The sequence below is a fragment of the Lissotriton vulgaris genome, chromosome 5, assembly GCF_964263255.1.
Source record: "Lissotriton vulgaris chromosome 5, aLisVul1.2, whole genome shotgun sequence".
Lineage (NCBI taxonomy): Eukaryota > Metazoa > Chordata > Amphibia > Caudata > Salamandridae > Lissotriton > Lissotriton vulgaris.
Window position 1 is genome coordinate 387,473,267 of NC_141693.1, and position 72,089 is coordinate 387,545,355.

The window sequence follows — 72,089 nt, forward strand, 5'->3', positions numbered from 1 at the left end:
TATGTTTACGTATTGACGCAATTTACATACAGACTGAATGTCAATATGCATTGTGACTATTTGTGAGGGGATGCCTATTTGATGTGAGACAATGGAAATTTGTTCTACATTACGGATGTGAGGTTGTACTCATACATTATCATCTCACTCTCTGCTTTTATGGTGCACTATCCTGCATGACGCGTGGGAATTTCAGGCCTGTCACTGGTTCTCGCTGATTTTTGTCATGCGGTTTGGGATATCGCCGCTTTTTCCGCATTCGTGCTTTACATTTTTGCTGTATTGCGTTGATTTTAATGCAACTTTTGACACGTTATTGTGAGAATATCACATGGTACCGCCATGTTGGGAATACAACGTTAACACAGCGTGATTGTCCAGCAATAGACCGCGATGTGAAGAGTTCCGTTAAGCTAATTTTGCGATAATTATCACACGTTCTTGAGAATATCCCCCCTTGACCGTTGGTGTGTTATATAGGGTTACATTTTAGCGTGAACAGTTGTGCGTGACACAACAGTACACCCTTGACCCTTGGTATGTTATATAGGGTTATTTCCACAAATAAAGAATAATTTGTCGTTACACTATTTCTAAAGTGGCATCCTTTCCTATCTGAGGAGATTCTCCCCAAAAGGTGTCAGCACCTGCTGACTTCCTAAGAAGTACTCATGTCAAATGGGTCAAGTAGCGAGAAGCTATGGAGCTCGTTCAAAGATGCTCCTTTTTCTCAGTCAAAAGCAGAAGTCCTGCAAATCTCTCCCTGTGCCTCATACAAAAAGGCAAACTTACACCCGCAACAGGTCACATGGTATACTACGTCATGAACACCTCCTCTGAGAAACTTTCCACCATCTTCCAAATAACTTGGGCCTTCGCGGTAAACTTTGGTTCCCAAGTTACACCAGGCATGAAAGGTGTCCTCCCTTATCTCTGTTTAAGTTCTTTAAAGACATTCCTCTCCTGCCATGTATATTCTTAAATCTAAAATAATTACTTTGAGTTCCTGCACCTGCCATAGGGGAGAAAGGAAAACTTTCTCACACATACATTTTAATTAACTCCCAACTCGAGAGCAAACAAGGAGAAACGAAACTTAAGAAAAACAAAAGTTAGGCCTACAATTGGCAAACCTAAGAATGTTCTTTAATGTTCACCCGTTACACAAGCCTCTATATGAATCCATTATAACAGTGAATACATTTGTTTTACCTAATAATCATAATGCACATGCATGTTTACATGATTTCTCTAAATACATGTGAAATACTGATCAGTTCTGTAAATTGCGTCACAATTTAGTTCTACTGATTTTAATATGGTGATATAAACTTCATTAAGATAAACACGAATTTCAGCAAAACAATAAACTATCTATAAAGGTGCAGTCCGTGAATAAATATAATGCCCTCTTACAAATTTAAGAGCGCCGAGCCCTCTATCACCCCCATAAATAATAGTCTGTGGTTCATTTACTATTTAAAATAATAGTGTCAATAATAAATGAATGGGAGTAAACTGACAATAGACAGATGGGTGATGGGGACCAGTGGTTATTTGCCCATTATCTGTGTGTCAGCACCAAATAAAAACCTACCTATTCAAACGAAGATAGTTGCTAGAATGAGGGAGGCAGAAACAAAGATAATGGGAAAGGACAAACTCCTTGTTGCACTGATCTCGCAAGGCACTGACCCTATTAGGCCTAAAGAAAGACCTGAGGAACCTAGTGAAACCAGAGAGCTTTGGACAGAGGATGGAGGAGGAATTTCAACCCTGGGAGATTTGTGACACAATCAAAAGATTAAGATATTTTAAAGTCTACAAGAGAAGTGTGAGCTTTCTGAGATAGAATGATATCAATACATCTAACTTAGGCATGGCCACTAAATTTACATCACTAATGGAGCTCATATTCAAGAGGGTAACCAGTTGGACAGTAGAACAGTGTCAAGATGGGACAAAGCCTTGATCAACATCATCTAGATACATCCTTTAGGCCAAAAATTCCTTGAGAGGCACATATAGGAGAGATAAATGGTACAGAATGGGGAGAGGTTATACGACATGCAGAAGGAGTGGCTGATATGGGTGGTCTTCAGTTGGTGCAGCATAAATAGTTCCACAGAATGCATTATACCAGACCATGAAATGTGCACATTTTGCAACCTACAAAACAAGTGAAATTCTTTGAATTTTCAGGGTGTGAAATATTACACTCTTTGTACTGATAAATTTCGGCTCAAGCAGCAAATATGCTGCAGGAGATTCTTTGGAGCAGAAAATGTCCTACAAGAGACATTGTTTCCTATAGACAGTCCTCTTGTATGTATTTGGGTGTGACCTATGAACACAAGGGGCCTCATTTGTGAGGCTGTGCGTCACTTTTACGCCGCCGGTGCGTCACTTTTGTGACGCATCAGTGGCGTAAAAAATGCACCTTGTTGCACCATATTTACAAAGTGACGTATCTAGGTAGATGTGTCACTTTGTAAACCCCTGCGCCACATTATACCTGCGCCAGGTATAATGTATGCAAGGGGGGCGTATTGACGCAAGGAAGGGTCGTAGAAGTGACGCAGTGATATATATGAGATTTCACTGCGTCACTTTTAGGACGCCGTTGCGTCAAAATCTTGTGCCTGCTTCACAGCAGGCGTAAGACTGACGCAGGCCCTTTCACATGGGGCTTGCCCCATGTAAAAGGACGCATTGCTGGGGTTGCGTCACTTTTGTGACATACTCCAGCAATGCGTCACTTTTGCGCTTACAGATACGTCAGAAATACTGACGTATCTGTAACTCCTTGCGACATGATGCATCATACATTAAATATGACGCATCAGGAATGTCGCAAGGAGTGCGCACTGAGAAGTGACGCATCGCTGCTTTCACGCAGCAATGCGTAATTTTTCATAAATGAGGCCCAAGGTATTCCCCGCACTCAATTATTTTGTGAAATACTACAAAATAAATAAAATAAAGTTAATAATATTTAGCATATCCTTTTCTAACTGTGCAGAAATGCACGCTCAAATTAACTAATCCTTTGAATTGTCCTTGCTTTGTGCAAGGCGACACAAGGCAACACAAAACTTAATCAAAATTTACAAAGCTACACAAGGGGAGATTTGCACCGCCTTGCATGACTTTGTCAGGAAAATTAACACAAATCAGCAGCTTGCACTGTGTTGTGTAAAGTGTAGCATTTGTAGCCGATTTACAGGTGGAGTGGATAGGCATTCCTATGCATCCACCCACTGAACCTGACACAATCCCAGATTTACTGGAATCAATAAACCGGGGGTTGCAGCAAAATGGTGCGCCAGGAGACATATGCGTGTTTCTACTCATTACTTCCCCTCTGTCTAAACATCGCACATAAAAAGAGGAAATAAGCTTCTTAGGATTGTTTTGTGCAGGAAGGTATCACTTCCTGCACAAAACAAGACTGCACTATAACCCAGACATCCAAGCACCATAATGCAAAGGTGCCTGCTCTGGCACTAGGCAACCTCAAACGCGCCAGCGGAGGTGTAGAGCTTCACTTAGTAGATATTTGCCGTCTCTCCTGTTCACGCAGCGCAGCGCAGAAACTTTGCTTGCAGCCCTGCATTGCGTAAACTTTTAGTAAATATGAGCTGACATTAAAACTGCTAAATGAGGTAAGCATGTATTGGCTCCTTAGACTACTACAAATGCCTAAAGCCCTTGTTTACAAAGTGAAAGTTACCCCATGGGTACAGCCTCCATTTGGAGGATGGGGCAATTATCTCCTTAGGGAATCGTGAGGTGAGGGGGAAACCAGCTTTCATTCTCCCACAACCAGACCACCAACCAATTCATAAGGGGGTCACCAAATGTACTCTTGAGTCGCAAAGACATATCCGACTCACAAAGTACCCTTCGCACTTTCAGCCTGATTCATGAAGTAAAATTGCACCCGCAATCGCTGCGAAAATGCAAATGCGGGCGCAATTTCCGTAATCGGCATTCAACATCAAAATAGCGAATTCGCAAACACAGATTTGCGAATTCGCTAATATATTCGCAGAATCCCGGCAGGTGAGCATTAGCGATTCGGAAATAGCGACACACCACGGATTCTGCGAAAATAATAGCGAATTCGCTATATAATCGCAATCGGTATTCAAGAATAATCGCAATTAGCGAAAAACCCAAAAATCGCTATTTGCACCACGCAAAATAAGGACAACTCAAAGCAGGTGGTAACCATGAAAGCCATGCAAAAAAAACATTCAAAAAATCGTTGTCCTATCACCAACAGGTACTGGCCTGACCAATCACACATAAGGACCATCATCATCAGCAGCATTAGGAGTCCCACAATGCCAGGAATGTACATGGTGGTGAGGCATCGAAGGCTAGAGCGATTAGCACGGAGGAGACGCAGGATCCAGGACAGGATATTCCGCCAGCGGGTCACCTTGCTGGGCCAAACCGGAGAGCAGATATATGCTAAATACAGGCTGAATGGGGAAATGATAATGCAGCTAATACAGGACCTTGACCCCCTGATGCAGCACCCAACAAGCCGTACCAATGCTGTGCCTACACATGTGCAGGTATTGTGTAGCCTGCACCTCCTGGCCTCCGGGAGTTTCCAGGGGATAGTAGCGGCTGCTGGGGGGATATCCCAGCCCACCATGTCACGCTGCCTCCACACTTTTGTTGACGCCATGCTCACCCAGCTACACCGTCACATCAAATTCCCCGCCAGCCAACAGGAATTGGACATGACCAAGCTACAATTCTACAATGTAGCCCATTTTCCACATGTGCTCGGATGCATAGACTGTACCCACGTCGCCATCTGCCCACCTGCTGGCATGGAGTATATGTTCCGCAATTGAAAGTCCTACCACTCCCTCAACATCCAGATGGTCTGCAATGCTAAGACATACATCACTGACATTGTCGCACAGTACCCAGGGAGTACCCATGACTCCTTCATTTTCCGGCACAGCGGCCTCCACACACGACTGGTCAGGGGAGAGTTTGGGGAAGGACACCTACTTGGTAAGTACACTTTGTTGGAAATGTCACATTGCTAAGATGTAACAGCGCAGCACAGGCAATCACCATCTGCTCCTCTCATTCAGGTGACAGTGGCTACGCCCTCCGTGAATACCTCCTGACCCCACACCTCAACCCTGCTACACCCCAGCAACGGCACTACAATATTGCACACATACGGACAAGGAATTGCATAGAAAGGACATTTGGCCTGCTCAAGAGCAGGTTCTGCATACTGCACAAGACAGGTGGGGCCATGTATTACAGTCCTGAAAAGTGCTGCCGCATTGTGGCTGTCTGCGCAATACTACATAACATTGCAACCAAGCGCCGGATACCTGTTGACATCTCTGGCAGTGAATCTGAGGGGGACAACTGGCCACCTGCACATGCGCGCCATGCACATGGGGAGAACCCAGCAGAAGGGCACAGACGTCGCAACCACATCACAGTGAACAGTTTCTAGTACAACCACTTCCATCACCTCACAAATCAACAATGCATGCAAAATGTAATGATGACACAACGCTAATGTGTGTAGCAAAATAAATGTATTTGTTCAATTCACAAAAATAAAAATAAGGTTCCAGTCCAAATAACTACAACAAACAGTATTACGCCATACTGCTGTGTATCACTACATGGCAGGCTTAACGTCAGCCTGTGCCATTGATAGTCTGAAGTTCTCAGGAGCGCCTATTGCGCGTTGCGCCATAGCGCCTCTGAGGGGCATCCTCCTCCGGGGCTTCAGGCAATGGCGTGGGCCTGGTGCTGCGGCTGTGTGGTGCGACCTGTGAGGCAGAGTGAGAGCTGACGCTGGACGCCCCCTCACTAGCATCATCACCCCCCACAGTGGATGGAATTGCGGGAGGGTGAAGTGCAATGACGGCCGTGGTGAGGTGCTCCAGCACCCTAGTCATGTCCTCGCTGCACTGTATTAGTTGGTGCAGCTGGGTCAGGGAGCGCCGCGCCAACAGAGAAGTAGCATTTGCTGCTACATAACTTGCCCTGCTGTAAGAGGCCAGCCGGGTCATAAGTTGGCGGTGGCGCCGGCGTGCTCCACTGCGCTGTCTCGACATGGCAGCGGTGTTGGCCTCCATGGCTGCAGCCATGCGGGCCATTCCCTCACCCACACCTGCCATGGCTGCCCTCATGCCGTCCATGTGGCCTGCAACAGTGGCCACATTGCGCCCTATCATGTGGAGCTGCAGCTGTATAGCTCCTTGCTGCTGTGCCTGGCGCTGGTGAATCCGAAGCATGCGTCTCTCAACGCTGAGCCGCGCCAGTCCCTGATCATTGGCCCGCCTGCTTGCAGGAGTGGAGTGCTGCCGTGACCTGCCACGCCTGCCCTGCTGGCCTGAGTGTGTGGCTGGCCGCTGTGTGGAAACTGGCGCAGCCCCGGATGTAGAGGCGACAGCTGCTGGGGGTATGACCGCAGGTGCGCCAGATGCAGGGGGTGTGACTGCTGGTGTGGCTGGTGTAGAAGATGCAGGGGGCACAGTGGTGACTGCCCTGGCTGCGGCTCTAGGTGGAGCAGCGGTAGCTGGCGGCGCAATGGTGGCTGGCCTGGCAGCGGCTGTGGGTGCTGCACCAGTCGCAGGGGGGACACTGCAGGTGGTTCTTGCTGCTGGTGTTGATGCAGTATATGAAAGAAGGGTCCCAGTAGAAATGGATACATTTGCTTGAATTTATTTGCAAAAATTAATTAAAACAGGCAATGTCAATTAATCACAGTGCATGAGCTATCATATTTAGTAAGTAAAAGTGCCCCAGAAAGGGAAGGGAAGTGGGATAGCGTGATGCTGTGAAAGAGGGATAGTGAGGGAATAGAGTTGGTGACAAATCATCTATTGCAGAATTATTTCAAAATGCAATAAAGTTTCGTGGCTTCAGGTTTCTGAGCCCAAACATATGGGGATTATCATATATCCCAAAGCAATTAAATTGTTTCTGTTGACAATGAGGTATTCAAAATCATAGGGGAAAGCCAACAAAACAAATGATGAAAGTAGCCGTCGACGTTTCGACCCCACGCTACACTTGTAGGCGTAATTGTAACCTTACATCGGGGTCTTCATCAGGACAGGGTAGTCAGCAAAAGGGCACTACAATATCTGGAAATGAAAACCGTAGATATAACTTACTGACAATCAATGTCAAGTTACCGTAGTGAGCGGTGAACACATGACTGAGACTATTACCATGGTTATCTACATGTAAACCTATTATAAAACATGTCAGGACTGTGCAGTTGCGAACCTTAGTACAGAGAAATCAATCAACATTTAAATATGCATTTCAAATCATTCCATATGAACCACAACTGGTATCTAATTTGTGAAACATCAGTGTATACAGGCTGACTCACACCAACACAAGGACCTGACTCAACCAGGGGGAACCGAAATCGTAAGTGGGAATTATTAAATCAATGAGGGGTCCTAAGATTCCCAGAAAGTTGGACCTTTTGGATATGGATGGTGATATGTAGGTGAATGAGATCTACTCGAGAGTTAAACATAGGCAAATTAGAGAAAAACATATTAGAGAAAAACATACCTGCTCATGTAGAGCAGACTTCATGGCAAGGGGCGACCAATCGGTCCCCCCGAATGTATGGCAGAGTACCACGATCCCCCCGGGAAGCCATCTTGGGCGGGAGGCGAGTCTCGGCTGGTATGCCCGAAGCGGCGTAGCCGGGGCGCGCCTTTTCCCGCCCTAGAGTGGGTTGGCCTAGACACTGACGCGGCTGGCCACGCCCTTGGGGCAGGCAGGGGCGGGTTTACGCCCGCCCTGAAGACGGATAAAAGGAGGAACAAGACCGGAAAGCATCCCCTTGTTCCTGTGCTCTGAAGCTGCACCTCCTCGCTGCACGTGAGCTCGAGACGGAACGAAGAGCCATTTTTGAGCGTTGTAATCTTTCTCGTTTGTTTTACAGATACTCGGTCGGAGAATGCCGAAGAAGGCGGGAAAGCGAATGACTACCGAACAGATGCTGCGTGTTCTCATGAAGGAGATGACCGACCTAAAGAGGCGGATGGATAAAAATGAGGAAGGGGGCCCGAAACGTCCTTTGGAGGGAACGGCCCCGGGAGGAAAAGGCAAGAGGCCCAGGAGAGGAGCAGCTGGGGGAGATACCCCGGGTCCCAGTGCCCCGCTCGAAGCACCCACTCCTGTGCCGGAGGAAGGGAATCCGATTCCCGGGGTGGTCACCCCCGTGTCCGGGGAAGACATGCCGCCCGAGCTGGCAGCACAAGTAGCAGCGTGGTTGGGTAAAAGTAGCAAGGGCGCCACGGCTGTCGACGCGCAGGTGTTAATGAAGCAACTGCGGGAAACTCGTGAAGCAGCGGAGGTATCCACGCCGGCTGCGGCCGTAGAGAAGCCACAGGGGACGGTTTTAGTCGCAGAGACAGCGTCCAGTTCAGGTAAGCGGCCATTGCCGATTGCGAGGGAAGAGTCGGCTCCCTCTCGAAGGGAGAGGTTGGGTCAGCATGTTCCTTTAGCTATTAAAGAAAAGATATGGGCAGGGGAATATGTAAACATCTTCTCGTTGCTTACTGATCATTATGAGATGGAGCATGTTAAAGGTCAGAAGGATCTCATGCATCCGAGTGTTTGGCGCGCAAAGATGGCCGCCTTTAAGGTTAATGAAAACGTTGGCAATTGGGGCAAGGCATGGGGAATTTTCACATCGATCTTGGGAGAACGGAGGCCCGAATTGCTACCCGAGTTGCCGAGTTATCAGTCAAGGATCATGGGGTACTCGGTATCACACGAGGGTAATCATTGGTTTTGCTATGATAATCTTTTCAGAAAAGCAAAAGAACATGATAAAAACTTAACTTGGGATTGTTATGATTCTGTGTCCTGGTCCAAAATGAAGGAGACTGGTATGTTGAAAGTGCCATTAGTAGGGAGTAATGTGGGCGAATCCTCCCGTCAGTATGCGGGGACGCCTTTTCGATCAGGTACGGGTACCGACAATCACTCGAGGCCTACCGGTAATACAGGTAAAAAGGGGGTTTGTTGGAATTTTAACAGGAGTAAATGTACTAGGCCCCAGGGATCGTGCAAATTTAAAACACGAATGTAGTGGGTGTGGGCAATCATCCCATCCTGAGTCCACGTGCAGAGCCAAAACGGGTGATAACGGGGGTAGAGGAGGTGCCAAACAGGTCTAACATAGTCCGAGGGGCGCCTTTACCTACCCCGATTGATACCTTGGCAATGATTCCCTGGCTCAGTGAATACCCGGATCGTGCTTCCGCTGGGGTGTTGCGGAACGGGTTTTCATATGGTTTCCGCATCCCAGTGGGGGACTTTCAGGGTGTGGAAAAATGCAAAAATCAGATATCGGTCTTGCAGCATACGACCGTGGTACAGGAAAAGATCCGGAAGGAGGTTACTCGAGGTCGAGTCGCCGGTCCGTTTAGTGTACCCCCGGTGGCTAACTTTGTCTGTTCGCCTTTAGGAGTGGTCCCCAAGAAGGACCCGGGTGAGTTTCGGCTGATACATAATTTGTCAGCCCCACGTGGTCTTTCCGTAAACGAAGCGATAGACCCGGAAATGTGTTCGGTACGGTACGCATCTTTCGATGAGGCCGTGGCCATTTTGAATCGCCTGGGGCCCGGGGCGCTGATGGCAAAATCTGATATCGAGTCAGCGTTCCGGTTGCTCCCGGTACATCCAGACGATCAGCGTCTACTGGGTTTCAGGTTTCAGGGTCAGTATTATATGGATAGATGTATGCCGATGGGATGCTCAATTTCTTGTGCCTATTTCGAGAAATTCAGTAGTTTTCTACAATGGGTCTTCACAAAGAAGACGGGTTTTCAACATGTGATGCATTATCTCGATGATTTTTTGTTCCTGGGGGCAGCCGGGGATCCGGAATGTGGGCAAGCTTTGGCTGCATTTTGTGTTTTAATGAATCAGTTTGCCGTGCCATTGGCACAGGTAAGACGGTGGGTCCTTCGACTTGCCTCGAGTTTCTGGGGATCGAGTTAGACTCCGGAGAAGGTTGTTTCCGTTTACCAAGTGATAAAGTGTTAAAGTTCAGGGCATCCCTGCAAATGTGTTTGAGTGAAGCTAAGGTTAAGCTGCATCAGTTACAGCAGTTAGTGGGCCAGTTGAATTTTGCCCTAGAGTTATACCTATGGCCATGGTCGGATTAAAGGAGGACCATCATCGCACGAGGCTCTCGGCCGAGGTCCGCCAGGACATGCGCATTTGGTTGGCATTTCTGGCAGATTTCAATGGTCGAGTCGTCTGGAATAAACCAGCTGTGTCCTCTGAGGAGCTGGGGCTGTGGACAGATTCGGCAGGGAGTGTAGGTTTTGGTGCCATTTTCAGGGCTCGATGGTCTGCACAAAAATGGCCGGTATGGTGGCATAACAGTGGACTGACAAGTAACATTGCTTTCCTGGAACTTTTCCCCATTTTCGTGGCCCTGAGAACGTGGCCCGAAGGGTTCAGAGATCACTCTGTGGTATTTTGGTCTGACAATATGACTGTGGTTGAGTGTATCAATAGTCAGGCAGCACGATGCAAATGGGTTTTGAGGCTGCTCAAGGAAATCGTATTACTGTGTATGCAACTGAATGTGTTGTTCAAAGCAAGACATGTCCCTGGGGTAATGAACCAGGCGGCTGATGCCCTTTCTCGTTTCCGTATGCAGGCCTTCTGGGGTTTTCTGCCCACAGCGGACCCGGAGCCGGCACCCTTTCCCGAAGCTCTTTGGTCTCTCGGTGCCCCGAACTTCGTAACCTCGTGGGAGAGAGTTTAGCACCCAGGACGAGGAAGGCATATGAAGGGGCGTTCCGGTCCTATTTAGCCTTTTTGGGGACTGCTAGAGAGGAGCTTTGGGGCCAGGAGGAAGGGGTTGTGAACTTTCTGATGTCATTACATCTGGCAGGGAAAACGGTGGCCACGGCCCAGAGGCATCGGGCGGCCATTTCCTTTGTTGCTAGGGCTCATGGGATCCAGGACCCGACAGCGTCTTTCGTTGTGCAAAAAGCGCTACGTGGGTGGCAACGCCTTGAGGGTCGCAGAGTAGATGAGAGGCGCCCGATAGGTTTGGATAGGTTGGCCCAGTTATGATCCAGACTCCCTACAACATGTTCGTCTCAGTTTGAGACAGTGTTATTCCGAGCCGCTTTTACGCTGGCATTTCATGGGGCTATGCGGGTAAGCGAATTAGTGGCAAGGAACAAGCAGGATGTGACGGGAGGACTGTGCGCAGAGCACGTTCAGATCAGAGGGGAGACGATGACTGTCTCGTTTGTGAGGTCCAAAACCGACCAGAGTGGGATGGGTGAATGCATAATTATACGCAGGATTCCCGGGTCGTCCATGTGCCCAGTGAAGTGTTTAGAGGATTATTTAACACAAAGGGTGGCATCATGGGGGGGGACCTTGTTGAGACACGCGGACGCCACCCCACTGACAAGGTTTCAGTTTCAGCGGGTGCTTGCGATGTCGATTACAGCTGCGGGCTTGAACCCGGGTGAATTTGGGACCCATTCCTTTCGGATAGGGGCTGCTACAGAGGCTACGGCCAGGGGTCTGAATGTGGAACAAGTTAAACGTGTGGGGCGTTGGTCCTCCAATTGTTATAAAAGGTATGTGCGTTTGCACATGTTGTGAAGCCGTAATGATGTACTCACGCTTCTTGTTTTTGTTTTGGTTTTCAGTTACGCAAGCCTACGAGGCGGGGCAGACTATGCAGTCGACCCAACACCGGGCCAGCGGTCAGACATCACCGACTGTTAAAAAGGAGGTGTGGGTCGTGGGCCACTCATACGTGAGGCGTGCCGCGGACGTATTCAAGGCAGGTGACATGGTGCACGTGGCTGGGGAATACGGGTACAGGGTGTCCTTCTACGGAAAGGGCGGTCTCTGTATTGACCAGTTCCAATCATTTTTCGAGGGTTTGCTAGGGCGGACGAGGTCACCGCCGTCTGTAGTCATAGTACATCTTGGGGGCAATGATTTGGTCACCACTGGTAGACGACTTCTCCTGGAAGCGATGCTTTCCACTGTAAGTTGGTTAGCGAGGAGAGTTCCAGGGTGCACGATTGCATGGTCCCATATGATCCCACGGAGAGTGTGGCGGGGGGCTTTTTCGGTTTCTGCTTTAAATCACTCTGTGAGAAAAATTAATAACAAAGTAAGTAGGTTGTTCCGTTCCAATGCACTGCATTCTATCGCGCATGGATGTATTAATGATGACAGTATGTACTTGGGGGATGGTGTTCATCTGTCTCGGATGGGGAATGAGTTACTCATAGGAGACTTCATAGCTTGGCTGAAGACGTTAAGCATGACCTTTAGGTAGGAGTGTGGTGGGGGGTCCGGATAGCCGGTCAACTATCCGGTCCTGTGGCGGTAAGGTCATGATCGGTGAGCACTAATTGGAAGATCCCTATGAGTGGGCGTCACCCATTACGGATGGGGGCGCTCGGGGGAGGTGGCCATTGGCCCCTCAACGGGGAGGCGGTCCCTTCTAAGGATGGGTCGCCGAAAGGAAAGGGAAGGCGGTCAAGGCCCCTTCATGGGTAGGAGGGGTTACAGCCCCCTCCTGGGGAATTTCCCGGGGCCAGTACGTCTGCGACGGCAGATGTGGTAAGTTGTGTGGGGTTTGGGGGGGGGTCTACGCTACCTTCTAGATACCTCACACGAGTCCTCGTACGACCTTTAAGTGGCGTCGAGTTTTATTGGGGCCCCCGTCAAGTCAAGGGAAATTGGTAGTTGCACTTGAGGTAAGCCTCCGTGCCGCCCCTCACAAGTGAGGGGGATATGTCTGGGTTAGGGATCTTGACACCGGTTACGACCTTGCCGTTGGCCCTTAAACGTTAGGATGTACAATTACAAAAGTTAAGTAAATGTTTGGTAGGATGTTAGTTCGGCTAGGAGAACCTTTGTACTAGAGGATATGTTAAGGTTAGCCAAACATCGCAATGTGGTAATGAAATTGTACATAATATGAAACTGTTTATTTTAATGTTTTAATTTTATTTCATATTTTAATAAATACGGCCCGGGAGGGTCACTCCCTCCCGTCTCCAAAAACTTCAGAACTGTTTCCGGTTTCCCATCCTTGGGGATTGTGTTGAGAGGGGGTGGCGGGTATCTCAGCCATATGGCAAGGGGCGACCAATCGGTCCCCCCGAACGTATGGCAGAGTACCACGATCCCCCCGGGAAGCCATCTTGGGCGGGAGGCGAGTCTCGGCTGGTATGCCCGAAGCGGCGTAGCCGGGGCGCGCCTTTTCCCGCCCTAGAGTGGGTTGGCCTAGACACTGACGCGGCTGGCCACGCCCTTGGGGCAGGCAGGGGCGGGTTTACGCCCGCCCTGAAGACGGATAAAAGGAGGAACAAGACCGGAAAGCATCCTCTTGTTCCTGTGCTCTGAAGCTGCACCTCCTCGCTGCACGTGAGCTCAAGACGTAACAAAGAGCCATTTTTGACCCACCCACCAGCCCCTGAAGACAGCGAGTGGTTTTAAATAAAGTTTGATTGATAATTCTGATTTTCGTTTACAGGTTGCGGTATTATCGTGAAGATTTTGAGTATGCAATAAAGAATGATCGTTTTGTGTTATGTTTTGCAAATAAAGTAATTCTGCTTTAGTGTTCATCAGTAGGCATGCTTTGAATAAAGTTGTTTTTGCTACTGTCTGGTATATTTAGTCTTTAGTTATTTAGTTATCATTGTCGTATTTATTTTGGTCGGGCGGTAAGGTCATGATCGGTGAGCACTAATTGGAAGATCCCTATGAGTGGGCGTCACCCATTACGGATGGGGGCGCTCGGGGGAGGTGGCCATTGGCCCCTCAACGGGGAGGCGGTCCCTTCTAAGGATGGGTCGCCGAAAGGAAAGGGAAGGCGGTCAAGGCCCCTTCATGGGTAGGAGGGGTTACAGCCCCCTCCTGGGGAATTTCCCGGGGCCAGTACGTCTGCGACGGCAGATGTGGTAAGTTGTGTGGGGTTTGGGGGGGGGTCTACGCTACCTTCTAGATACCTCGCACGAGTCCTCGTACGACCTTTAAGTGGCGTCGAGTTTTATTGGGGCCCCCGTCAAGTCAAGGGAAATTGGTAGTTGCACTTGAGGTAAGCCTCCGTGCCGCCCCTCACAAGTGAGGGGGATATGTCTGGGTTAGGGATCTTGACACCGGTTACGACCTTGCCGTTGGCCCTTAAACGTTAGGATGTACAATTTCAAAAGTTAAGTAAATGTTTGGTAGGATGTTAGTTCGGCTAGGAGAACCTTTGTACTAGAGGATATGTTAAGGTTAGCCAAACATCGCAATGTGGTAATGAAATTGTACATAATATGAAACTGTTTATTTTAATGTTTTAATTTTGTTTCATATTTTAATAAATACGGCCCGGGAGGGTCACTCCCTCCCGTCTCCAAAAACTTCAGAACTGTTTCCGGTTTCCCATCCTTGGGGATTGTGTTGAGAGGGGGTGGCGGGTATCTCAGCCATATGGCCTTGGCCAAAGTATTCTTGCTGGGCGAGCAGGCTGCATCTGCAGGCAGGGTAATGTACATTAATAGGACAGCCCATATTTGAACTGTACAGGGTGACCTGATTGTTGGAAAACGGCGCTTACCTATTAGAATAACTTGAATGGATAAAATCCTGCTCTTGAATATCGCTATATTAGGTGAGGATTAAACCTCAAGTGTCCCGCATCTGTGGATATTAATTCAAAGTTGTGTATTAGAATGCTGCACAACTGGTGGGTGGCTTTTATCTAAACTCCAAAAGAAAAGGGGGGCTCACCTGATTTGCGTTGTTATCAGCGGGAGCCTGATTGTAACGAATAGGAGGGGTAGGCGTGTAGTTTGGTCCACCCGAACCTGTGGGCGGTGGGGTAAATATTAGTCGGATCGTGAAAGGATTTAAATACACACAAGGCTTATGTCACATAAAGAATAATGCATAATTTACCTCGAAAGGTCAGAGGGGTTGGACGTTGTTATTTAATCAAGGCGGAGCGTCCGTGAAGATCGCCTCGCGCGTTGCCGTATCTGTGGGTGAACAGAGGCGGTTAATTATTGCCGACTCTGTGAGGATTTTAGGTCAGTTCAGGGGATTTATAGGGTAGGGGAGTTCTTACCGTTTAAGAACTGACACGGAGTTCAGGGATTTGCGTCTCTCCTGACTGCTGGCTGTAAGCAGGTGGGCGTGGCCTATGCGGAGGTTATATACCTCCGGAGCGTTGCCATTGGTAACGTGAGGTGCTAGTGACTGTTCCGGGTCAAAATGAAAGACGGACATGTAGTCCTGAACGTTGTTAGTGGCAACCTAATTTTAAAGAGTCAAACGCGGACCTGTGCAACACATAGTGTTTACAATCTAGCGCGATGACGTTATAAATGTAGTACAAACCTACGTTCTTGAATACTGATGCACCTCTCCAACATGAGGGTGTAGATCATATAAAATGTGTGTCGTTAATGTAATAAATAAACACTCGTAAATAATAATGCATCTCTCCACCATGACGGTGTAGATCATGCAACATGTATTGTTACATTTGGTTAGGTATGCCAACTGTTAAATTAGGTCTGGGCACATCGGAATTGTGAATAGTAGTAGTCTTATTAGAATTATTACAATTGCTAAACGGAAGAGATGCACCTCTCAGCCAGGAGGGTGAAAATCTCCTCCATTTTATCACAAATTATTATAGTGAAGTGATTTAAATATGAACATGGTAATCATACAATAATCTTTTCAAGTGGAGTAACATAGTTATTGTGTACATATCAATTGCTGTATTCCTTGCGTTCGTATGTATGGTATTTCTGTAAAGAGATGCACCTCCCAGACATGAGGGTGAAGATCTCTTTTTACATGAGGTATGAATTGGACCATGAATAATTGAAATACCGAGGTGGGCAGCACGTTCAAATCCGGCATATATTAGATACTTGGTCCAACGTCACAACATAGCTAATCGCGCCTAGTGACTATGCACACAGGTGGCTCACAGGGAATCGTTTAATGATATATAGAGGGTAGCTCACTCAGGGAGCGAAAATATTCAGGTGTCAGCGACCAAAAGTGGCTAATTGGGCATGGCTGCTCTCTAACTCGTTTAGCCCATTTCGGATAGTGTCCAACAACGTCATCCATTTTGATTCTCTCAAAGTTAGAATGCGTGCGATGTTACCACCCCTGGGGTCAAGGGTGATTTTTTCGAGGACAAGCCATTGCAAGGTCTCTGGAGTGTGACTCTTCAAAGTGCAATGATCCACTAGGGGGGCCCCCTGTACTTGACACCTGATCCTGCTACCGTGTTGTAATATACAGGCTTTCACCTTCTGTTGGGTCTGGCCTACATATGCCAGGTCACACGGGCACTTAATCCAATAGATGACGTTTGAGGAGTTACAGTTGGTATGTGACTTCAGGGTTTACGTTTTTCCCCTATATTTCAACTCCTTAGTTTGAATTGTGGTTGCACATGCAGTGCATGATCCACATCTAGTGTGTCCCACAATCGGAGGTAGATGCCATAATGATTGAATGGTGGGATTCGGCGGTGTGGGGAGGAATGAGCGTACAACTTGATCCCTGATATTGCGAGCTCTTTTGAAAGAGTGTAGCGGTAGTGTCTTTTGTCCGATGTCATCAGCTATCATGCGCCAATGCTTGTTGATAACTTTTTTTATATCGTTACTGCGCGTTGAAAATGTGGTCACACAGATGATTCGTTCAGCAGCTGAATCCTCTTTACTTTCACAATTCAATAGGTGCTCTCTGGGACTATACCAGGCTCTTTTGCGTGCCCGTTTTGTGAGACGTGTGGGATAGCCTCGAGCTGTTAGTCGGTCTGCAAGATCTTGTGATTCCAGTATATAGTTCTCTTTAGAGGAACAATTCCGTCTGATCCTAAGGAACTGTCCGACTGGCAGGTTATCTCTAAGTCCCCTCGGATGATGGCTATTATATTCAAGTAGCGAGTTCCGCTCAATGGGTTTGCGAAATAAGGTGGTCTCAAGTGATTTTGTTTCAGGATTGTAGTAGATGGTTATATCCAAGAATGCGACCTTCTCCTGGTTGGCCTCAAGGGTGAATTGTATGTCCGTGCTCTGTATGTTGAGCCAAGAATGAAAGGCCATAAGCTCTTCTCGTGTACCAATCCACAAGCAGAGTACGTCGTCAATATATCGGACCCACATATTGATGTGGTGTCCGAATGGATTGATGTCACTAAAGATGATCCGTTCCTCATAGTCGGCCATATAAAGTATGGCCAAATTGGGGGCAAAAGTAGCCCCCATCGCTACTCCCTTTGGTGTTGATGCAGCGGCAGGGGCTGGTGCCTGGGTTGGTGGTGGCACCTCCTCCTCCTGGACCCCCTCATCGATTTTCAGCCTTTCGCTGTCGCTGCTATCGCCACCTGTGGGGGTAAGTGGTGGATCATTAGTTGCATGTATCTGGCAGACGTGCAGTTGCTACATGCATGCTGGGTGACATTCCCTGAATGGCAGTGGCTTTGTGTGCTTTGGGACCTGTCTGGCTGCATTGTGGTACTACAACATTGTGGCCAGACTACATCTCCCACAATGCTTCAGGACATTCCTTGATGTGCAACTATGGCATGCCTATGGGACATTGGGGGAGCCTATTTGGTCATGGACATCCATAGGGGGCAGGGTCGCAGTCGCATGCCACTTACCTTGGGTGTCTTGGGTGGTGTGGGATGAGTCCAGTTGTGTAAATCCTACACAGGCCTCCTTCTCCAGGGTGTCCTCCACCTGGTCCTCCATGGCAGTATTGGTTGGGACAGTTGGTCCTCCTCCTCCAGTGCCCGAGGACTCCACAAGGCGCGCCGCCACCCTCTCCTTGGCACGGCCTCGGAGGTCGTACCAGCGCTTCTTTAATTCCTCGAGGGACCTGTCCGCCACTCCAACGGAGTTCACAGTCGAGGCTATCCCCTGCCATATCCTGCGCTTCTCCTGTTCAGGGACCCTCCTTGAATCTGTGCCAAACAGTCTGTCATGGTTTGCCACCACCCCCTCTATCAGGTGTTCTAGCTCCTGCTCCGAAAATTTTAATTTTCTTTTGCGCCCAGACGAGCTGCTGGTGCCAGGTGCAGGTTCCTCAGCCATTGTAGCAGGGTTGTGGTTCTGTGGTTTTCTCCTGAATAGCTGCTGCTCTCCAAATTGCTCCCTCTCTGTCAGCCTCACTGTGGAGAATGGTGGTGGGAACCGGCAGCTTCCTGGTCGTGATGTCATCACTGGGCTCGAAATGCGACTTCCCGTTTTCCCGATCTCGCGAGTTTGCGATCTCGCAAATAGCGATATCGCAAATAGCGATATCGCTATTTGCGAGCTCGCAGTCCAGGCGTGGGTAGCCGAAAATAGCGATTATTCTGCGATTATCGGTCATCGCTAACGGAATTTGCGATCGCGTGCGAATCGCTTTTTTTATCGCAATTCTTCATGAATTCGGATTTGCGATTTCTGAATAGCGATTCGCTTTTTTTCGCTGTTACAGAATCGCAAATGCCGATTTTCATGAATATGGCGGTTTGTGACTTTCTGTTTTGCGGTTTCAGAGCCTTTGTTTTTGCAAATTTCAGGCTTTGCAGCTGAACAACAGTTCTGTACATGTGGCCCATAGATAAAAAACACGCCCATAGGTGTGCATGGTAATCTTCTCCCACCTTTATTGTCTGTTCTCAGGCTATTTAAACCAAAACCAATAACCCTTATAATGTTGCTTCATTTATGCAGAAGTAAATCTTTCTTGAATTGGTACGAGGTGTACTTTTCATGTGGGTAAAAAAGAAGTATGCAGCCGTCCAACTCAGCCTGAAAAAGATTTGCATTGTCCTGTGCATCCTGTCAAAAATATTTATGCCATCACAAAAGACCCCGGCGTTTCAAATTGCATATTGCACTCAGTGGCATTGTGAAGTGGCACATGATGTACGATTTAATTGTTGTTCATTTTTTCCGGAGTATCAGAGTAATGGGTAGTAAAAAACATTAGCGCATTTTCCTTGTGAAAGTTATGTGAAAAAGCTGCCCTTTGACATCTTTGAAACCTCTTTCTATTTCCACATCAACAAACTAATAGCTATCAGACAGATAGTTATGATGCTTTATCACTGCCTGTCAGTGTTGTCCTGAGCTGAATGTAATCATAGTGTGGTCTAGTTTTAAACATGAGTGAATGTTTTCTTTCTTGCTGGAGCTTTTTTTCATATGAAAAAGGGGTGTTTTTTCATTGTGATCTCCAAGAAAAACTTTTTGGTGGTATAATTGTAAAAAGTGTCAATCAATGTTCTATGGTTGTTTTTTCCTTGTTAATGATGATCATTCTCTTAAAAGGGGTGTCTCGGGGAGAGAGAGTGAGACCGACAGAAAGAGGGAGTATCCTTGCAGCTGTACTTTTAATTCTTTTGTTTGTGTTTGCTCCACGTTTTTGGCTCTTGAAAATGGGGCATTTAACATGGAGATCGATCAGGGATTTCACCTTTGGTTTGGTTTTCTTCATTTTGACAAGGAATCGTTATAACTCATTACCTCATTTTGACAAGTAGTATCAATCAGTCATTTGTAAAGCGCACTACATACCCGTGAGGGTCTCAAGGCGCTGGGGGGCCGCTACTGATAGAACAGCCAGGTCTTGAGCATCCTCCTGAAGGTCAGCAGGTCTTGGGTCTGTCGTAGGCTTAGTGGGAGGGTGTTCCATGTCTTGGCGGCGAGGTGGGAGAAGGACCTCCCGCCGGTGGTTGTTCTTCGGATGCGCAGGAGAGTGGCGAGTGAGAGGTCGGCGGATCGTAGCTGGTGGTTGGGGATGTAGAAGGAGAGCCGTATGTTGAGGTAGGCTGGACCGGTTTTGTGGAGTGACTTGAGTGCCTGGATAAGGAGCTTGAAGGATATCCTCTTGCATGATGGGGAGCCAGTGCAGGTCCGTCAAGTGGGGCGTGATGCGGCCGTGGCATGGTACGTTGAGGATCAGTCGTGCCGAGGCGTTCTGGATGCGTTGTAGTTGTTTGATGAGCTTGGGCGGGGCTCCTGTGTCGAGGGTGTTTCCGTAGTCGAGTCTGCTGCTGACGAGGGCCTGGGTGACTGTCTTTCTTGTTTCTGTCGGGATCTATCTGTAGATCATGCAGAGCATATGGAGGGTGTTGAAGCCGGAGGAGGAGACGGCGTTGACCTGCTTGGTCCTTGAGAGCGTTGAGTGGAGGATGCATGTGTGGTCGGTGGGTGTCGGGGCTGCTCCCAGAGCCGTGGGCCACCAGGAGTCAAGCCAGGCTGAAGGGTTGGAGCCGAGGATGAGGACCTACATCTTGTCCTTGTTCAGCTTCAGACGGCTGGTCTTCATCCAGTTGGCAACAGCCTTCATTCCTTCGTGGAGGTTGCTTTTGGCTTTGGTGGTGATGGGATCTTTGTTGAGGGACAGGATCAGTTGAGTGTCGTCGGCATAGGAAATTATGTTGACGTCGTGCTGTCGGGCGACGTGTGCCAGCGGGGCCATGTAAATGTTGAACAGTGTTGGGCTGAGAGAGGATGTCTGGGGTACGTTGTAGTTGGTCTCGGAGGTTTCAGACCGGAATGGGGGGAGGCGGACGCTCTGGGTTCTGCTGGAGAGAAAGGAGGTTGTCCATTCCAGCTCCTTGTCTCGGATCCCTGCGGCATGGAGGCGTGCGCATAGTGTTTGGTTGGAGACGGTGTTGAAAGGCGGTGGAGAGGCATAGGAGGATTAGTGCTGCAGTCTTGCCATTGTCCAGCAGGGTCCTGATGTCATCGGTGGCGGCGATGAGGGCGGTCTTGTTGGGGTGGTTGCTGCGGAACCCTGACTTGAAAGGGTCCAGGATTGTGTTTTCTTCAAGGTGTCGGGTTAGCTGTCTGTTGACAATTTTCTCGATGACCTTGGCCGGGAAGAGCAGAGAGATGGGCAGGAAGTTCTTGAGGTCTCTAGGGTCAGCCTCAGCTTTTTCAGTACGGTGTTGACCTCGGCGTGTTTCCAGCACTCCGGAAAGGTTGCGTCTCGAGGAAGAGATTGATGACGTTGCGCAGGTGGGGTGTGATGGAGCTGCTTGCTTTGTTGAAGACGTGGTGGTGGAAGGGATCTAACGGAAAGCCGGAGTGGATTGTGCTCATGGTCTTGATGGTGTCATCGGTGCCTACGCTGGCCCAGGCTAGCAAGGGGTCGTGGTCGATGGTGTGCGGAGGGTCTGTTGTGTTGCTGTATGTTGTGTCGGTTGGGGTGTTAAAGCTGTTGTGGATGTCTGCTATCTTGCGGTGGAAGAAGGTGGCAAGGGAGTCGCACAGGGCTTGTGATGGCGGTATGTCGTTGGTGTTGGAGCTGGGGTTGGAGAGTTCCTTCACTATGTTGAAGAGCTCCTTGCAATTGTGTGCGTTGTTGTCGAGGCGGTCTTGCAACGAGGTTCTTTTGGCGGCCCTGATGAGGTGGTGGTGGTTGCGGATGGCGTCCTTGTGTGCTGCACGGTTGTCCGGAGTTTGTTCACTGTGCCATTTCTTCTCTAGTTTCTGGCAGGCTTGCTTGGAGGCTAGGAGTTCTGGGAGAACCAGCTGTCCCTCTTGCTGGTGTCTCTGTGGGGGGGGGGGTTTCTTCAGCGGAGCGAGGGTGTTGGCGCAGTCTTCGATCCAGCATCTGAGGCGGTGGGCAGCGTTGTCGGTGTTGGAGGGTTTGGTGGGTGGGCTAAGAGCAAGGTTTGCATGTAGTTGGTCTTCGGTGATTTTGCTCCAGCAGTGGTGGGGAATCTTTTGGATGCGGTGGTGTGTGGTGGGTTTCTGGAAGGTGAAGTGGATGCAGCGGTGGTCGGTCCAAAGGAGTTCGGTGGTGTGGTTGACAGAGATGTGGGGGCTCGAGGAGAAGATGAGGTGGAGCGTGTGGCCGGCGGAGTGGGTGGGCGTTGTGATGAGTTTCTTTAGTCCACGGTTGGTGAGGTTATCAATCAGGGTTGTGGAGGTGTTGTCGTTGTTTTCAAGGTCACAGTTCAGGTCTCCAAGTTCACAGTTCAGGTCAGGGCGTGCGTGCTGATGAAGTCGGCGATGGAGTTGCTGAACTGGGGGCGGGGTCCGGGGAGTCGGTAGACGAGGGTGCCTCTGAGGGTGGAGTTGGGGGTCTGTGTGGATCTTGCAGTGCATGTGTACAGTGGTGCTGAGCGGGTCATCGGCGCTAGTCGAGACCCTGATGCTGTTCTTGTGGACGATGGTGATTCCTCCTCCGACTCCGTTGGTCCGGTCTCTGCGGGTGATCTTGTAGACGTCTGGGATGGCTATGGCGATGTCGGGTGTGGAGGAGTCGTTCAACCAGTTCTCTGTCAGGAAGGCGATGTCCGGGGATGTTATGTTGAGCAGATCCTAGAGCTTGACGGTGTGTTTGCGCGCAGAGCGGGTGTTCAATAGTGTGCATCGCAGGTGGGTGTGGTCGTTGTGGCGGGAGCGGGGGCCAGGGGTTCCGGCGCTGGGCACAGTCCAGGCATGGACAGGCGCAGATGGGCTTGCCTTAGACGCACCGGTAAAGAAGAAACGCCATTGGCGGAGTCAATGGCGTTTCGACCTATTCGCGGCTGTCAGAGGGTCATTCACAAGATAGAAAACTGTACCTGCATTTATTTAAATCATATGTTTGACACTTACAAATGATTGTTTAACTGTTTTTTTCGCTGCCTCACGTTGTTTTCTAATCACATGTGTCACTGCGCCGTTCACCCACACCAACACTTCAAGTTCACATTTGGTTGTTATGGTTACTGAAATCTAATTGTATCGTAGTGCTGTTTTAATTATTTGCAAATAACAAGCCTTCCACTCCATCTTGGTCTCCCTTCCCCTTTCTTTCCCTTCCTGTGTGGCTAAGACACTTTTTTTTGTTCTTTATTTTATATACAGCTTCCCCGGTCTCAATTGGGCAACGGGTTTACTCCTGTATTCTGTTTTCTATCCTTCTGTTCTGACATCAGTGGTTCTGACATCGGTGGTAAAGTGGGCAACAGCAGTACATGCCTTTTATAACCATGTATATCACTTACTTGTACAGCTTGACATGGGCTAAGGTTTGCTATTAAAACAGGTTATTATTATGGAGAAGGCAAACCGTGAAGCATAACCTTTAACCCCTCCCATGCTAGTGACGAACCCCAGCCGTCACGCCCTGCGGTGGGCGTGTGCTGTTGACGGCTGGGGTTTGTCACGGCCCGCCCTGTTCTTTTGTTTACTGCACAGCGGTAAAATCGCGGCAGCAGTGAAAGGGTTAAACTCCAGTACACTAATATTTAGTAGCTACAAGTACTGAAACTATTCTTTGTCCAGGTAATTTGAACAGTAGGCCAAACGTAGAGCATATCTCTGCACATGTTCAACAGCCTCCATTCTCTGTTATTTTATTTCAATGCCACACATTTTTTTCACCAGAATAGCCAGCTACATCTAGCATCTCTGGAGAGTAATTAACATGCAAGATTGATGCAAAAAATGCCTTTGATCTGCTAAATCCTGAGTTCGCTCTTACATTATCTTAAATTGGATTTTTATCTAATTAGATTAGAGATGTTCTTTGACTTCTTAAGTAGGAACATTCAAGTAAATGCTCCTAAATGTGAGCTGAAAGCATAGCATGTCAATGTACGTCGAGGGCCTAGTAAAGCCTGTCTACACAAAGTCCCAGTTTGCATCAATATATGGACAAAAAATGTCTAATAATGTGTCATGGTTGAACCTCATTCTACGCTGAGATTAATCATGAGAATTTGTGAAAGAACAAAAGGCATTTCAGGTCATGGATAATTTTTTGAAGCCGGCAGATCTTGGTGGAGACAGGACATTAGTTTATTATTGGGTTATTCCATCGTGCTTTTTATTATTGTCCATACTTTAAGATGAGACGAAGGTATTTTGCATGCAAAATGTATTTAACACGTTTAGTGGTACAAGGACCCATTATCTTTCTGAGTGACTACCGTCATTATTTACACGAGGGGATGAAGTCCTGGTGATTCTCCATCAAGTGTTATGGGTGCAATCATAAAATGTAATTGGGAGTAGTTCTACTAATATACTACATAATTCAATCCCAAAACCTATTGCCGGATATCGCCACCACCACCTTTACTGTCGTTTCCTGTACAGAGAGCCGCGCCCCGGTGACAGAGAGCTCTGCACAAAAAAGTATAGGATTTAGTAGTAAATGCAGGCGGGATAAGGGAGAATGGAAATGATTACCACAATTTGGGTGGGGTTAGGGGACATTTAATGAGCGGTTTGAGGATAGAATTGTTCCTACAAAATAAACACCCACTTAAGAGCAAGGCAATTGCTATTCACAAAATGCAATCCCCTATAGTGATGAAATAGGCTTTAAAAGTACTTCAGTCCAGCCATGCGCTAAATGAAGCTTCAGACATACTCACCCGCTGGTGCTGCACAACATAGACACAGGTGTATAGGAATCCTTGAAAAAACGCAGTTATAAATTGAATTATAATTATGGCGCAAACACGTAAAATCACTAAAGTTTACCAGTTATGGTTAGCAAGGTACGCTGCCATAAAACAAACCGCCAGCCAAGTTTTTCCCCTGATAACTGTTTTTGTATTTAAATGTGGTTGGTAAATTGGTGTTTTGAGCATGGCAGATGCTGAGAGTTATGGCATGTTTTCTGTGCTTTGATAACAATAAATGGTAAATTTCAATGGTTGTATGCTTCTAATCCAGAAGACAACTTCATTCTTTTCAGTGAAGGTCATTGTTTTTATTACATACTTTATTAACAATCCCTGCTGGGTGCTGCTTTTGGCCGGGCCCTGTGTCCAACCGTCTGACAGGGTCCATTCCGAAAGATGCATGAAGGAAGATTTGGGCACAGAGATTGACCACAGGCCCAATCAGTAGTCAGTGCTTAAACCCCAGTCTGGCCCGCCTAGGGTGATGGGTGATCCCAACCAAATGCCGGTAGTCAACTCTCACTGACCATGGCTTTTGGACATGCTCAGCAGGGGCTGATGGCAGGACCTGGCATGTGGCCAGTTCCTGCACTCTACCAATTAACCGTGAGTGGTTGGAAAAGTGCTATTGCATATGGTTGAAAGGGGATTGGACACAGGGTCGGACATGTTGGTGATGGCTTTTGGCTTGTTTGTAAAAAAAAAAAACTCATCATAATTCCTAATTAGGATTGCGAATCTCATCCAACCTGCACACCCTGAAGTTTGCATTTGATTTGAGAGTTGGATTTCTGACTTCTGAATCCCCATCATTTTATGTGTCAAGTATTAAAAAGAATTTTCAGCCTCATTTTGCCCTTTAAGAGTTTCTCACTGTCTGCTGGGGAAGTAATCAGTGTCTACCACGCTTTTTAACTAGAAGATTGCTGCAAGAGAATTTTTTTACGTCTACAATCTGTGGTATCCTTTCTGGTACTGCAGGCCACAAATGAACAATAGGATAAAAAGCTCCCTCTTTCAATAAGATCCGTTTTTTAAATTCTTGGACTAGCAAAGTATTCACAAGTCCCAAATGGCAGCGATATACGTCAGTGTTAGCCCCTCAAAATCTGGTCACCAAGTTTTTAAAATGCTTAAAGCTAAAAGAAATACTAAACAGATTTACTCCAAATGACTGAAAACACACTTACTGATTACAGTTCTACTTTCAAGTTAGGTATAAATCTGTTTAGCAGTGCAGGCTGTAGACATGATCACATTTTACTATGGGAGCTAAAATGAGAAAATGTTTTTTTTCACACACCCCCAACTTGTTTTCATAGACAGATTTTTACAGAATTTGTTTTGCCAAAGTGTAGATGCCTAAGGTACTAAAATGCCAAATTGTATGCAAATTTGTTTGCGGAGTTAAATGTTATGGGCAATTAAATATTGACTTTTCAATCGAAAGTGTGTCTGAACCATGATTGAGAGGCAAGATGGCGGCCGTGGCGTGGGCTGTGTAGGCAGCTCTGACCTTCTCTCTCCTGGTCGTTTGTTTATAGCGGTTTAGGGAGAGGAGCACTGTATGTTTCTCCAGTGAATCAGTCACTCTGTCATTTGGTGAGTCTGTGAATCGAATGCAAGAAGGAAGGCGGAGATCTCCGATTTGCAAAACTCTTCTGCGGCTTTAATCATTTTGTCGAAGTCGGGACGCCAAGAACGTTAATGCAGAAGCGGCGGGTATTACGGCGGTGCTGTGAGCGGGTACAGATTGACGTGGCTTGAATCCGCAGGAGGACTCGCGGTTGGAACGGCTATAACGGTTCGGTATCTTGCTGAAATGGAAAAGTGACTGTAAACCGGCTTTTCTGTTGAAGAGACGCCGATAAAAGCTGAATAAAAGAAGAAAGACCTGCGATTTTTATTTAAAGGGGAAAAAAAACCTGCTCTGTGGATCAGCTTTAATTTGGTCTCTGCCTGTGCGAGGTTACGCCGAGATATCGTAAAAAAGTGGAGTGGAGTGGAGTAACAGCGGTGGTGGTGCTGTGAGTAAGCACAGCCTGAACGTGGTTTAAAGCAGGAGATTAAACGTGGTAAGCCTGTGCAGAAACAGATGCTGGGCAGTTGGCTACTGACTCGGTATAGGGCTCCATTTTGGCAGCTTCCATTTTGCTTGCTGGGGTATCGGCTTGGAGTAATTCGTGGTCGAGGAGGAGCCACGCGTAAAAAAAGGATGCCACCGAAAGCCCCCGCTAAGTTAAAGGAGGTGGCAAAGGTTACCACTCGCAGCGATAAAACCAAGGAGCAAGCCACAGAAGTGATTATGGAAAAAACAGGAGGGAAATCAATTGACAGCTCAAGCTCAGAAGGTGAGACTGTTCTTGATATCCCTAGCACCCAAAGTACTCATAGTAGTGTCAAAGCGTATCTGAAAAAGGGAGACGAAAGTCAGGGAAAATGCTGCTACTTTACGTGCACCTAAGCAAGGAATGCAGACTATCCCCGCTATGTTTGAAAAGCAGAATGCGCGTAACTTGGAACTCACGCAAGGCTTCATGGAAGCGGATGATGAAACTGTCTCTTTGGATGGTAATAGCGACCAACTGCCCCTAAAAGAAGTTTTGAACCATGTAGAATTAGCCCCTGAGGAAGAGTTAAATGGGAGGGAGCACAAACAGGACAAAATGGCGAAGCCAGCTGCATTGTGGGAGATGGAGTCCTTGGAAATTCAGAAGAATTAATAAAGGGCGACCAGGATTGTCAAGTAGCTGGAAAAGACTTACTTGTTACAAGTGAGGGGGCGCAAGGGGGAACAGGGACTTTGAATCTGTCGAAAACTTTTATTCATGGTCTGAAGCATCCTCAGATGAGGTCTTGAATATAAGCAAGGACTGGGTGGATTATAGTGAAGGCAGCAGCTTTGATGAGGACTTAAGACGAAATACGGCCTCTCCAAACTCCAGTGTTACTACAGTTAAGAGGCAAAAGAAAAAAGGTTCACGACTGGCAACATCAGAAAGCACTTTAACATTTAGCGAAATTGTAGAAGGAGCTAGAGGGCTAAATTTAGCTGACCCAGAAGGTGAAAAAAACTTATTAGATAAACCACCCCACAGGAGATTACTCTGGCAACTATTTCTATTTCTATTTAGGGGGTTTTGTAGAGCGCTTGGTGACGCACAGCGGCGTGTCCCCGCGCTAATGAGCTAATATGTACCAGACTGATAAATGCAGAGAATTACTGTGAAAATACGAGACAATGATGAGCCATAGGGCTGTGAGTAAAGCGGAGAATACCAGAATGCAGGCTACATGTAGTAAGGTAAAGAACGCTGTACGGCGTGCAATAAAAATAGGTACGGAAATGCGGAAAGAGTTACGGAGGCAGAAGCCCGAATCTCAGCTTTAGAGGATTGTACTGTTGCACAAAAAGCGGAGTTAGATGCTTTGAAGGCTCATCGTGATAATCTGAGATATAAACTGTCGGAGATGGAAAATCAGGCCCGCAGAAATAATCTACGTTTTCTGGGGGTCCCAGAGAAGGAGGAGGGCTCGGATGTGCGTGAATTTGTTGTGGAACTATTGAAGGAAGCTTTCTCCGAATTGACATCCTGGGATTGGTCCAGGGAAATTCAAAGGGCACACCGGTTTCCTTTCACAGTAAAGAAACCTCGTCAAGGAGAAGAAAGCCTCCCTAGAGCAATCTTAATTTGCTTTAATAACTTTTTAGCTCGAGAGGACGTATACGATTTGGCACGACCAGGCAAGAAAGCTACTTGAAAGATTGTAGTTTTTTCGTGAGACTGTATTTCTGTCAGGCCACAGTCTCAAAACGGTGGCATTTACGACAATTGATACTAGACTTTAAAAAAAGGGGCTGTGGTTTACTTACAGAATCCGGCAAAACTTAAGTTTACGGTTTAAGGATCAAACTAAAGTTTTTCTGGTCAGAAATCCAAGCTAAAGACTATTTGGACACTATATAGGGGGGCGTTGTTGTAAGGTATAATGTACTAAAAAAACGGGGAAAACTGGGTGGAAGCCCCCTTTGGTGATTGTAATAATGTTCTTTTTTTTTTTTCCTTTTCTTCTCTCTCTTCTTTTATCAGGCGTCTGGATTTCCTCCCTGATATATGGTGATAATAGTTTACGTTTTGATGTCAGTGGCCAGGGGGGGGGGCGGCGCTCCATATATTGCAGGGACTAATGGTCCCTGGGCCTCATAAGTTGGGAATGATGGGTGGGGGGACGGGAGGGTTGGTGTTGGTGGTATGACGGGGTGGGGAATGGGTTGTGCACAGGACTTTGGTGGAAGTGGGTGAAAAAGACAGCAGCAGACAGGAATGATCTAAAGCAGATAAGCATAGTAAGAATGAAAATATGTGAAAGTGGTTGCAAGGTATTCGAATTCAAGAAAATTGATTGCCTCATTCCTAATTTGTTTTTTTTTAGTGATGCTTATGGATAGGAAAATAAAGATTTGCACAATAAATATATGCAGCCTTATTGACCCTAAGAAACGACAAGTTCTAGCTAAAATTGTGCAAATACTGCATATTGATATATTGTGTTTGCAGGAAACACATGTTGCTTGGGCCAATAGAGGGTATCTTAGAAATATGGGTATGGAGCTGGTAGTATGTTCTAAACAGACTGGTGTTAAAAGAGGGGTTGCGATACTTTAAAAAAGGGGAGTCATGGAGTGTGTTAAAACTGCAGCTGACAAATGGAGACGTTGGGCTATTTCCGAGTTTAGGGTTGGCCAATATAAGTTTACACTTTGTAATATTTATGGGCCAAATCTGGATGATGCAGAACTTTTTAACTTCTTGAATTTGAATAAGCACAGTGGACGCTGCCAGTGTTAATGTGCGGTGATCTTAATAGTAACCTTGACGCAGGAGTGAATGTTAGATCTAATCATGTCTATACAGGAAGAAAGAAGTTAGTTTTTAATGCTTTACGGGTTCTGATTTTGGATCATGGCCTGCATGATATGTGGAACTCAAAACATTCCGACGATCCTGGTTTTACCTTTTTTTCTGCCCCTCACTCACAATTTGTCCGTCTAGACTATTTTTTTTACCTCATATGCACTGTTGGCCAAAGCTAAAATTGAGATTCACCCCAAATTAGTTTTGGATCACAATCCGATCATACTAGATCTGGTCATAGATTCGGCTGAAAAAGTGGAGTTCCAACAGTGGTCCTTTGATAGAAAATGGCTTTTGGATGAGGAGTACTGTCAGTTCATAGCTAAAATAATTCGGGAATTCTTTGTTATTAATAAAGGTACAGCCACACAGGAGATAGTCTGGGACGCTTTTGAATCAGTAGTACGTGGAGAAACCCTTAGTTTTTTTAAATTTAAGCGCAAAAGGATGGGGATTAAACACCAACAGGATTTTGATCAGGTCTATATTGCAGAGAAGAAGCTGGCAGAGATAATAAGGCTAGGTGCAGAAGCAGACACAGTACACATGGTCCAAAGGGATCTTACTATAAAAAGGGCTAGTGCCTATGCTATCATTGCCGATCAAATTGCTGAAATGTATGTCTAATACAAAGAAACAGCATATGAGTTTGGAGAAAAAACGGGTAGAGTGCTGGCAAAAAGGGCAAGGGAGAAAGCTGTTTACAGCGATATTCCTAGAATTCCAGATCATATAAGGCGGATAATATCTTTATTGGACTGGGGGCAGGGTACTCACTCCCCTGTCGGTGTGGCCCTGTTGGACGCTGAAAAAGCGTTCGACAGGGTCTCATGGAGTTTTATGTGGTCTGTTCTTGCAAGGAAGGGGTTTCCGACGGAATTTGTCAGAGAGCTATTCAGACATTGTACTCACATCCATCTGCTGTTATAAGGGTTTCTGGGAAAACATCAGGGAAGGTATTCATAGCAAGGGGGACGAGACAGGGTTGTCCCTGTTCCCCCTTGCTGTTTGCATTATATATTGACCCGTTTATCGTTACCTTGGAGAGGAATAGTTTAATTAAACCGGTGCAGATACTCAACCAGGATTTTAAAGTTTGTGCGTAGGCAGACAACATCGCGGTATTGGCACCAAATATCAGCACTGCACTACCTAATATTATAGCGGTAGCTGAAGAGTTCGGCCGGTTATCTGGTTCTAAATTAAACTTTGGAAAGACATAACTTATTTACTCAGAGGCCGGCCGTCCAGAGAACATTAAGTTTGAAAAGGAGGATATCTATTTAGGCATAAAGATTACAACTAATATGGCGGATATTATTCCTGAAAACTTGGATCCAGTCATAACTTCTTCAAATAAAATATTAGATAGAATAAACAATCTAAAGCTCTCACTCTTTGGCCGCAGCAATGTTTTAAAAATGCTAATTTTTTTAACGTTTTTTTGTATTTATTTCGGGCTATCCCCTTTCTCATACCTATTTTTTACTTTTCCCGATTGGAGAGAATGTGCTTGCGATTTCTTTGGGGGTACCATCGGGCTCGGAGAGCATTTAAGAGATGTACGCTGTCTAGAGAGAGAGGAGGTTGGGGTATTCCACATTTTCAGATGTATCATTTGATTGCGATATTAAAGCATATGGGTGTACTTATATTACCAGAAGATCCAACTGAGGATTTTGCTGCTCCATCTATTTATGAGATGTTATTAGGTGCCGAGGCAAAACAATGTTTAAATTGTATTATTGAACCAAGTTATTGTAAAAAAAAACAAATTTAAGATTCTTTATTCTGCTTATGTTATATGGAGGACAACTAAAAAGAGATTAGGGATATTCCCAAATCTTAATTTATATACTCCTCTCCAAAACTGTTCCCTTTTACCAGATATTTTTAATGATCAGGTGATGTCAAGGTGGCATAACTTGGGGATTCTCAAACTTGGGGATCTGTTTTAGGGGAATCATTTTGTTTCTTTTGATCATTTAAGGGAGGCGTATAGGTTGCAACGTACAGATTTTTTAAAATACCTTCAAGTACGTAGCTTTTGTGATCAGAAAATATCAAAGAATTTGATTGTATTAGGAAAAATCGCGATTTTTGAAGCGATTAAGGATAGGCAAAAAATTTGATTTTTGTATCAATTACTGCGGGAGAAGACAGTGGACCATTTAGAGGCCAGGGAAGCAAAATGGCAAAATAAATTGAGCATTGAGCGTGTCGATTTGGAGAGAAGTATAGAAATGGCCACTAATCTGTTACTGAACGGATCACTGATAAGCCAACATTTTATGTCAGTTTTTGACCTGTACTGTACGCCAGGAAAATTGGCTAAATGGAACTCTGCTTCCGAGGACCGGAAACAATCTTCCGACAACCGGTTTCTGGCATTCCAGCCTTCTTCAGCCCGGCTTGCTTGAATCCAGTGGCAAAGTGAGAAAGGGACTTACGTCTGAGCATACCCTGCCACACCTATGGCAGCCAAAAGTGGTACAAAAGGGGGTGGTGATGGACGGGGCATCTGAATCAATCAAACACTCACACCCAGTCAAAGGATCTGGGTTTAATCCATGACCGTTCTTTAGCCCACTCTGCCACCACAGTTCAGACATGGCTATATGCAAATCAGTCTGACCCTGTGCCTCATGGGAACAGTCCAGCCCGAACTGCCAAGTAGTGGTGGGCGTAGTTCGCGAAGTAGCGCTACACGAAGCTACGCGAAGTGCACTTCGCACTACGCGAACTTCACGTAGCACTACGCGAGCTGTGTAGTAACATGTTCGCACTGTGCGTGATGCGTTTTCAATGATTGCACAGTGCGGACAAGCATCCAGCACTGTGCAATCATTGAAAACGGCATCTTGCACAGTGCGAGCTGTAGTTTTCTGCTGCTCGAGTAGATTATTACTTGAGGGGCAGCTTTCTCAACGCAAACTGGTAGTTTCTCATTGTGAGCGGTCGTGAGCATGCGCAACCACTCACAATGAGAAACCTGACCTCCCCACGTTGAGAATCTCGCCGGGATGTCATTTTGCTTGCTTGTGGTCGCGAACATGATGTTGAGAACCGCGAACAAGCAAAAAATGACCGCTGCAGTGGGCTACGCTGCACTACGCGTGTTCGCACTGTGCTACGTGCAGCTCGCGAAGTTGTGCAAATTTCGCAAACTCCGCGAGCGTGGCGTAGTGCTTTGCCCAGGGTTACTGCCAAGCCATGTCTTCCCTGGACCGGAAACAAGCTTCCGAGGACCGGTTTCTGGCATTCCAGCCTTCTTCAGCCCGGCTTGCTTGAATCCAGTGGCAAAGTGAGCAAGGGACTCACGTCTGAGAATACCCTGCCACACCTATGGTAGCCAAAAGCGGTACAAAAGGGGGTGGTGATGGACGGAGCATCTGAATCAATCAAACACTCACACCCAGTCAAAAGATCTGGGTTTAATCCATCACCGTTCTTTAGCCCACTCTGCCACCCCAGTACAGACATGGCTATATGCAAATCAGTCTGATCCTGTGCCTCATGGGAACAGTCCAGCCCGAACTGCCAAGCCATGTCTTCCATGGACCGGAAACAAGCTTCCGAAGTGGGAGTAGTACGTTTTTACCCCTTTGCTATATAATACTTTCCCTACTGTTGCACTCACCAGAGTGGGAATAGTACGTTTTTACCCCTCTGCTATCCAAAACCTTCCCTTCAGTTGCACTCACTGGAGTGGGAATAGTAAATTTCACCCCTCCGATATCCAGAACTTTCCCTACTGTTGAACTCACTTGAGTGGAAATAGTAATTTTTACTCCTCTGCTATGCAATACTTTCCCTACCGTTGCACTCTTTGGAGTGGAAATAGCAATTTTTACTCCTTCGCTAACCAGCATTTTCCCTACTGTTGCACTCACTGGAGTGGTGATAGTAATTTTTACTCCTCCACTATCCTAAAGTTCCCTAGAGTTGCACTCACTGGACTGGGAATAGTAATTTTCCCCCCTCCGCTATCTAGCACTTTCCCTACTGTTGAACTTACTGGAGTGGGTATAGTAATTTTTACCCCTCCGTTATCCAGCAGTTTTCCTACTGTTGCACTCACTGGAGTGAGAATAGTAATTTCTAACCCTTCGCTATCCAATACTTTCCCTACTGTTGCACTAACTGGAGTGGGAATAGTAATTTTTACCCTTCTGTTAGTCAACATTTTCCCTACTGTTGCACTCACTGGAGTTGGAATAGTACATTTAAGTCTTCTATTATCCAACATTTACCCTACTTTTCCACTCGATGGAGTGGGAATAGTAAATTTTACCCCTCCGCTATGTAACACTTTCACTATTGTTGCACTCTTTGAAGTGGGAATTGTAATTTTTATCCCTCCGCTATCCAACATTTTCCCTACTGTTGTATTTATTGTAATGTGAAATGTACGATTTAATTCTTTTTAATAGTTTAATGTTTTAATTAAATATATTGTGTTTTTTTATTTTGAATTATTGAAATTTGTATATATGTTTTTTTATATAATTTAAAAGTAAAAAAATTAAATAAAGATAAAGTTAATACAATATTTTAAAGTAAATATATATGTATATGTGTACATTATTTGTTTGTGTTGATAGTTTTTTAAATTTAGTTTCTTTTTTGTGTTTAGTTAAAATGTATATTACATTAAATTAATTTTGTTAAAGATAATATTATTATTTTATATATTTTATATATATTATTCTGTTTTATTTATATTTTTAAATCGATATTTTTTACATCTATATTTTTAACTTCAGTATCATTGATTCAATATTTTTGTACTTACCTGTTTAAGTATAGGGAGTCAATATTTTTGCGGTCTATATTTTTTCAGCGATATTTTTGTCACCTATATTTTTGCTATCGATATTTTGGCAGTGAACCTCACAAATACATCTCTGTTCCCCCTCTGCGTTGCCTATATCGATTTATTCCAGGTTCTCATAGATATTTCTACATTTGACCCCAAGATTGTGCAAAAGCACACCCTGTTTCCTGGATGCCGGAAACGTTTCCCCACTAATAGCCACCAGATATGAATCAAAGAGTTTCTTCCATCTTGGTCAGGCAACATTGGTTCACCAGCATCAGATAAGAATTTTGGTTACTGGGACCGTCCATAAACAGCCATTCTCAGCACAAATAACTAGTAAAACACGTCAATTTAACAGATAAAATATGAATTAACAGAACAAGGTAAAACAACAAGTGTTTCAAAATAGTTTGATTCTTCCAAATGTCATAAGTGTTCTGTTAACTCCACATCATAAATAATGTATATGCTGATCCTGTTTCATACAATCCTTTCATTGTGACTATTTTGCATAATATGCAAATCCACTGCAGTGCAGAACACAAAACATCTAGCCACTACACATGCTACAAGCCCACAAAACACTGCTCACATTTGTAGAAAACAAAGTCACACCATCACCAAAGCACATTATCTAAACTGCCTACTAATACATGCTCAATCACTCTAAAAAATAAGCATCATATCTACGACTTTTTCACTGCCACACAAATTGACTTACTCTTCATAACTAACTCATGTTTGGGAGATGACATGACTTCAGTGTTGTATGAAGCAGTTCCTTTAGGCTATCAAACTATCACACAAAATTGTATGGGCAAAAGAGGAAGTGGCCGAACTGAAGTATTCAAGCAAACATCTTACATGCATCCACCTATCGACCAATGAACATAAACTCAATTTGAAACACAACTAGCATCCAGCACAGAATTTAGAAACAATACATTCCGTTCAAAAACTATTTGAGAGGCTACAGAAAGATTTTGATAATCTAATACTACTAAAAACAAAAAAATAGAACAAAAGAAAAAAGACATCTTGGAGAACATAGACCTAAAAATGATAAAACAGCAAATTAGAAAGGTGCAACGTACCTGGCTCAAAACACACAGCAATCAAGACACACTTCAACTACAGAAATGTTAGAGTATAGAAGTCTGCACCAAAAAAAGCTAGGAATTTAAAATGTAACAGTGCAAAAAAAGAATTCTAAAAAGTTCTCACCAAATTTCATAAGAAATTGCCTAGAAGGAGCTCATCTGAATACTCAAGAATTGACAGATAAACTGGCAAATCAATTTGCGCCCAGAGCAGACATGATGGACTCCTATTTAAAAGAAAAAAAAACTGCACTAACCCTTTTCCAAAAACAACACCCAAGAGTAGGCTAACACAGCCTCTGCATTCCTTCCAACAAATATCACACAATGGGACAGATTTACATGCCCCTTGCGCCACTTTTGCATCATTTTTCCGATGTTAAAAATTACGCAGAAGTGGCGCAAGGGGCTTATATATCTGCCCCCCATGAATTTATGGACCTGGTCAAAGGAAGCAAGCCTGCAAGCAGCCCTTCTGACCCATGTCCACCACAAACCTTCAAGGAAATTCTTCTAACTACCACTGCTGTCACACCAGTGAGAAAAATCGTCAACAATTCTTTAACTATGGCAATATTTCTGGACAATATTGAAAAGTCATGCATACGCCCATTGCTAAAGAAAATAAACATGGACCCACTTAACTCCCACAACTACAGACGAAATGCAAATGGACTTTTCCTGGGCAAACTGATAGAAAGAGCAGCATTCACCCAGATGTCACAATTCATTAAACATACTTTCATACTCTCAGCTCTTCAAACATAATTCTGTACTGGAAGAGGCAGAGAATCTGCCCTCATTGCCATCTGGGATGACTTTAGGAACACAGTTGACCGGATAGGTTGCTGCACTACTTCTCATGCTCCTCTCAGCTGCCTTTGACACGGTTGACCATGACTCTCTATTACAAAGACACAATAAAGCGAGCAAAGTTGGGACTGCTCTCTACTGGATCACATCCTACCTGCAAAAAATAACTGATGTCATCCATACCCCCTTTCTCGCTCAAACTGTACTTCAGAAAAGCAGGGGGCACTCAAGGCTCTATCATTCACCCGTTCTTTTCATCCTCTACATGAAGTCATTACTGGCACTGATTAATCAATTTCACCTCAAATTATATAACTATGCAGATGTCCCACAAATACTTCTTAAACCAGAAGGCCATAAATAGTCATTGGAAACTCATAATTTTTCAGTTGCCTCAGAGCTGTGGAGCAGAGGATGGAGCCATCTCAAATTGAATGCTTCCAAAATGGAAATACTCATGTGCGGCGATTGGAAAAATTATGACCCACTCGCTGTCTGACTTCACATTCTGGGAAAACCGCCTAAAGTATCAAAGGAAGTAGGAAACCTCCTAATTATCATGGACTCCAAGTTATCAATGAATGCCCAAGTGAACAAACTAGCAATATTAAGCTTTGTTACTATAAAAACTCTGCAACACATCTCTCCCCACCTGGGATTTCCAAACAAGGTCCAAGCTACTATCTCTTCTGTTCTGTCTAAACTTGATTACGCCAATATCCTCTATCATGGATTATCTTTAACAAGTATGAAAAGACTACAGTGGATTCAGAGCTCTGCTGCCAGACTTCTTTTACATATATAGCCACAAGCCCACATCTGCCCTTCCATGAAGGCCCTACATTGGTTACAGACTGATAGAAGATCCACATTCAAGCTGCTTTGAATCACCCATAAAGCGATACACGGAACAGGACGGCTCTTTATCAAGAATAACATGAACAAATACTTTCATCAAAGGAACCTTCGCTCTGCATTGACACCTCGCCTCAAAATCCCACCATACAAGAAAAAAAACATAGGTGGTACATCCTTCTTGTTTCAAGCAGCCAAACTATGGAACTCTGAACCACCAAACATAGGATCCACAGATAGCTACCTTATCTTCAGAAGACTTCTCAAGAGTTGGCTCTTCCCCACATAATCACCATGCTCAGCCATAAATATACGCAAAAGAAACAATTGATGGACGGAATGCTGGACAGTGCAAACATTCACCCCCAGTCACAAATATCTGGGTTTAATTCATCATTCTTTTGCTCACCACGCCACCCCAGTTTGAACTCAGCCATATGCAAATCAGTCTTGACCCTATTCTTTGTGGGAACAGTCCAGCCCGAACTGCCAAGCCAGGCCCTCCCTGGACCGTAAACCAGAATCCTGGGACCGGTCACAGGGTATCACCCATCATAAGCCAGGCTAGCTTGAATCCAATGGTGTAGTGAGCACGGGACCCACATCTGGGCATACCCTTCTCACTTAGGGTGACATATGCAAAAGAAACAATTGATGGTCGGAATGCTGGACAATGCAAACATTCACCCCCAGGGAGGACCTGGTATGGCATTCGTTCTGGATAGTTCCCATGAGGCACAGGGTCCAGGTCAGTAGCAGCTCCTGGTGGGAGTGCTACCAGAAATTTGCCTTTTTGAGATGTAAGAAATTTTTCATCTTCAGTCATTGTGGAATTCTTATTTCTAGAAAATATACATAACATATTATAGGTAAATGTTTAAATCTTTAGGCATTAGTAATAGTATAAGGATTTTTATTATATACTTACCAATTATATTTTAGAACACTTGCCATGTAGTTTTGTTCTTCTTTGGTTGATGCTTTTTTGTATGTTAGTGATCTGTGGAAAAAAAGTGAATTATATTTGAGTTCATGTTTAAATGTTTTATTGGTTTTAGCATTTTGTAGGATTTCATTTTTTATGACTAGCATAATAATTTGCTTTTTTAAGCATTTAATAAAAGTATTTAAGAAAATGGACAAGTTGTTTCATTAAGTTAACTTTAGAATGTTTTAAATATTAAGCATTATTAGTAGTACTTGTGCTTTTTAATATATACTTACAAAGTGTTGTTTCTTTGCACTTCAATGTTGATGTTCTTGTAAAAATTTTCTGCTTAATTTTTTCAGTTAGCTGTGGAAAGAAAGTAGTCATATGTATTTTATGTGTTGAAATGTATTTTTATATACATTAAGCATTTTTTAAAGACTAGATTTATTTTATTTGTGTTTAAAAAATGTGTTAACATTTTTAGGAAATATTAAAAATCAGAATGGCATTTGTTTCATACTTGGAACATTTTAGCTGTTTAGTTGCCTTTTATTTAGTGTTTAAGGCATTGGAATAGTATACTTACTAGATGGCAGCTAACTCCTGAGGCGGAAGCCGGGAGCGACAATTGTTTTTAAAATTGTATTTTGCTGTGATTTTAACAGTTACCTTGCTCTCTGTACCTTGACAATCTCACCCTGAGCACTTCTCCCCACGCAGCCGATCTTGGCGCTGCCGCGGGTCGTAGAAGGATTGCTGCCGTTCTCGGGGAAGCCCTCAGCCCAGGCCATGCCCACTGACGCTAGGCCACGCCCGTTTCCACTATTTAAACCGCGCTACCCTTATCGCGCATCTTTGATGGCAGCTAACTCCTGAGACGAAAGCCGGGAGCGACAATTGTTTTTAAAATTGTATTTTGCTGTGATTTTAACAGTTACCTTGCTCTCTGTACCATGACACTCCCTGAGCACTTCTCCCCGTGCAGCCGATCTTGGCGCTGCCGCGGGTTGTAGAAGGATTGCCGCCATTCTCGGGGAAGCCCTCAGCCCAGGCCACGCCCACTGATGCTAGGCCACACCCTTTTTTTCTTTCTTTAACGATATGTCTCAAAGGCAAGCCCGTCTGCGCCCGTCCGCACCAGGCCGGGTCCCTGGGCCCTCCACTCTGCCTGTTCCCTCACTTACCTACCTAACCAACTCCTAGCATCAGCCCATCAGCCCTTCTACTGTAACCCGGATTAATTCCCTTGATATCGCCCTTACTGATTATACTAACTCTGCACGCCGCCACCCTAGCCCTCGCAAGGAGCTGTCACACCCTGCCTCCCCTCATTCCCACTCCAAACTCCCTGCTAGCCTCCCCCCTTGGCTTCAGTCTCTCTCCTCAACACCCGGTCTGCGGTCAAGCATCAATTGGAGCTCTTTGACCTCCTTGACACTATTAAGCCAGAGATCCTGTGCCTCACGGAAACCTGTTACACGGCCACCTCCCTACCCGATATCCTTACTTCCCTCCCTGATCCTTACTACATCCTCTGCGCCGACCGCCCTGAGGGGAAGACCGGCGGGGGAGTAGCAATGATATTACGCTCCAATCTCCAATTCCAACCTCTTACCCACCACTCCATTACTTCTATTGACTTTCTAGTGGCACGCTCCACGAATCTTGCGATCCCTCTCAGTATTGTGCTCCTCTACCGTCCCCCTCAACCCATGTCCCACTTCCTCCCAGCCATACAGGACCTACTGGCCACTCTGGTGGTTAACAACTCCACTGTCCTCCTATTGGGTGACTTTAACTTCTGGCCAGGAGATCCACGTGAGGGCATCATGTCCAAAGATTTTTCCGATACCCTTCATTGCCTTAACTTTATCCCCCATATATCATTCCCCAGCCATTCTCATGGGCACATCCTTGACCAAGTCTGGTCTACCAATTTGTCAATTTCCGTGCCTACTATATCTCCTTGTGCCTGGTCCGACCATTCCCTGATTACCTTTTCTGTTCCCTTGAGGGACACCACCACCCCCCCCCTCAAAAATATATATGCCCGTAACTGGAATAGGGTAGATCTGGCCGCCTTAGGCCATTCCCTAGCTTCCTCTGCCCCCACCTTGACAGATTTACCCCCCGACAGGCAGGTAGCAATTCTTGATAACTGCCTCTCAGAGGCCTGTAATCAGGTTGCGCCTCTTAGACGAGTCCGAACGCGTCGCCCTCACGACGCCCACAGATGGTTCACAACTACCCTAAAAAACCAGAAACTGGCACTTCGGAGGGCTGAGCACCATTGGCGTTGCAGATACCTCCCAGACCTTAAAATCCTCTATCTGACTCTCCTTCGGGCCTAGAAAAAAGCTATACTCACTGCCAAGCTAGAGTAATTTTCCCAGAAAATTAACCAGGCAGCAAACAAACCCAAAGAGATCTTTACGATCGTGCATGAGCTTGCTGCCTCCGACCGAGTTGCGCCTAGACCCTTTCCTTCCCAATCCCACTGTAACACCCTTAACAACTATTTTCCTGAGAAGATCATCACCATAAAGCGGAATATACCTTCAGCACCTCCTGTGTTCTCCTGCCCTCCTCTACCCCCCTCCTCTCTCGACCAATTCTCTCTGATCTCAGAAGAAGCCTTTGATACCCTCTTGGGCAAAGTTAAAACGGGTTCCCCCGCTGACGTCTGCCCTGCACATATTTTGAAGGAGATCTTCTTTTGCTGTCCAGCCCCCCTATTACCTTGCTTAACACCTCCATCACCTCAGGAATCGTACCTGTTGCTTTTAAATCAGCCACGGTTATCCCTATTATAAAAAAACTCAGTACCGATCCCACTGTCCCCTCCAACTTTCGACCCATTTCGCTCCTTCCACTCTTGAGCAAGATCCTGGAAACCCATATTACCTCCTCACTCTCCACCTATATTGAGGCTCATCACCTCCTGGCTGACCACTGGGCCGGTTTCCGACCTGTACACTCTACGGAATATGTCGTCCTCTCAGTGGTTGATGAGCTCTGACGTAGCGCCAACACTAATTCCCCCCAGGCCTTAGTCCTGCTCGATCTGTTGGTGGCCTTTGACACGGTGACTATTCCATCCTTCTCGACCTTGTCAGGGGTGCCGGCTTACAGGGGTCGGCCCTGACCTGGCTCACCTCTTTTTTAGCAGGCTGAACTCAGGCTGTTCGACGGGAAGGTTTTCTCGCACCTATCCGCCCCGTCTCCAGCGGGCTACCCCAAGGCTCCTCCCTTTACCCTCTTCTGTTCAACCTTTACATACACCCCCTTATTGTTGCTTTACAGGACATGGAGGTCACGGCGTTCAATTACGCTGATGACCTCCAGCTTATTTTCAATCTCTCCTCCTCTTCTGATTCAGTTTCCAGGGTTAACTCCACCCTTACTTTCATCTACAACTGGATGAACCTCAACCAACTTAAACTGAACCCCGATAAGACAGATCTGGTCCTTATCGGTGGTCCCTCTAACCCCTGGTCTTCTGCTTTTTGGCCCCCCATCCTTGGTTCCCCCCCACCTCCTTCTGCCTCCCTTAGAACCCTCAGCATCATGGTTAGCCAGGATCTTTGTCTGCGCCCCCAGATTAGCTCAGTTGTTTCCTCTTGCTTCCTGTCCCTTAGAACCATCCGTAAAGTCTCACGTTACTTTTCGGTTGAAGCCCTCAAATTCGTTGTCTTGGCAATGATTCTTTCCCGCCTAGATTATGGCAATGCCCTTTATGCGGGCATCCCAGCCTATGAATACCGTCGCTTGCAGCTCATCCAAAATCAAGCGGCTCACCTCATTTTTAGGCTCCCTAAATCTAGTCATACCACTCCTCTGCTCAAGACTCAACTTCAACTCACTTTTAAGATTTGTTGTTCTTGTAGGTAGAAAAGGTTCTTCTGTTTTTTGTAGTTGGGTCTGTTGTGGCTGAATAGAGAGATAAAAATATAAATTAGTATTTATGTTTTGATGATGAAAGGCAGGTTACAAGTAAATTGTTAGTTTATTATTAAAGTTTTATTTACTTACTTTTTGATATTCGTTGGTGTGTCGTTTTCAATGTAGTCTTAAAGTTGTAGCAGATGTGGTAGAGTTTCTCCTTGTTTCTTTCCTTGAAGGTGTGAGAGTTTTCAGTTTACTTCTTTATATAGTGAGTATTTAATTAGTTGTTCATTTAGATTGGTTAGTTATATTTAAATGTGTTTCTATTTGTTAGTTTGAATTTCTTTCACTTAGTTAACTAGTTAAATTGTATGTGAATTTGTAGTGTCAAATTTCGCTGTGTTTTTTTCATTTTATGAAAGGTCTTTTGAAGGTATGTTATTTTTGAAAAGGTATTACATTGTTTATAATTGTTTTATAAATTAAGTGTGTTTATTTAAAATGTTTTAGTTTATTTAGTACGCTTATTTACTTATATAGAGAATTTTTTATTTTACTTGTGTTTGTCATGTATATAAAACATTTTATAAGTGTGTATTTTATTATTTGCAATTATAGTGTGTAAATCAAGAATTTATTAGTATTTTTTAGCTGTCGATATTTATGTCATGTTGATAATATTGATGCTATATTTTTGTTAACGATAATTTAGATATGTGCTATATTTATTTAAGACTGTCGAAATAATTGATTTCGACATGTGTGCTTACGATTTTTTTGTGGTCGATATTTATGTTTAACGATATTGTTAACTCGATATTTATGTTGTTTGTTAGTTAAATATAGGAGGTCGATTTATTTGTCATCGATATTTAGTACTCAATAATTTTGTAGGTCTATTTTATTGTTTTCGGTATTTTGTCATGATTCAGTCGGGGTCAGGTGGATCCCCACACAAAGACTCAAATCCGAGAGTCTAGAAGATGTAGTGTCGCCAGGGGCACCATAACGTGGAGACCACCGAGTGTGTAGGTAAAGCAAGGCAGCTTGACCATCCGCACCACCTGTGTCCTACCCCACATAGAAAAACCCAGTAGGGACCATTTATCAAAGTCCCATTTCATTTGCATGATGAGGGGGGGTCAGATTGTCTGTGCCCATCTCAGTTAGGCCCCTGTTGGCCACGAACACCAAATACTTAAGCTGAGACATTTTCCAGTGGAACTGATTTCAGTGGAATGCCGCCATTATGGTGCAGGATGACAACGGGAGGGCCTCACACTTGTCCCAGTTTACCTTGTATCTGGACAGGGCCGCAAAGCCATCTGTAATGCTGGAAGGGAGTTGTGTAGATTCTGCAGAGTGAGCAGGATGTCATCATCATATTGATAAACTTTTGAGAGACCTCCAATGATGGGGATGTTATGAGTGATGTAATACATGAGGTCATAAGCAATGCATTGCAGGGGCATGAATTATAGTTAGCTCAAGTAACTATAACTGCAGAATCTTTTAAAGTTTTTTGCAAGTGAAATCTGAGTCAAACTAGAACGTCCCTGTAACCTTTGATTTTATCAGTGAATTTCTCAGGTTTTAAAAAAATTCTAACTCCTAGCTATAACATCCCTGCAACCTTTGTTTCTTTTCAGTGAATTTTGATATTTTTTTTAGTAGTAGTTGTGTTTGAGGAGTGGTGGAGAAAGGGAAGAGCTTCCGACCACCTCTCAGGAATCTAGCTGTGTAGGACTTACAGGAGGTACCAGGAGGGCCCGTTGGTTCCCAAGGTCCCTCATGATTAAAGTGGATTTCAGTCCCCAACCAGTATTGTCTTGGTGTAGAAAGTGTCCTCCAAAGACCCCTTAGCAATCCCACTGTGTGAGACTTAATGGAGGTAACAGGAGGGGTAATTGTCCCACACAGTGGGATTGCTAAGATATTGTTGGACGGCATGCCCCCTTTCACCACCACTCTGCAAACGAAGTCCACTTTAGTCCCGAGGCCCTCAAGAGTAAATTTTGAAGAGTGGTATAGAAATGGGGCATGACCTTCAAGTACTCACAGCAATTCTGCGGTCCAAGACTTAATGGAGGTAACAGAAGTCAAGTCAAGTCAAGTCAGAAATTTATATAGCGCACTACATACCCGGAGGGTCTCAAGGCGCTTAGGGAGGGGAGGAGGATTACTTGTCAAATATCCACGTTTTAAGTTGTTTTCTGAATGCTAGGTGGTTCTGGGTAAGGCGGAGGTGGGTGGGAAGTGAGTTCCATGTTTTAGCCGCCAGGTATGAGAAGGATCGACCTCTCATGGTGGACTTGTTGATGCGAGGTACAGTGGCGAGGGCTTGGCTGGAGGATCGTAGTTGGCGGGGGGGGGGTGTAGAAGGACAGTCGTGAGTTGAGGCATTCTGGTCCGATTTCGTAGAGTGCCTTGTGTGCGTGGGTCAGAAGTCGGAAAGTGATCCTCTTATTGACGGGTAGCCAGTGGAGGTTTTTCAGGTGACCAGAGATGTGTTCGTTACGCGGGATGTCTAATATGATCCTGGCTGAGGCGTTTTGGATTCATTGGAGTTTTTTAAGTTTTTTAAGTTTTTTAAGGGGACTATATCCCCCAACTGCCACTGAGCCTGGAGGAGCATTTGCAGAGTGTTGGGGAAGGGGAGTGACCTCTAGCACCTGCCCCTCCCCCATCTTCATGCCAATCTAGGTTTGGTCAGCAAGAGAGCCGTGTCGATAAATTTCCTATGTGGTTAAGGTATATTGGGATTATGTCCTAGTAGAAACAGCAGTGGGTCCCTGGTCATCTCAATGGGTACCATTTTCTCCAATGCCTCGTGTATCAATTCCCAGTAAGTAGAAACCTGCAGGCATAGCCAGGCTAAGTGGAAGAAGCCAGCACCCGGCTGCCTACATCTCTCACATCGGTCAGAGTCCGTGAGGCCAAATCGATATTTCTTGGCGGGTGTATAATAGACACGTTGGAGAAACTTATAATGGTGTAAATCTACAGCTAGACGTGATTCGACCCGTCAGTGTTCAACAATATTCCCAGGCAACATCAGGTATAGCCTCTCCCAGGTCCTGTTCCCAGTAGTGATGTGCCCTCCCGCCATCCTCTACTGAGTGGGCCCCCAAACTACCACACAGACCAGTAACCATGTGTGAACCCTTGGGGCTATTAAGTAGTGTGAGCAGCGGAGGAACTACCTCGGGTTCCTCCGGGTATGCTACCAGTAGTTTTCTCATTCCCTCTCGGAGCCGTATATAATAAAAAACCTCTAGGGGGGTGGGGACGACGTCGCCAAAATATTGGTCTTTAGTGCAAAAATTCCCATTATGGAATATGTCCCCCCAGTTGGATTTTTGTAATTTCTTGCATAGGTTCTGGAAACCCGTCTCCTGTAGCACTGCCAACTGTGGATGGTATGTCAGGGGCATGTGTGGTGCATACAGCAGGGGGAGTTGGAGTCTGCCAAGTATTCTACGCCACGCGTTTACCATGCATGATACCGTGTTTGGATGCATGTCCAGTGCAGCGATCGGCCCGTGTACCACGCCGGTCAGAGGGAGCGGGTGCGCGATCCAGTCCTCCAGCGCTAGCTGTGGCATAAAGGGGGTAGGCCGTAGCCAGTGGTATAAGAAGTGCGCCTGGGCACTGAGGTAGTAGGCCTCAAACTCAGGGACATCAAAACCCCCCTTCGTGTATGGTTGTGCCATCACACTCCATCTAAGTCTAGGCTGCCGCCCTCCCCAGACCAGTCGTATAAGTTCCCAGTGTTTTAACATCACCAACCATTTTGACCAGGGAGATCCGTCTTGCCATGGACAAGGGTAGTGCTATCCAGCACGTCACAGTGTCCTGCAGTTTTGTGAGAGCCGTGCCATAGTTCATACGTAGCGTCTCCTCACGTTCTCTGGAGACCCGTACCACCAGATACTTCAGGTCGTCATCACACCACTCGATCGGGTAGTCCAGTGAGAACCTACGTACAGCAGGTGTTAATGGGAAGAATTGGGATTTGCGCCAGTTTATGTTGATGCCTGAGATCCTGCCAAATACCAGAACTTCGTGCAGCATCGCATTCAAATGAGTTTGTGGGTCCTTAATATAGAGCGTGACGTCATCTGCATATAATGACACAGATATCTGTCTCCGAAAGCATTGAAGAGCACTAATTTTATGTAGTTGTCGTATTCTGTAAGCCAAGGGCTCTATAGCGATGGCGAACAGGAGAGGGGAGAGTGGGCACCCGTGCCTGGTGCCTCTCGTAATTGTTATCCCATGTGACAGGTGGCCATTGATGAGTACCCTCGCTGTGGGCGCCGTGTAGAGCAGCTTCACCCACGCTTGAAACACTGGATGGAATCCCATTCTCTGCAATACTGTGAATAGATAGCGCCATTCCACCGAATCGAACGCTTTAGAAGCGTCCAAGAACACCGCTGCTAGCGGGATCTCAGGTGCTACCGTGTTTACTAGGGAGAATAGAGTTCTAAGGTTGTGGCTTGTAGCTCTTGTGGGAACGAATCCTGATTGGTCCGTAAGCATAATTTGGGTCATGAGTAGCGACAGCCTATTGGCCAGCACTTTAGTCAGAATTTTCGCGTCACAGTTGATAAGCGAGAGTGGTCGATAGGAATCACACTGTGAGGGCTCCTTCCTGGGCTTCAGGAGGGAAGTAATTATCACCTCGCTCATAGAGCGAGGCAGTACGCCCACCTCTAGTGCATCCTCGAAGACCTCTCGTAGCACAGGCGCCATAATGTCGATGTAGCACTTATAGAATTCGGCCGGGAGGCCGTCTAAACCGGGTGCTTTTCCATTCTTCAAGGACATAATAGCATCTATTATTTCATCGAGTTCAAAAGGGGCCCCCAGGAATTGTCTATCTACATCACTAAGCCAGCATAAGGCCACATCTCCCAGGAAGGGATCAAAGTCACAGTCATCGCTAGCCTGGGAAGTATAGAGCTCCGTATAATGTCTGGTAAAGGCCTCAACTATGGAAGTATTGCCCCTCAGCGTGTCCCCCTGGCTATCGACTATCTCCAGCACAGTATTAGTACCCTGGGAGTTGCATACAATGGTGGCAAGTGTCTTTCCAGGCCTTTCCCCTTCTCCATACCGTCTAGCACTCCAGTGTTTGCTACGGAAGCGTGTCTCACGCTCTGCCTCGGCTTCGTACTCCGTCAATTTACTCCTAAACAAATCTTGCGCTCCCTAACTGTCACCACTCAGCATGCCGTGCTCCAAGTCTCTTAGTTCGGCTTCCAATCTGCTAATCGTTCTCTGAATGTCCCGCAGGACCCCAAACCCCCTCGAAATACACCAACCATGCACTGTAACCTTAAAGGCTTCCCAATGTTCTACACTGTCGACAGAGCCTTGATTACGGGGGAAGAAATAAGCAATGTCATTGTGCAGTTCCTCTCTGAATGCTAAGTCTAGTAGCGCAGTGGGCTGTAACCGCCACGGGGGTCTGGGACGGTCGAGGCCAGGAATCTGCAATGTAACTACCACAGGGCAGTGATCCGAGAATGTGCGGGCTAAGTGTTTTGCGCTGGATACAGTACCTGCCAAGTGATGCGTCAGGAGACAATAGTCCAAACGCGCCCAGGTCCCTGTATGTGAAGTAAAGTGTGTACCTTCGAGCTTTTGGGGATGTAAGTGTCTCCAGCTATCCACCAGCATACCCTCCAGCATTATGCCCTGTAACACTTCCCTCGATTTAGGGTGATATTGTACCATGCCATCCGCCCTGTCCACTGTAGGCACCATTGCCACATTGAAATCACCCCCCATATGACGTGTGTGGATCCAATGGCTACTGTTTTACCCCAGAGGAGCAGAACAAATTCTGATGTATAGACATTGGGAGCATAGCAATTCACAATCGTAACCGTGGAGTCACCAAGCCTGCCCCAAATTATTGCATATCTGCCCGCTGCATCGGTGGTCTCACCCTGTAAGAGGAAGGGAACATTACGTTTAATCAATATTGCCACTCCTCGGGAGTATGAGGAATAGGACGAGAAGCATCTGCATCCTGCCCATCGACTCGCAAATGATGGAGTGGTGTGTGGGGGAATGTACGTTTCCTGTAACAGCACCAACTGTGCACCATGTCTATCTAGGTATGTCAATATCTGTCTGCCTTTCCTTGGATTATTGAGACCCCTAACGTTCCATGACAATATCGTTAACAATGCATTCATATTATCCCCTATGGTGACCATCAGTGGGTTCGTTCCCAATGTCTGGAAGATATCCATCTTGTGGGACCATCCCAACCTTCTCGGCCTTCCCCACCATTGCAAATCCTGCCTGCCTTGTGCCCTGCTCAGAACAGTCAACTAGTTCCCCCTTCCCTCTCAAAAAGAGGTGTACCCCCCTCCCACTGAAGCATCCCCAACTTGCCAGTATACATGTCCCTCCCCCTCACCCCCATGTTCCTCCCAACCCCAACAACTGGAACATAGAAAAAACACCCCATGGGGGAGCACCCTCCGGAGGAACCACCAAAGAGAATCATGACCCCTACCTTCCCCTCGTGCCTTCGGACCTGTACCACCCCTAGGCACCAGTCGAGGAGAGAGAGTGGTCCCCGGTATACATTACCACTGGGTGTAAATCGAGTCTGTTGTCTTCCGCACTCTGCGCCTTACTGAAACGTGGACCATCAGGCCTGAGCGTCTTAGAAGTGCAGTACAATCCTGAATGTCAATGGCACCGTACAGCAATCCATGTTACCTCCGATCAGCCATGTGCGGGCATCAATCCTCATTGTCCATGCTGTGGTCCTGATCCCGCTGCGTATCATCTCGAGATGGTCCACCCTTTTTCCCCCGCCGCCAGGATCGCAGGAAGTCCTCCACTTGCTGCGGGTTGATAAAGAAATATTGCTTTGCTTGATGCGTCACTCGAAGTCGGGCGGGATATAACAGCGCGTAGTCAATCTGTGCCTCACGCAACTTTTTCTTCACCCAGAGGAATTTGCGTCGCTGTTCTTGCACCATCGGAGTGAAATCCGGGAATATGGAGAAGGAGAACCCATTGTATGTCTGCTCTTTTTGGGTTTGGGCAGCTCGTAGTGCCACATCCCGATCGCGATAATTCAGCAACCGCGCGATGATTGGCCTGGGCGGAGCTCCAGGCCCCGGTCTGGGACCTAAGGATATGTGCGCTCTCTCAACTATAAATTGTGCGGAGAACTTGTCGGCACCTATAGAGGCTAGTAGCAACTTCTCAATATAGTCCTCCATACGCCCAGTGTCTGTGGATTCGGGTACGCCCGTGACGCGGATGTTGTTGCGTCGCCCCCGGGCTTCCAAATCCTCGTTCTTGGCAGCAATATCTCGCAGTAGTTTGTCCACCCTTGTCAGCTGTGTGGAGTGACCGGCAGTTATATCCTCCGTCTCAGAGATTCTTCTCTCCGTTTCCTAGATGCGATCTTCGTGCTGGTCCACCTTATGTACCAGGGCGTCCGGTCTGGAGGAAATGCGGTCCACCTTGTCCACCACGGTGGCAAATCCTTGACGCATCTCCAGCAGTATTTGGCGCATGTCCAACTCCTGTGTGTCCTCATTTCCTCCCTGCGCCCCCGTGCTCTCCGAGGCCCCCTTACCATCCGGTGGCTTAGGTCCCTTCTTTGTGACCTCAAAGGTGAGCTTAGGCTGGCGAGAATCCGGCTTCCCCATCGTTGCGAAAGGATCAGGAGCTGGTCTATGGGCCGTCCGACACAGATCAGGCTGCCGCCCGGTGTGCAATGTCCTTCACTCTGGTATCGTGCGTGACAATAAGCGTCAGAGGCTTGCTCGTGTGTCTGTCAGGTGACTGCACCAAAGGGCACACCAGTGGGGGATTGCCTGCACAGTGTGAACCGCTGTAGTTTTTTTGGGGGGTGTATGCTCTTCCCTGTCAGCAGACAGTCACCATCTGCCACCACCAGGCTTTGACATCAAAAACCGCTACGATGGCCATGACAACACATTAGGCTCTCCACCACCTCTCACGTGAGCTCCTCCGTCCAAAATGCGTTGTATAGGCCTCCACCCTGATGACACCTGCAGTTGTCTTATTCACTGCAACAACAGCTGCTCCAGGAACTCACACAAATATGCATACCTGGGACTTGCAGACGTGTGGGACTCTCGGGGTATTGCCTCATATGTCGAACATCCAAGCAAGCCGGTTGTGCACTCTCTTATAGTGCCAGCAGCGCCACTCACGAGGTCCCAGCATAGGCGCCCCCCGCCTCGGCTGCAGAACCCCCCGCTGGTACGGGAATTCAGCGTTCGCGCTACGGTGGTGTGGTGTGACTTATGCCCCCAAGTGCCGTCTTATCTTATCTTAGGTGCAATTTATAAAGCGCACTGACGCCGAAGCTTCCTGGCCGCAACAGTCTCTAGGCAAGGTGTGGAGGGATTATAAAGAAAGCCCACATAGAGGGCCGCAGATCGGCAAACTGGACACGCAGGGCGGCAGAGCGGCACCCGATAGTGCCGTGATCAGAGTACGCACCTTCAGTCTCTCTGCATGCCGCATCCACCCCCGGCGTCCTCTCCGAGTAATTCAGGCCCTACCGCCCTTGTTGTGAGCCGCGGTGTGACCTAGTCACCGCTGCCACTCTGCGCCACTCATCAGGCTCCGTCCCAAAGCCGGTCAGCTCTTCAGCACCTCCGCCCGCCGGTGTACAGCAGCCGATCGGCCCCAGACTTTCATCAAGTGTGCCGCAGGATAGGAGAAAGTCGTGACATATACAACAGCTCAGTCTGAACCCAGTTTAACAGGATTTATTAAGGATTATGAATCCGAGGAGTAGGAGCCTCACCCAACGGCGGCCATTCCACTCGTGCGCCCTCTAGCACCCTTTGGGCTCCCGGATATCTATATTTTTTAAAGGTAAATATCTTTGGAACTACTTAACGAATATACACCAAATCAATAAAGCACACTTTCTCGACCAATATCTAGCTTTGTGCTTAATTTGGTGTAATTTTGTTAAGCGATTCGGGCTGTAGTCATGTTCAATTAATGAAAAATTCCCATAGACATGACATAAGGAAAATAAGTCTTGGGACCCGCATTTTTCTCTTCCCCACTTGACAGATCACCCATAAACTTTCAACACAACAGTTGAACCAAAAAAGGGGAGTTTTTTGAAGATTTTGTAAAGATTCATCTGGTGGTGCCAAAGTTATTAGCAAAACAAAAAATGCTTTTTCTATCGAAATTTTGGTCTTAACTATAACTAAATACTGGAAACCATCAGTAGTTTTATATATATCGCCAGTAGGTAGTTATAGTTTGGATGTAGTTTCCAAAGGAAAAATGTTTTTTTCATTTACCTATAACTTTGGCATTGTTTGACGATTCCTTGCGAAATTTTTAAAACTATTAAGCCAGTCACTTCAGCTGTTGTCTTGAAAATGTTCTGGTGATCCATCAACCAGGGGCAAAGAAAAAGGAGGGGGGTCCCAAAATGCTTTTTATCCATGTTTATTTCCATTTGAATCTTTAGACATAGCTACAACCAGAACTGCTGAACGCAATTAGACCATATCTGGCAGCAAGATAGCTCTTGGTCCAGAAAGCACTCTTCTTGTTGATAAATGTGAAGATTTTCAGATTTACTACTGAGGCTGCGGTGGATCCTCGATCCCTCCAGATCTCGTGCCTGAGATCTGATTGACTGCCAACGCTTCAAACCAGGAAGTGTTTGCAGCCAAGTCACAAAAAAAAAGCATTCAAACAAAGAAAAGTGCAAGGTAGAAAGACCCGACTCCATTGGCCTCATGGAGGTGTAACATAGGGACCGTTCAGGGCCCAACAAGCATTTTGGAAAAAAAAAGGTTTTGGTGAGAGTCATGCAGGATCCGCGACCCCCACACTAGTTTAATTTTAGGCCCCGGGTGGGGGCATTCTGAAAATATAGGAGGAGTCGTGCAGGACTGCCACCTCCCCAGGGCACGTAACATTTGGAATGCATGGGGTGCCTGCCCCTGCCCACAGCCTCGGGGACCACCACTTCCCTGGGACAAATTAATTCTTTAAAAAATAAAAATGCAGATGGTCTCCCCTACTGCCACGGGGAGTGAAATCTCCCTGGAGCACTTTACATTAGGAATTTTGGGGGCCCACTCATCCCCCGCAGTCCCTGGGATCATATCCTCCCAGGGCACAATATCCCAGGGCTTAGTTAACATTGGAGTAAGGCCGCAGGGCTCCCCTTGTGAAACCCTACATGGCTCTGCTCCAGCAATGTCCCGGGTGAACATTAAAGTTTACTATGACTTGGTAGGAGCACCGCTCCCGCCAAGCCAAAGCAAACTCTCTGCTTTCAGCAAAAAATGCTCTCATTTGCTGTAAGCAGAGCAGTGTCTGTTTTCCTGCCCGCTGAGAGGCAAGCAGGGAAATAGGCACATTGCTTTGAGATTCAGGGAACTGTATGTCAGCAGCTCTCTGGATCCCAAAGCAATGCTGGCTCCCGCAGGAAGCGAGGGCTGGCAGGGACTGTTGGGGCCATCAGATACCCCATGGTATACAAAGGAGAGGCCAGGCCCCAGGGAATGAGTTCCCAGGGCCAAAGTTGTCCTGGGGAGCAGGCTCCCTCCCCGTTAAAAAAAAATATATGAATGGCTGACCCTGGGGGATGTAGTCCTCGGAGGCCAACAATCGCTCCACAGAAGGGGGTCATATGGTCCTCCTCTCCCAATAATACTATTTTTTTTTCTCAAGTCGCTACCCCATCGCGGTGCTGAGCACAGCCCCCATGTAACTTCACAGTGTAGTCGTGAATCTGCCCAAAATAAATTAATAAAAAATATTTCAAACTTTAATTTACTCAATAAAATATTAACTCATACATTGTTATGTTATGTTAAACAGAGATTTACATAGCGCGCGGCTACTCGGGCAGAGTGTCCCGGCGCTGTACAGATCTGTAAGGAGAAGCAGAGCAGAGAACATTTATACAGTCACAAACATGCTCACAGGCTAATTCACAGACTTCTGTACCCACTCACAGAGCCAATGAGATACTAATGCACCGCTTACCAATCTAATCAGATAGTAATACACCCACTTTCAGAAACAGATGCACCCACTTCCAGACCTACTTAGAAACGGACAAGTTCACTCACTAACCCACATAGACACTATTTTCCCGCTCATCAAATCACTCAGACACTAAAACACCCACTGACAATACCACTCACACACTGATCCACAGAGCCACTGACGCAATCTTTCAAAGACTCACTGAGTCACTGATGTAGGTAGTCTGAAACCCACTCAGATACTAATGCAGTCTTTCACATACCCAGTTAGACACTCAAATACCCACTTTGACTCTGATGCACCCACTGACAAACCAACTCAGATATTGATGTACCGACTTAAAGACCCACTTACATACTAATATGCCCACTCATAGACCCAGACAGCCACTGATGCACCCTTTCACAGCCCTATTCAGTTACTGATAAAGTCAGTGCAAGATTCACTAATGCACCGATTTACACATCTACTCACACACACCGTAAGACACTGACATACTTACTGAGACAGTGAAGTAACCATTGACAGACCCAGTGAGAGATTCAAATAAGCACTCACAGACCTACTTGGATACTGACACAGCCATTCACATACCTTCTCAGACACTAACACATCCATTTACAAGCTCTCTCAGAAACTATTCCACCCACTTATAGATCCAGTCAGAGACAGAAGCACCCATTGAGAAACCCAATCAGACATTGATGCAGCCACTTAAAGATCCATTCAGACATTGATGCATCCAATCATAAATCTACTCAGACAGTTACGCAACCAGTCACAGAGTTATTCAGACACTGAAGCATCCTCTCACAGATCTTCTTAGAAACTAACATACCCAGTAACTAACACAGACACATCCACTCACAGATTTGCTTGCACAGTGACACACCCAGTCACAGAACCATTCAGACACTGATGCACCTACTCACAAAGCCACTGAGACACTAACATACCCAGTCACCGACCCACTCAGATACCAATACCATCACTCACAGAACAAGTTAGACAGTGATGCACACACTCTCAGACTAACTCAGACACTGATGCAATTACTAACATATTCACTCAGACCCTGAAACGGTCACTCACTAACCTATACATATATTGATACACCCACTTAGAGATCTCGTAAGACAGTGTTGCACCTAGTCACAGAGTCAGTTAGACAATGATTCATCCACTCAGAAACTCATTTAGACAATGGTTCACCCACTCACAGAGCTACTTGGACACTGATACACTCACTCACATTCCCACTCAGACAAGGCTGCCCTGACCCTTCAGTCACTGACACAGCACTGACTGATTCATTCATTTACAATTCCACTTAGACACTGATGTACCCAGTCATAGACCCACTCAGAGTCTGATGCATTCTGTCACTGATCTACTCAGACGCTTGTAAAGCATATAATAGAGCTACTCAGAGTGAAGTACATTCACATGTCTACATTTAGAAAACTAGCTAGAAAAATATTTTAACATGTATAGATTTAACATTATAGTTAAAAATGTAAAATGTGTTGTATTGCATTGAGTTTGTGCTTTTGCTTTGCGGATCCACAAAGGGATAGCGAATCCAGAAAATGCTTTTGAGGATTATAGTTTATAGAATAATACTTTGCAGTATGGGTTTTAGGGTGGCTCTAAGAATAGCCTCTGTGTTTATTATGACTTTGTTGCAGCTACATGTAAGTGCAGATTCATAGGTTCAAGTTGCTGGAAAACACCCTAGTCCCTTCATCTGAACTCCATCACGTCTATAGATTTTATAAATGTCAAAATGCAGATGGTTGTTGTAGATTGAACCCATGTTATGTTCTCTGAGGTAAGCAGAAATAGCTTTATTAACATGCTTCCTGACTTTTTCAATCTGTGGACAGAACTAATTTGACCACTACCATTTCTGTCTTTGGCATATATATTAAAGTAAACAAAGACAGTGTGAGGGAAAAGTGACATCAGTTGTGAAAAGGTATACTTCATTAGCATTTCCAGCCCTGCCCCAGTCAGTGTGCCTATATGATTTCCACCACAGTGCACAATCATGAGGTCAGGTGGTTGGAAATTCAATACGGTTCTAAGCAAAGGCAGTAGTTGGTGCCACTTTAATCCTTTCTGCACAAGCCATTTAACATCCACATTATGCAAACCCAAGTCTTTGTCAATACCTCTGTCTCAAGCATACGTTGTGCCCTGGAAAATATGAAGGCAGGTGTTGTAGGAATCAGAAGACATCTGTAGCTGGATAGGACAGTTAGTATAATGAAAGGCATCTAAAATGGTGGACATAATGTGGTTTAAGAAAAGGAGATAAGTCATTGGGTGTTCATACACATTGCCTACTTGAAAAAAAAGTTGCATCTTAATTTGTAAAATATGTATTTTTGTGGTTGGTTGTGGAGAAAACATTGAAAGAGACAATACACTGGATAAGGTAATATATTGAAGTAGTCAACCACACCTGAGCTGTTAAATAGGAAGCTGGTTTGTTACAGTTAAAAACACATTGAACTTTTGACTTATTAGTACAGTTGAATGTTTCATAAATTGTTGCTATGGAAACTGAGGTAAAGTAGTGTGAGGAAGGGTTTCAAGTACATTTTTTTTTTAAATATAAATTGAAATATGTTGTATTTCTTATACATTTGAAAATTGAATTTTCCCTATTCAGTATTACATTTCAAATTGATATGTTATTGAAAAATGATAGCAGTTTATTGGAAATGTCTTTTTAAACTACCATAAGGATTCGCTACTCCTCCACAATGTAGCACTGGAGGGTCATTCTAACCATTGCCATAGGGTCGCAGCTCGAACTAGTGACACAACCAGATTGAGCTTCTTCGGAAGAGACTAATGATGGGTTAATATTACCATCCAAATAAAAGTGGTTTTAGATTTTGAAAACATTATGGGAATATTTTGATGTGTTACATTAATTTCTGTGGAAAATAAGAGGGAACATTTGCTATTACTGGATCTTCCTTATTGAAAGTAGTACATTACACTTGTTGTGTAGAAAAGAGAATGATCTAAGAATTTCTGATAATTTCAGACTCTAGAGCAGGATTTCTCAGGTAAGTTATACATGTGGAAGGAAAGTGATCTAAGGCATAGGGGTGCTTAAGTGATTGTAATTAATTTTTTTAACTCTGATATAAACTACTTTTGAAAGTTGTGAAGTGGTAGAGAAATGTGAGGTTTAAAACATGTTGCCATGTGTATGAATCAGTATTCTAGAACATATAACTCTCCGCAATGGTACTCTGCAAGTAGGCCATAGAGAGTAATGTGTGTGCTTGAAACTGAAAGCGTATACTCTCAAGTTGGAATGTCTGACTGCTACTATGTCTCAGCCACATCTGTACTTCTCCATGTAGTCTGACAAATGTGGTGCAGCTGATGACCCTAATTTAAGAACCATGCCGTCTATTACACCCCTGAGCAAATATTGTCAATTTTACTTCACCTTTCAGTCTCAGAAGACCAGATCTCTTTGCTAAGCATGCCTCATGGAAGCATTTAAATATACAGCTTCATACCAGGTTGCCCTGTATAATAAGCAGAAAATGATCAATGCTGCTTCTTCTACACACACTTACAGAGCATGTGATGAGAAACAGAGATAGTATAGTACCTATAGGCTTCTTTGCATGTGCACTGAAAAGGCACTGACACAGACATTGAGGTGTCTATAAAATGCGGAAACTAATTAGCGTGGTATGAGTGGAGTCAGCCTTTTCTTTTGGCTTAGGCCCAGCATTGCGAGCTCTAACTCTCTAATGAAACTGGTAGAGAAATGTGAAGTTCAAAAGATGCTGAGAAATGTAGTCCATTCCTGCAAAGGCAGACTCCACGTAGGCCATAGATAGTCATGTGTGTGCTTCAAACTAAATGCATATTTTGTCAAGTTTGAATGTCTGACTTCTACTATGTCTCGGGTATGTCTGTATATCTATGTGTAGTCGGACATGTGTGGTGCAACTGATGACCCTAACTTAAAAACTATACAGTCTATTATAACCGTGGATAAATATTGGCAGAGCTGCTTCACCTTTCAGTTCCAGGAGCAGAGATCTCTTATCTAGGCGGGCATCCTGGAAGCGTGCCCTGGTTAATAAGCAAAAAGTGATCTATATACAAACTAAAAAGGTATACCAACTTATACAACTTTTCAAGCAGACTTTTAACCATTTACTTTATTTATTTATTTTCAAGGTTTTATATAGCGTGAGCAAGATCCTTACAGATATCAGAGCGCCTTACATAGATGAAAAGACAAAACAATGTAATAAAGGGGAAAGAAAAACAGTTAAATAGTATTTCCAAAGTTTATGTTCAAGTGAATTTAGCCAAGAGAATCGAGTTGACTTCCTTTTTGAAGGATTCAGTGGATGAGATAAGTCTTGTTTCTGGAGGGAGGGCATTCCAAATCCTGGGAGCCATCCCTGAGAAGGAGCGTTTGTATGTTTTTATCTTGTGGAATTTGTGTGGTTTCAGAAGGAGAGTTTGTGTGCTTCTTGTTGTTCTTGAACCTCCTGAGACTGTCAATTTCTGAGCAATGTAACTGGGCGAATTGTGGTGTAAGGCCTTATGAGTAATGCACTCGATTTTCAGGTGTATTCTGGCTTCGTAGGGTAGCCAGTACAGAGATTTTAAGTCGGGAGAGATGTGTAAGCGTTTTTTTGATCCAGTGATGAGTCTTGCTGCAGCATTGATAGAGGCTCTTAATGGTGCGGTTGTAGATAGAGGGAGGCCGCAGAGGTCGGTACTTCCATAATCAATCCGAGGGATAACTAGCGCTTGGACCGCAGTTTGGAAGTCGTTGGCTGGGAGGAAGGGTTTCAGCTTCCTCAAGGTGTTGATTTGGAAATTAGCTCCCTTCGTTGCATTGCTGCTATGTTGTTGCATATTGAGATTTGAGTTGAGGGTTATACCTAAAGACTTTGCTATATCTACAATGATAGGTTGGACGTTGAATGTATTGAGGTGTTTAAGCCAATCCTGAGCGATGTAGATTTTGGCGGGGGGAGCTATTAGTAAGAACTCCGTTTTTAGAGCATTAAGTTTGAGATGGTTCTCTACCAGCCATGTCTGTGTGTCCTTAAGCGTTGAGTTGAGAAGTTTGATGTCATCCGGGGATTGTAGTTTGAGGTAGAGTTGGGTGTCGTCAGCATACATGTGGAATTGCACATTGGAGGCATGAAGCAGTGCGGTGAGTGGCTCCATGACTCGAATGAACAGTGTAGGGGATAAGGCTGATCCTTGCGGGACACCTAGTGTTACTGGGACAGGGCTGGAAAAAGTGTTGTTGATTTTGAATTTCTGAGTCCGATTATGGAGGAAGGAGGTGATCCATTTGAGTACTGTCCCTGAAAGACCCATTCTGGTATTCAGTAGATCGAGTAAGTTCTCGTGTTTGACCGTGTCGAATGCTGAAGAAAGGTCGAGAAAGATGAGGAGGCAGGTACCGTTTTGGTCAAGAATTTGAAGCGCGTCATCAATAATGTGTGTCATGGCTAATTCTGTGCTGTGGCCTGCACGGAAGCCGGATTGGTGTTGGTTGAGGAGGTCAAAGTGATCAATGTGTTTTGTCAGTTGGAAGTGAACACATTTTTCTAGCAGTTTGGCTAAGGTAGGGATATTGGAGATAGGGCGAAAGTTACTAAGGTCAGTAGGGTCAGCTGTGGTTTTTTTGAGTATGGGCAATACTTGTCCCACTTTGAGGGAGTATGGGATGCATCCTTGTTGGAGAGAGCTGTTAATGATTGTGGTCCAGAGCAGTAGAAGCCATGGGATAAGATCCTTTACAGCGTTTGCAGGTAGAGGAGCCGAGAGGTGTTTGGAGGGCTTCAAGGTGCCAAGGATCTAGCCTATGGAATCTTCTGTGTAGGTATCAAAGGATGACCAGGAAGCATTGTTTTTTAGTTTAATGGGTGTTTGCTGAGGGGGCTAGAGTATAGGTTTACATCAATGAGGAGATCATTCTTGATGTTGGTTGTTTTTAGATTGAAGAAGGTAGAGAATTCTTTACAGGACCGTAGGGTACTGGATGTGTTCAGTAATCGTTGTGGTCCATCCTTGGATTGCAATTTGATTAGTTCAAAGAGTTTTTTTGGTTGTTTTTTTGCTTAGCCAAGTTGAAGGCTAAAGAAGTCGGCTTTCGATCATTTGATTTTCCTGAAGTAAGCATTTCTCTTTTTCTTTAGTGTATTGAGGTGAAGAGCTGATGGGGTAGATCTCCAATTACGTTCAGCTAGTCTTATAGCTCGTCTATCATCGTTAAGCAGACCATCGTACCATGGTTTAGAGATTTTGGAGGAGACTCTCTTTAACTGAAGGGGTGCAACTTCGTTGACTATCGTGGTCATTGATTGGAGGTATTGATAGGTGAGTGCCCGAACATTGTTGTTTCCGGTGGGAGGTAGGAGAAGGTTGTAGCTGGGAGATGGTGAGGAGTTGGGATTGAGTTTCTTCAGGTCTCTTTTCCAGGTCTTGGGTTTGGTGGATTGGGCTGGACAAAGTTTCACATATTCATTGATGAAGAATATGATAATGTGGTGTTCAGATCAGTCACGTGGTTGGACTGAGCCTTTTTTGGTGGCATCACCTTAGAAATGATGAGGTCCAGGATAGAGCCTTTGTCGTGAGTGGGGCTGTTGCAGATTTGGGTGATGTCTAAGGTGTTGAGGAATTTTTGGAGACTGTTAACCACCAAGTCATTGTGATCATTCCAGTGAAGATTGAAATCACCAAGGAATATTTGTGTATTTTATCGACCCGAGTTCGTTGTGATCATGCCCATGAGGTGTTCAGTGAAGGTGAGGTTGTCTCCTGGTTGGTGATAAATGATATGTAGAGAGCATACTGGATTTCCCTCACTGTTGACGTCGATGCATATGTGTTCACAAGAGGAAAATATAGGGGAGATGGCTCTAGTTACTGAGAGGTTACTCCTGTGAATACATGCTATTCCAGCTCCTGTCCTGCCGGCCCTGGCTAATCTGATGATGTGATAGTTAGGGGGAACTAAGATGTCAATGAGAGGGGAGGAGGATTCTGTTAACCAGATTTTGGTGAGTATGATAAGGTCTAGGTCAAGTGCGATAATGAGGTCGGCTATGTCCGATGCATGTCTGGGAGCAGTTTTATAGTTAAGTTGTGTGCATTTGAGCCGTGGGGTGAGGATGGAGGCGGAGGGGTCCTGAGTGAAGGTGACTTTTGTGTGATTGTTAGAGATGTTATGATATGATGATATGATAAAGAGATTTATACAGCGCACGTTCACCAATGGCTTCTTGGCGCTTTAGGACAGACCAGGGGCTAAGCTGCAAGGAGGGGACACTTATTCAAATGCTTGGGAAAACAGCCAAGTCTTTAGGGCTCTCCTGAATAAATGGTAAGAAGGGAGGAGACGAAGATCAGGAGGGAAGAAGTTCCATAAATGAGGAGCTTGAAAGGCAAATCTTAGTTCCCCAAGCCTTTTCTGTTTGAAAGGGCAGGTGGATAACAGATTAGAGCCAGACGAGCGCAGGACTCGGGAAGGAGTATATCGGTGAAGATGAGAGGCAATGAAGGCTGGGCCTTGATGGATAAGGGCCTGGTAGGTCAGGCAGCCCACCTTGAAGAGGCTGCGCTGGACTACAGGGAGCCAGTGCAGGCTCCTCAGGAGAAGTTTAACAGAACTGGTCCTTGGCTGCCGAAATACCAGTCTGGCTGCTTGATTTTGAATAAGTTGGAGTTGGTGAGACTGATAGAGGGGGATGCCAATATACAATGAGTTCACATAGTCGATAGGGGACCTCACTAGACCCAGCGTAGCTTGAACTAAAGCATCATGAGTAAGGAATCTGCTGATCTTTCTGATGCGGCGAAGATGAAAAAAACAGGCCGACATCACAGATTTAATTTGAAGTTTCATGGATAGATCCTTACTAATGGTAACTCCAAGGCTCTTGACCGAGCTCACCGGACAGGGAGCACTGCCCAGAGAGCGCGGCCAGAAATTAGAGTACCTAGGGTTGCCTGGGGGTCCAGTGAGCACCAGCTCAGTCTTATCTGGATTTAGCTTGAGCTGGTTCGCATTCATCCAACTACTGATGTATGTCATAGTCGACTGAAAGTTCTCAATGGACGCGGGGGAGGAATCAATATTAAAGATAAGCTGGAGGTCATCCGCATAACTGAAGATTACCACCGGTTTCTCCCACAGCTTGGAAATGAGGGGAAGAATATAAAGGTTGAATAATAATGGAGAGAGGGAAGAACCCTGAGGGACCCCACAGGTAAGGCCTTTGGCTTAAGACATGAAGGGGCCTAGACGAACCGCTTGCTTACGATCTTGTAGGAATGAGGCAAGCCACCTAAGCGGAGTGCCCCTGATGCCGGCGTTCTCGAGCCGCTGAAGGAGGATGGAATAATCAACGGTGTCGAACACTGCCGACAAATCAAGGAGAACCAGGGCCTGGGAGAATTTTTGATCCGCCCCTTTTCTAAGTTCGTCATGAACTGCCACAATCACAGATTCGGTGGAACGTTGGGGTCTAAAACCCTCCTGATGTTGATCTAGGAACTGTGAGCTTTCTATGAAAGAGCCAAGGCAGCTGTAAACATGGGCCTCTAACAGTTTGCCTAAAAAAGGGAGCAGGGATATTGGGCGAAAATTGCTCAGGGTCGCTGGATCTGCCCCAGGTTTCTTGAGGATGGGTGCAACAACAGCAGATTTAAATATGCTTGGCACCATCCCCAAGCCGAGGGAGTTATTGAGCAAAGAGAGAGGTGCCTCAGGGAGACTAAGGAAAATCTTGCGGGCAATGTGAGCAGGGCAACTATCTGTAGGAGAGCCAGAGTGGACTCTACATCTCTTGTGTGATCAAGGGAAAATTCAGGAATGAGGAAGGATTAATTGGGGAACGACCTATGTCACATCTCAAGTCAGATTCAGGGATGCTCGCTTTAATTAAGGCTATATTCTCAACGAAATAATTATTAAGGGAATCACAAAGATATTATAAGAATAATAGCGTGATTAATTGCCAATTCAGCCACCATACTACCAAATGAATGGAGGAAGCCAAGCGACTGACCGGGAGGGCGATAGCAAAGGGCAAATGTGAGAGGAAGAATGTCCGACTCAAGTTTAAAAATTGCATACTCCACAGACTGTATGGGAAGCATGGTGAGAGACTTAGCTTTATAGGAGTGGGGAATTATAGCAGCAACCCTATTGCCTCTATAATTTGAGTAGGGGGCCTGTGAGGGTTGTAATGGATAGTAGGGATGGGGAGGTGTGTGGTGGCTGAGTGGGCCATAGAGGTGAAATCGTAGGAGTGTAGGAGGGCACATATGTCATACCGTGTCAGTGTATTGATGCATCAGATAGGTCGGTGGAAGAGTTATGGGCATGGATAGAGGTCCAGAGAGGAGGGTTATGTATGTGTGAGAATGTAGATGGGGTGGAGGGCTGGAGAAATAAGGGGGTGCCGGGTAGAGAAGGGTGCCTAATTTGATTTGTAAATAGCTCTTTGAAGGTTTGCAGCTTCTCTTTAATTCGGAAGAGGGTGGACATAATATTGTCCAGAGTGGAGTTAGGAACGGTAGTGGTGGGGATGGTAGAGCGAAGTACAAGTTGAGGAGATATGACTCGGTTTGGTGTGAGTACTGATAGAGGCCTTTCCTGAATCGGGAAAAAGTATGGGGCGGAGGAGGGTAGAGAGTTGGGTATGTGTTAGGCGTGGGTATAGAGGAAGTAAGGGAGTGTGATGGAGGGCGAGGAGATGATGTAGGAGTTTCCGTGGTGGGTACTTGTGTGATTACATTGATAGTGTGTGGGAGGAGTGACGGGTAGGGGGTGGTGTGGGAGGAGGTGGGAATGGGGGTGGTATAGGAGGGGCAGCATAGAAGTGGTATGGGAGGACGGGGGAGTAGAGGTGAGGGGAGAGGTAATGAGGAGAGGGTTAGGTGTGAGAGGAGAGGGGGTGGTGATGTGCGAGGATAAGAGGGGACTAGGTGTGAGAGGGGGGAGGAGAAGATGTGAGAGGAGGAGGGGGACTGGGTGTGAGAGCTAGAAATCCTATGTATCTATTGGCAATGGGCACAATGGTAGTCTAATTTTAGCAATTGCTTAGTGATTGTCATGAAAATTATTATGTGAATAATTAAAGAACATTAATATATGTAAGATAGTATTTTCTTACTTTTTCAGATATTTAGTTTACTTAAAGCAAAATACATAAAGGTGTCAAGGAAACAATAAAAGAGAAGAGCACAAAAAACAGTACTACTTAAATAAGACTGAAAAGAATAAATTAGAACATGCACACAATATTGTAGAAGAAAAAATATTTTGGTAAGAGAACTAAGCAGTTTCTTAAAACGTATTTTGAAGATTGAAAACTGTTGAAAATTTTGAAAAGAAATCTTTAATGACAAGTCAGAAACTAAAAGGGTTTACTCACGTTAAAAGAAGTTCTAATTGAAAAAATACATCTAATCGAACAAGAAGGCAGAATCAGTATAAATATATAGAGTAGAGTAATTCAAAATGTACTAAAGAGCATATGCAAAGATCAGCAGCTTATAAGCAAAAGCAACAGATTCAAACTGTAGTAGAACAAGCCTTTGAGTTGAAACAATAAACTATCTTAATATTTAACAGATTATGAACAATAGATGAAACAGTGGTGTTTATGAAGTAAAAGAGTAAGATTAAAAGACTGGTCAATAGAACTAACTTTTGTTAAACCACTTGTGAATGGAAACACACTTCCAGCACTGAGTCTTTCTTTAATGAAGAAAATTATTTTCAAGAGAATACATTAGTACATGCAGTTGATACTAATGGTCGATGTTATGAGGTGATAGATGGACCTCCTATTCCAAAAGAGAAAATGGTTCTTAGAAATGTAAAAGAAGTAATAGCTGAAGAAGTTCAAGGAAGGCTTACACAGTCTTATGTATATAAGTGGATTGTAGCAGTATTTGCAGTATTCAAGTGAAGTCTATGGATATATTGCGAAATCCATTACGGGAATACGTAAATAAAACTGTTAAACAGAAGATTTACAAGTTGCATGGACTAAATCAATGTAAAATAAGAAAATATATCAAGTGACAGGGAAATTCTATGGCTTGTTTTTCAAAGAAAGTGTGCCAAAGCACTTTTCATCATTTAAGAATGTTAGCTATCTACTGTAATGCGGAAGTTAGTTAGGAGACTTTACTATGTAAATACTCCAGCAGAATGTTTAAGTGAAATGGAATACAGCTCTTTGCATGATGCTGTAGCAGATGTATAGAATGTTTGTGATGATGTATAGTTTCGTTTTTTTTGGTTCTGAATTTTGAATGTAGACAAAATGAAGACTTCTGCATCTGTAGAGAAATTTAACTTTACAGAAGAGATTACAAAGTTTAACACTGTTTCCTATGAAAACTAAACTACATTTGTTTTTGTTGTTGACACACTCACCACCAAAGTCAAACTAGGAATGTTGATTTATATTTAAAACGTAAAAAAGAAAACAATGATCAGTGGCAACAACTTGCTGCTTATTTATGTGTAGAAGAACGTTTTGACCAGTCTTTTAATCTTACTCTTTTACTTCACCACCAAAGTCAAACTAGGAATGTTGATTTATATTTAAAACGTAAAAAAGAAAACAATGATCAGTGGCAACAACTTGCAGCTTATTTATGTGTAGAAGAACGTTTTGACTTGTGCATTGATCAAATTATATGCAACTGCTGTTACAACAAATTAGAAAATAAAATGCCAGCTACAGCTGTACATTAAATACTTAGTAGATTTAGGGCTAGATGTAGGTGGGTAAATACCGGTCGGTAAAGCCGAAATTCGGTCAATTTCAGCGTTACCGACTGGTATTTAGCCCTGTGTGATGTAGGTATTACAGAATGCTATCGGTAATAACGAATCGGTAAATTAAAGGGAAACAATTGCCGATTCGTTATTTAACGGTCGCTCAACACCGAAACCTCAAAATACCGAATCGGTAAATGATGACTAGGTAAAAATGAAGTAATGCGATGTATCAAAATTCGGTAACACCGAATTTGTCCAAATTTGGTATTAAAGAATCAGTAAATACCACTGACCCAGAGCAGGTGGTAATTAGGTGCAGTGCATAAAAACAGCCCCAAAATGCAACAGTGTGAACACAATGGCGGTCCTCTACGTCATAGCAAGGCGGCTACGTTTGCGAACAGCAGGACTGAGGATTTGGAGACCGGAAGAGCGTGTGTACAGACTGGGTGTCACACTGTTCCAAATGACTGAACCTGAAATCCATGACAGGTACATGCTACACCCACACACCATCCTTGACCTGATACGGGACCTGCAACCATACCTGGAGCATTAGACACCAAGGGCGCACACATTACCCACCCATGCAGAGGCACTCTGTTGCCTGCACCTCCTGGCCTCAGGAAGTTACCAGAGTGTGATAGCCGCAGCAGGTGGTGTGTCACAGAGCTGCCTGTCCCATTTCTTCAACTACTTTCTGGACGCCATGATGCAGAGAATGCATCACTTCATGCGCTTCCCCAGTACACAGGCGGAGCTGCAGCAGACCAAGCTGGATTTCTACCAAAAGGCACACTTCCCACATGTGATAGGCTGCATCGATGGGACTCACATACCAATCTGCCCACCTGCAGCAACAGAATACATATACCGCAACCGTATATCCCCTCACTCCATCAACATGCAAGTGATATGTGATGCAAACTTCATCATTACTGACATTGTGGCGGAATTCCCAGGGAGTACCCACGACTCCTACATATTCAGTAACAGTGGGATCTACACACGTCTGGCTGCTGGTGAATTCGGAGTCGGATATCTACTAGGTAAATCAATGTGACACACCCTGATGTATACCTTGAATTAACGTACTGGTGACCCAAATTAATGGCACTTTCTTTCCCATTTAGGTGACAGCGCATATGCCCTCTGGTCATTCATACTAACTATGTACCTCAACGCATCCCGCCCAAGGGAGAGGAGATACAATGCGGCACATAAAAGCACGCGCATCGTTGTGGAGAGCACCTTTGGACTGCTAAAAAGCAGGTTTCGTTGCCTCCACAAAAGTGGAGATGCACGTCAGTACCGCCCCATCATCTGCTGCAAAATAATAGCAACATGTGCAATGCTGCATAACCTTGCCTCAAAGAAAGGAACAGCAGTGGAACTAACTGACTCTGAGGACAAGGGTGAGGACAATCCACTGCCAGAGCCCTGTGAAGCTGGTGTGGCAGCAGCACCAAATGAGAGACGCAGACGGGCTGAGATAACACGCAACTATTTCTGAGTGAGTAAGGAGACATAGCCAGTTACTGTATTTGAATGATGGTGTTTAATGACCAGTGCGCACCACCAATATATGAAACAGTCTCCATACACCCATGGGTTCCATCACCCATAAATGTACAACCATGGCTGGCTCTATTTTTTGCACCCACGTGCTGCACTGCCACATTCCTTGGCCCCACTGTTTGCACTGCCAGTATGTTCCTGGGCAGCGCTGTGCCGTTCGCTGCCCCTCCTGGTCTCTGTGGGCGAGGGCGTAATGCTACTATGGCTAGTAGCCTCCTCACTGTCCACCCCATCTGCTGTAGTGCCCACCTTCTCAGGGGGATGGTCATTGTGATCATCCCCCTAGTCACATCCCAACTACAGTGTGCCATATCCTCCTACATGGCAATAGAGCGTCTGCACATGAGGGAGGTAGCAGTGGACAGGCGGTTCACCGCCTTGGTGTATGCATCCCGTCACTGCCTCTCGACAGGGGGTCATCCTCAAACTTGCTGCAGAGCTGCCTCACAGCTGACGCCACGTCACTCATGCCCTCAGACATGGGGTTGTTAATTGCACTGATACCCTTTTCGATGCGATGCATGTGCGCATTCTTGTGTGACATCTCTGGCTGCACTGACCGTATTGCTCTCCATTGCAGGTGCTGGACCTTCCAGCCCAGTGAACACAGTGTCACCTTTGCCCGGGATTGAACGACTGAAGGTCAAGATAAATCATTCTCAAAGAGAAGATGAAAGAAATAGGGTATAGAAAATCTTGGATATTCACAGTATAATCTTAATGACGGATATTCAGATGAGAGTTATTTATCTGGACTTTCATATGCAGTGAAGCATATAATAAAACTAGGAATTACGGCGGATCCATGGCAAATGTTTGTTGCTAAAATAAGGGGCAATTTTAGCTTGCAACACCCACTGCTTATGAACTCACATAGTGCATCACTAAGGACATGTTCTATGATATTGTTAACATCTCTGATAACATCTGAAATGACATCATTGGTGATTAGACTGTGCATAGCGGGCACAAGTTATAGTCACTTCAGCTAACTATATTCGGTGAATTTCAGTGTATTTTAAAGTTTAAAATATTACATTTTATGTGACATTTTCACCTAAATATAGCATTACTTTAACCTTTTTGTCTGTTTCTGTGAATTTCTGAGTTTTTTTTATGTAAAAGAAAGATGTTATAACCAGATCCAAATATAATGTCACTTCGACCACTGTATATTTCCGTGAATATATATGTATGTATATTACCCAGTGGCGTTTGCCACCAGGTAGCTATGATTAGGACCATATGTCCATAGAAAAAAGTATTGGTAACATTTGGTGAAACTTTCTAAAAAAAGAGTTAATTTATTTCAGCTCTGTCCTAGAAAGTTTTGTAGTGGTCTGTCAATCAGGGGCTGATAAAAAGAGAAGGGGTCTCAAAACGTGTTTCCTCATTCTTTTTTCCATCGGATAATTGAAAATCAACACCACTTGGACTGCTGAAAGTAATTTGGTAGAAAGCTAGATCCTGGCCCAGGAAATGTGCTTTGTGTGATTTTGTTTAAATCCATTGAGTAGGTTTTGAGAATGTAAGGTTCAACATCTTTGTATATTTTACAATGCAGAGGAACCAGAGAGTCTGCAAATCTCTAGATAAGATCAAATTGGCTGCCACCACATCAACAAAGTTGTGGCAGGAGGTAATTTAGGACTCCAAGACACAGTCCCCTTTACTTCAAAATAAGTTTCAAAAAACATAAAAACTATAGGGGGAAGGGTAGGGATCACCTGCCCCAGAGGGAAATCCCACACCCCCGGGGGCAAAATCCATTTTACTCATTATCTGCGCCACATATCATAGAAGGATCTCCCACCTTTTTAAAAATAAACTTCCCAGTGTGTGCCAGGCCCCATGGTCCATGGTAGATTTATTTTTAGGGGAGAACGGCATATGGCATGCTACAAAATGCAGTTTGAGAATAGGTCCCGGAGTATTTTTTTCTTTTCTGAATACAGAAATGCACATGTTAAATATTAAAAGTTACCTTTTACAACGTTTTCAGAACTGCATTCCTTTTTATGTTAAGTGTTCAGTAACGTGTGATCCTTTTTATCTAGAAACTATTCTCTCTTTAGCTGAAATCATGCATCATTCAACAGGTCGCAGATTACATGGAAACGGTGAGACATGCACTATTGCAGAAGAAATACTGTATTGTATTGTATTGTAATGTATATTGGATTTATATAGCGCTTATCACCCAGGGGTCTCTCAGCGCTTGCCTTGGTAAACCCGTCCTGGCTTTTCCCTGTGAGATAGCCCCTACAGGGCATCCCCAAGGTGAAAGCCAGGCATCCCGCCTCGGGGGGCCGTTGTGGAGATTAAGCAAGCTTAATCCCCAGAGTTGCAGAGTGGGAACCCATGATTAGGTCAGGCACCGAAGCGAGAATTATCGAGTCCATGGACATTTGAGCTCAAGACCCTGCCACGTCGGGAATTGAACCCTGGTCCCGGGTCTGACCTCTGCTTCAGGGTCTGCCTGCTCGAACCAGTGAGCCACACTTCTCCACTGTGGTGGTGTAATTGTAACATTTCTATTACTATAATGCCTTAATCACCAACAGAGAACCCACCCTTGTTTTAAAGTACCTCAGAATCCTTCTTGAGATGCTATACCTTGGTAATGCACACAGTGAGCTTCTTAAGCTGTAGAACAGGACACCGGGTCATTTCCATTTATTTCATTTAGGTGTTGCACGTGTGATGGAATATTTCATCCTTCTGTGCAATTTCCACTGTCAATGTTTGTCTGGTATCTTTTATATAGAATTACTACACTGAGAAATGTTCTATTTGTTTCTGTACATATTTGCATATTGATGACAACAGCCAATTCAAGTGAGCAACGTTTACGCATCTACGTTTTCTCCTGGGTACATTTATGCATTTTGATTAATGCATATACCTTCACAGCACCAATTTAGATGTATATAGTCTGCTCCTTTTCATATGCTCTGTCTGTGTTCTTGGTTATTGCCACTCTTGTGGTCAATTTACATGCAGTTGAGAAAAGACATTTATGCACAACATAAACTATTAATGACATGTTTTTTTCTCCATCTGGACCCTTAAACTCTGATTTCTTTTTTATTTTGATCAATATAAATGTCTCTATTTTTATTAAATTGAATATTTGATTGGTAACTTTAAATACTGTGGTATGCACATTCTTCACATATGCAGTATTATTAGAAATTATATTAAAGATTGAGAGTCTTTGACAGGCAATGTCCTATGGTTAGATGATGGACGACTCTGCCATGATGACCCAGTTCCGACTCCAACTTACAGCTCATTAAATTTGAATCCAAATGTCTAGGGCAGAATAAGTTATTCATGATTAATATGTTTCTCAACCCACTATGGATTTCAATGTTCATAGTGAACTAAAGGAGTGTAAAGAGGTACAGTCCTTATTGACTGATCTGTCTTTACTGGGCCTAACACAAGCGAATAGTGGTCCAACACATCAGGCAGGGCATACCTTGGACTTGATCTTGTCCAATTCACCCATGATTAACTGTCTACCTCCAACACAGGTAAACTGGACTGACCATTTTATTGAGGAATTTTATACTCCTGATATCAGCACACTACCTTCACGCCCAGTGGCCCTGCCTATTAAACGGAGACAATGGCATAAAATAACCCAAGAAGCCTTCAATGAGAGGTTTGTTGAACCCACCATCCCTCCTACAGAGGGCATTGGGGTCGCTCTAACTAAATTTAAAGGGGCAATTATGACTGTGGTGGATATTATTGCCCCTTTGAAATTGTTCAAACCACGTCCAGCCCACAAGCAGGAAGTTTGGTTTTCAGAACATTTAAGGTCCTTGAAACAAGTCGCCAGAAAACTTGAAAAGATATGGAGATCTTCCCATTTGGTTGAGGACAGGAACCATTATTGGAAGGCTCTCACTACATATCATAAAGCTATTCGTGTGGCGCGCAAGAATCATATTGCGTCCCAACTCACAGTTGCTGGTAATGCTCCGAGAGTCTTATACCAAATTCTACAGTCCTTTGTTAAGCCTGTGGCTTGTGAGAGCTCTGAGTTAGCATCACAGCAATTGTGTGATGAAATCTCTCAGTTCTTTACTAATAAAATAGATGGGATATAGGAAAAAATCATTAGCGCGAACCGGTCCTTTAGTGGTGGTACAATACGATCACAAATCATGGAAGAATCCTACCCCACCACTCATACCCTCGACATATTCCCTCCCATTTCTCTAGAAGAGGTAAAATCTTTATTGATTCAGATCAAGAGTGGCTGTCCAGCTGATATCATCCCAGCTAGAATAATGCCTGTGGTTGGCAATGAGCTGGGTCCTGGGATCCAGCAACTTGTGAATCTTTCTTTGGCTGAAGGAGAGGTTCCCAGGGGGTGGAAAAAGGCTCTGGTAAGACCCATTAGGAAAAACTCTACAATCCCATGTACTGACATGTCCAATCTCAGACCAATATCGCTGCTTCCGTTCCTGAGCAAACTCACAGAAAAACATGTGAATCGACATCTATCAAATTACATCAAACAGACAGGAGGCCCGGATTATTCTCAATCCGGCTTTAGGCCGAAGCACAGTACAGAGTCAGCTTTCAGTCAGTTACGGACGATCTGCATATGTAGCAGGACAAGGGCTACTCTGTTATCCTGATACTGTTAGACCTATCTGCAGCGTTCGATACTGTGTCCCATAACATCTTGATTGAATGGCTCACAAACATCGGTCTTGAGAATAAGGCACTGGCCTGGTTAAGGAGCTTTTTATCCAACCGCACCCAATGTGTTACCATGGCCGCGTATCGCTCGGTTGAGGTAGAGATTACCAAGAGGGTGCCACAGGGCTCCTGTTTGAGCCCAACTCTTTTTAACATCTATGTGGCCCCCCCTGGCTGGAATTATGAGAGCTTTCGGTTTCTTCCCAGTGTCATACGCGGATGACACACAGCTCCTTTTCCCTTTTACATCTCTCACCACCGAGGTTAAAACCTCCTTCTCTCGGGCATGAAGGCTGTGGCCCAGTGGATGTCATCTAATTGCCTACAGTGTAATGTAGGGAAAACCAAAGTCATGCTCTTTGGGGAGGCTAAAATCCTATGGACTCCGGACTGGTGGCCACAAGATCTCGGGCCAGTTCTTGACCCTAAACAAGCCGTAAAGAACTTAGGATTATGATTAGACCAGGAGCTCTCGCTGAAGCAACATGGTAACTACATTGTGGGCTCATGCTTCCATGTGATAGGCCTTCTACGCACATTGGTACAGGCTCTCGTTCTTAGTCGTATTGACTATTGTAATGGGCTGTTGTTATCGGCAAATGAGGGAGTAATAGCTAAACTCCAAGTTGTGCAGAATACTGCTGCCTGGTTGGTCCTGAACGCTTCTCCTAGATCTGCATGTTGCCTCTTTTGGACAAACTACATTGACTGTCGGTCCGCCAAAGGATTAATTTTAAGACATGTTGCCTAATTCACAAGAGCCTAAAGGGACTAGGTCCCTCATATCTAACAGACAAATTTGTACCCTATACTCCTGCTTGTTCCCTTAGGTCTAGCAACCAGCTTCTATTGTTTGTGCCCCGTGCAAAGAAGGCCAGACATGGAGGCAAAGCTCTGTCAGTAGTCAGGCCCACACTATGGAATAAACTCCCCTTAGCTCTCAGACAATGTTCGGAACATCTGTTGTTTAGAAAGCGGCTTAAAACTTTCCTGTTTCAAAACCAAATCTTGTAAGTGTCCTCTCTGATTGTGCTTGTGGTGTTCTCAGGGCGCAGAGATACTCCTCCAGGAGTCGATTCAAGCGCGATATAAACCCGCAAATAA